We start from the raw sequence: 69,723 nt of genomic DNA on the forward strand, positions 1-69,723 counted from the left end.
AACTTACAAAATTTTCAATATATGATCGATTTATTAGGACATAATTCTATGATAACTTGAGGAGCATCTCTACATAAAATAAAAATATAGGCTAATGTCGCTTCTGAGAACACACATACAAATCCTAAACAAATTAGTAATACATAGATTATTCAAAAAGGATAATGTGTCATGACCAAATGTTTCCCCCTAGGAATGCAACGTTGGTTTAAACATAGCAACTTACCAATGTAATTCACAATGTTAACAGATTAATAAAGGAAAAAGTCCTGTAATCATCTACGTGGATGCATTACAAGTGCTTCATGAAAGTCAGTATATATTCAAGATAAATAGTCTTAACAAATGGAAAATAGAATGGAACTTCCTATTCTAATAAAATAGATCTATTTTAAAAAGCACAGCAAACTTAAGATATTTATCAAAAAATTCCCATTCTTATACACCAATAACAGACAAACAGAGAGCCAAATCATGAGTGAACTCCCATTCACAATTGCTTCAAAGAGAATAAAATACCTAGGAATCCAACTTACAAGGGACATGAAGGACCTCTTCAAGGAGAACTACAAACCACTGCTCAATGAAATAAAAGAGGATACAAAGAAATGGAAGAACACTCCACGCTCATGGGTAGGAAGAATCAATATCATGAAAATGGCCATACTGCCCAAGGTAATTTACAGATTCAATGCCATCCCCATCAAGCTACCAATGACTTTCTTCACAGAATTGGAAAAAACTACTTTAAAGTTCATATGGAACCAAAAAAGAGCCCGCACCGCCAAGTCAATCCTAAGCCAAAAGAACAAAGCTAGAGGCATCATGCTACCTGACTTCAAACTATGCTACAAGGATACAGTAACCAAAACAGCATGGTACTGGTACCAAAACAGAGACATAGATCAAGGGAACAGAACAGAGCCCTCAGAAATAATGCCGCATATCTATAACCATCTGATCTTTGACAAACCTGACAAAAACAAGCAATGGGGAAAGGATTCCCTATTTAATAAATGGTGCTGGGAAAACTGGCTAGCCATATGCAGAAAGCTGAAACTGGATCCCTTCCTTACACCTTAGACAAAAATTAATTCAAGCTGGATTAAACACTTAAATGTTAGACCTGAAACCATAAAAACCCTGGAAGAAAACCTAGGCAATACCATTCAGGACATAGGCATGGACAAGGACTTCATGTCTAAAACACTAAAAGCAGTGGCAACAAAAGCCAAAATTGACAAATGGGATCTAATTAAACTCAAGAGCTTCTGCACAGCAAAAGAAACTACCATCAGAGTGAACAGGCAGCCTACAGAATGAGAGAAAATTTTTGCAATCTACTCATCTGACAAAGGGCTAATATCCAGAATCTACAATGAACTCCATCAAATTTACAAGAAAAAAACAAACAACCCCATCAAAAAGTGGGCAAAGGATATGAACAGACACTTCTCAAAAGAAGACACTTAGGCAGCCAAAAGACACATGAAAAAATGCTCACCATCACTGGCCATCAGAGAAATGCAAATCAAAACCACAATGAGATACCATCTCACACCAGTTAGAATGGCGATCATTAAAAAGTCAGGAAACAACAGGTGCTGGAGAGGATGTGGAGAAATAGGAACACTTTTACACTGTTGGTGGGACTGTAAACTAGTTCAACCATTGTGGAAGTGAGTGTGGTGATTCCTCAGGGATCTAGAACTAGAAATACCATTTGACCCAGCCATTCCATTACTGGGTATATACCCAAAGGACTATAAATCATGCTGCTATAAAGACACATGCACACGTATGTTTATTGCGGCACTATTCACAATAGCAAAGACTTGGAACCAACCCAAATGTCCGTCAAAGATAGCCTGGATTAAGAAAATGTGGCACATATACACCATGGAATACTATGCAGCCATAAAAAATGATGAGCTCACGTCCTTTGTAGGGACATGGATGAAATTAGAAATCATCATTCTCAGTAAGCTATCGCAAGGACAAAATACCAAACACCGCATGTTCTCACTCATAGATGGGAATTGAACAATGAGAACACATGGACACAGGAAGGGGAACATCACACTCTGGGGACTGTTGTGGGGTGGGGGAGTCGGGAGGGTTAGCATTGGGAGATATACCTAATGCTATATGACGAGTTAATGGGTGCAGCACACCAGCATGGCACATGTATACATATGTAACTAACCTGCACATTGTGCACATGTACCCTAAAACTTAAAGTATAATAATAATAAAAAAAAGAAAATGTGGCACATATACACTATGGAATACTATGCAGCCATAAAAAAGGATGAGTTCATGTCCTTTATAGGGACATGGATGAAGCTGGAAACCATCATTCTCAGCAAACTATCACAAGGACAAAAAACCAAACACCACATGTTGTCACTCATAGGTGGGAATTGAACAGTGAGAACACATGGAAACAGGAAGGGGAACATCACACACCAGGGCCTGTTGTGGGGTGGGGGGAGTGGGGAGGGATAGCATTAGAAGATATACCTAATGTTAAATGACGAGTTAATGGGTGCAGCACACCAACATGGCACATGTGTACATACGTAACTAACCTGCACATTGTGCACATGTACCCTAAAACTTAAAGTATAACAAAAAATAAAAAACAAAAAATTTCCAGTGTCTAGTACGCATAAGAGAAGGATGGCCACAATTACTGGTTCTAATCAGCATTGTATTGGGTGGGTCCGTCTGATGTTGTGAAATAGGAAAAAGGAAAAAGTATAGTGTTTGAAATGTCAGAAACAAGCTGTTGTTATTCAAAGACGATATGATTGTGTATGTTGAAAATCAGAAAGGATCTAGAGATAAATTTGGAATGAGGATATTTAGCAAGTTTACTGCATAGAAAAACAATATACAAACATGATACCTGTTGGTTGAATGGAAGAAAAAAGTGTTTTCTCTGTTCTTGCCCTACTACCAGTAACATCAAAGACTTCTGTGACCAAATATGTGGGGGCTTTTCTCAACACACCAAGCAAGCAATCAGTTTTGCAGCATACACGAGCTGGGTATCCTCCCATTCAACTCCAATAGGATCTACCTGGAGATAGCATCAGATCGCACAGGTTGAGGGCTCAGTCCCACAAGAGGGCCCTGCCAATTGCTTCCAGCCCTAGGTTGTTTTACTGTGTTTCTGACACACCAGCTATAAATTGAATTTCCCATGACTCCTACTCGAGTTCAATTAATTTACTAAAGCATCTCACGACTCAGTGAAACATATACATTTATGGGTTGATTTAAACAGGATATTAGAAAGGATCCAGTTAAAGAGATGCATAGGGTAAGGAATGAGTTAAGGGGCAGGGAGCGTCCATGCCCTCTGTGGAAATGCTGTCCTCCATGTGTGCAGCTATCCAGAAGCTCTCTGAACCCTGTCCTTTTCGGTTTTCATGGAGGTTTCCATTATGCAGGTGTGATCGATTAAACCACTGGCTGGCCATTGGTGATCAACTTAACCTTCAACTCTTCTCCCTTCCCTGAAGGTTTGGGGTGGGGCTGAAAGTCCCAGCCCTCTAATCCCCCATCCCAAAGCTACCTAGGGGCTGCTAGGCGTCAGTCAACTCATTAGCATACAAAAAGACATCACTTTGTGGAGATTCTAAAAATATTAAGAGTTGTATGCCAGTATACAGGGTAGAGGACCAAATATATATTTATATATTTCATAATATCACAAGTGTGTGTACCAGTGTAATCAGAATAGAAAATTTCAAAAATGATACTTTTCCTTTTCTTTTTTTAAACAGAGTCTCACTCTGTCACCCAGGCTGGAGTTGCAGTGGCCTGAACATAACTACCTACATCCTCGACTTCCTGAGTTCAAGGGATCCTCTCAACGTAGCCTCAGGAGTAGCTAGGACTAAGGCTACATATATACATGCATACATTCATGCATTCATGCAGTCATTCATTTATTTTGCAGTGAGGGGGTCTCACTATGTTGCCCAAGCTGGTGTCAGTTTCCTGAGCTCAAGAAATCCTCCTGTCTCCGCATCCCAAAGTGCTGGGATTACAGGCTTGAGCCACCACACCTGGCCACCATTTTCAATAGTATCAAATATTTGGGAATAAAATGAACAAAAAATGTGCAAGACTTCTTTGGAGAAAGCTGCAAAAGTTTATTTCGATATTTTTAAGTCAAATATCTTAGATAAAAACAGTTTTGTGTTGTTTCAGCTTGTCTTCATTTAAACCTGTGGTTGCCTGTCACCTATAATAGAAATATAACAGGAGGGAACATTAGTAGCAGAACTGTATTCAGATGACATTAAAGGTATGCAAAGGACACCAAAGTTTTGGTTTTATACCGTGGATTAAACCAGAAGCCTAAGAGTAACCTGATGGCTAACATTCAGTTAGACCTCTGTAGAGACTTGAAGATAGGCTTCCAAGTATATACACTAGCAACATTTTTAAAACATCCTGCCTTCTGTAGTTCAAGGAAACCAAAAACTGTCTAACTTCAGAACACTTTAAATCAAGTGAACCTATTAAAAGGTGGCTCAAAGTGAAAAGCAAACATTGTGTATTGTTTTAATAAAAATATGACCAACACACAACAAACCTAAGAAACAAAAGGAATTTACAAACAATGTATCATGTAATGCAATGTTTTGCCTTGAAATAATAGTCTGGATGTTCAACAAGCTCCTGGGAAACAATTTATGTCACATTAGGAACTGCAAAAGTGCAGTGAATTGAAAGGTCAGTACTGCATTTGTTTTTTCTCTTTGCACAGAAGTCCAAAAATATTGCTTGGGGCTAGTTCATTCTTCTGTGGTCTTTAAGGTACGGTAACCATTTGTCCAAGATTTTCACCTATCATCTTGATGTCAATATGAAGAGTCCCTCTTTTTACACTTGAAAGTATTCCCATTGGTAAAATAAATTACATGGTCACATTTGGTTTAATCTATCACTATTATTTTTGACATCAAAAAGGGAAAGAGGCATATATCATGAACAGTCGGGCAAAAAAAGAAATGGAGGGAGAGGAAAATAGAAAAGGACAGTAAGACATCTGGAAAAGCCAAATAATTGTTTCTAAAAGTTAAGTGTTTTTGAGGGATAAGTGGGAAATTTCAGAAGTTTTCCCACAGTCTTTGTGATGCTTAGATGTTCAGGTATTACTGGAATAAATTAACTAATGTATGTGTTCCTAGCATATCAATCATTTCATTCATATTTTGAAAATACTAGAGTTCAAGAATGTATTCACTTTCGATTATACCATATATTCAGTATCTGTTAGGGTCTTGTTCATATTCCATGTTGAGCTTTTTCCATTTTCTTCAAGAGTGTGTAAACTATTACTCTATTCATAGCTATTTTTCAAAAGAACAATCTTTTAAATGTATTACTTTTGGATTACATTTCCTTTTACTAACGACTCATATCTGTCTCTTATTAAGGACCTCTTTCCTTTTCCCTTAGATTTATTCTATTGCTCTTTATAATTTTCATTAATATTTTCCTTTCTCGTGTAATTTTCTATCTATTTTAACAAGATACTCACTTAAGACTATCTTCCTAAGAATACAATTGAGGATTGTTCAATGGGCTCCTGGAAATAATTGAAAACTGTCTTTCATGTAAATAGTCTAATGGAATGGTTCAGCAGTATAGAGTAAAACCATTTAGGCAATTTCTTCCATAAACATGGAATGCTTCCTATAAATTCAGAAGTTCTTCTGATTAACAGTCATCAATTTGGAAAATATGTGGAAAAGATACTTTCATGAAGCAAGTTGCCCACTCATTTTCTTAGGAACCATGAAATCTCGACTCAGATATTATAACTGGAGTGAAACTGATTGTTATGAAAAACAAATCATATCTTTGTATTCTATCCAACAGAACATGAGGATACAGAAATCAACTTTGAAACAGATGTTAATACATCTGATATGCATTTACTATTTTCAATAACAGCAAAAGATGGTTGTAGAATTTATGGAATTCATCCAGAATCTCACAAATAATGTTAGAGCTGGTATTAGAATCTGCTTAGGGTGCTCAGGATATTTCACACAAACTGGTATTAGAAATGCATTATGTATTTGTTAAAAGCAGAAATGAGAAAAGAATCTGAAAATTGTTAGTTGTTGGGTATAATCAGAAGTAAGAAAATGCTTTCATATTTGATGATTCAATGTGGGTTTGACCCAATTTGTGTTTGTATCTGACAGTATTTAAGTCTTACAGTCAGGCGATTGGGGTCTGAACAACCTTTCAAAAAAAGTCTGCATTTGAACTCTGATTTTAAAGGGATAGTAATGTTCTCTTTTATTATCAAAAGTATAATATTGTGGAAAACAGAAAGCACATAATAATGGATAGCATACCTCCTTCTGGCATTTTAAATTGTTCTGATTTTGGCAGAAACTTCCCCTGGTCATCAGGACCATTTCCACATTCACCCCCAGTCTTTGACTGAGACAGCTCCTGGAGATCAGCTTCCAGGTCAGGCACTAAAAAATACAAAGGTTGTCGATTGAAGCAGGCAAACAAGAAAGATAAAGAAGGAAATGATAATATTCTTTTCCTCAATGTTATGAAATAAAAGCCTGCAGGCGACTGTGGTAATAAATGTGATGCAAAGATGTCCCACCTTTGTTTTCCTGTACTATGAAATCTTATCTTAAATGACAATCTGAGGAAAAATCACACCACACTTACATTTCCTATACTTTACCATTGTGTATTATAAACAGTGAGTGTCAGCTATCTAGGAAACCTAAAGACTGCCCAATGGATAGCATTTTAATAATAACTTAAATGTAATTTTCTGAAAGATTAGATGAATATATTGGTGAGCCTATGACAAATCTTACAGTCCTGACACTCATCACCTGTTGAGGTAACTTGAAAATTTTTTGGTTAAAATTAAACAAACTTAGGTCCAAAGGCCCTATATGTAACTTTCCGTAAATGAATCCCATTCACAAAAAAGTACCGAATATAACAGCAAAATCGCTGTCTTCCACAAGAGTACAGAAACTTGAGTGAAAAAAAAATTGATGGGCATTGTTGACAGTCATATTCTGGAAACCCCTTAACAGTGAATTGCTAAAGTAACCCATGACCCAAATTCTGTCAATGTTTAACTTCAAAATGCTATCTGTTGAGGAAATAATTTCTGTTTCATGATAATCTTATCGTACTTCGAGTTTTCTAATTATAAAAGTATATAAACAACTCTTTAAAAGCCCCTTAAAATCATACTAATATAGCTACCTGTATGCCAGTGTCCTGAATTATCCAGATTTTACCAAACATACTGTCAAAAATACAAAGCAAAGGAAAGAGTGGCTGTCATTCATTGAGCTCTTTTCTGGCGTTGCTATCCTGCTTCAATGAACTTTGTTTTGTCCTGAGCCAATACTGAAGTACTTACAGTACAGACACATTTGAGTATTAACATTTCAAGCAAAATCATTCACGTTTTCTAATGTGAATGGTAGGGAGAACACAAACCTTGGAATGAAATATGAATTCCTTCTCCATGACTCAAGTGTTCTTGGTAAGCCTCCATTTCAGAGCCTCAGTTTTCTTATTTATAAAATGGGGCTAACATCCTTATGCAAATGGGCTTTATTCAGTGTATTCAGGTAGGGTGACTTGGCATTCTACATGCTATTAAAGGGTGCATACAATACTGTGGACACCTCGGCTGAGAAGATCAGACAACAACATTCTAAGAAGATCAAAGTAAACTAGTGAAATAATGTATATTTTTGTACATCAAATTAAACAGTTTCATCTGATTTAGCAAGGACTGTACTTTCAAGCATACGAAATATATTTCAAAGGTAAGAGAAGATTCTTTATATCCATGAAGCTGCAAACTATACTCTTCACTTTTCCAGCCAACTCTCAGCAAATGTTTGAGATCCTTTCCTAATGTTTTCTTTCCTCCTGTTACTGGTCATGGCATAAGGCATGATGCACACATAGGCCTCCTCCCCTCCCCATAGACATTCTTTCTTTCCCTTCCCAGCACCTTGAATCTCAGCTGCACCCTGATCTTCTTCTCTCTCCTGACCAGGTGCAGGATCCCGACTTTCAGTTGGTGGTTCCTCTTGCTGAGGCTCCTCATCACCGGGCTCCTGGAACCAGGGGTGTGTGTGTGTGTGTGCGTGTGTGTGTGTGTGTGTGCAGATAAAAAGTTTTGTTAGCGATGCATTTCAATAATACAAATATACAGAATACATAGATATTTCTGATCATAAGTCTAAAGACATTTCTCCAACACGATTCCACATACTTATTTTTCATAAAGTTACTCTTCCCACAGAGAGGTTACTCTAAGACAGTTGCCCTCAAGGGCTTTGGAAGCTGTTTTAATCTAAGCTGGGATGAATGTGTGTAATCTTTTGCAAATAAGCATGAGAAGGAAATCATGGGCAAAATCTGGGGAACACAAGATCATCCATCCAGACAACAGAAGAACTTAATCCTCTTGGACTAGTCTTTCCTTCATGAGATGCCATGATTATTTTTCTCAGCATGGGAGACCTTTATTGGTATATCTATACTGGTTCAACAACAATTACAAAACATAGTTTTGCAACAATAACAAGTTACAAAAATAACTTTCTGCTAATAGAAAACAGCAAAGGTTAAGGCACTCACCAGCATAGGCCCAATCTGCTCAGGAGATGGTACACTTCTCCTCGGTCTAGGCCTATATGTTGATCTTCCTCGCCAAATCATATTTCACACTGCAAACAGAATACTGTGAATTGGTAAATGCACTTGAAAAGACAGCTATATTTGACCACTTCCATGACCAAATATTAACTTGTCATTTTTTTAAAGTTTGTAAATACTTTCGAACTAAGTCTCAGGGCAAGTGTAAGTATGTGTGCCTTCTGAATGCTTGGGAAGCCATTAAGTTGGTCAAGCTAGCTGAGCAATTTCTTAAGGCTCCTGGCAAAAGACAGGATATTTCCGATGAGGTTTGGTTTCACAACTGAACTCTCCTCCGTGGAGACATTTGGGAAAATACAGCCAGAGAATTAAAACTGCAGTGACCACGGCTTTTGTCACCCACCCATTTGCTAGGCCCATTTCCCCCCTAAAATCAAGTTTTGTTGGAATGCGGAGCCCCGCCCATTCAAACCTCCACAGTGGAGTTGAGAAGTTGCCACGCAGCTCTGGGCCCTCCTCACTGTACACCTCTGCCAGGCGCTTTACAGACCTCAGGGCCACAGTCACCAACCCGCAGCGTTCCCAGTTCCCTTCCTTAATGCCCACCCTGCTCCTTCCCAGGTCGACACGGAGGAGTCTGGAATCCGTCCTCGGTCGAGGGTTCCAGGGACTCGGATACCTGCCCCAGCACCCCCAGCACTCTCCCCATTTTCACCTGACCCCTCTCAACCACGCGGCCCACCTTCTTCCCTCATTCTGATTTCACCACAACAAGGCCCATGGCAGTGCCACCTCACGAGGAGAAGGACGATCACCTTGAGACCCTTCGGCCTCTGAGGCCACGGGCCATGCTGTCCCACGCTCCGGACAGCCACTGGCTCCTCCTCACACGCACTCACACTTCAACCCTTGGGAGGACTGGCCTGCGGACCTACCAGCTGCGTCTCAGTGGGACAGAAAAAGTCCAGACAGCAGGAACGCGACCCTCACACCCTCACAACTCCAGGGCATTCACCACGTGGGCAAAGGGGCCGAGGGGAAGACACCCAGTGGACATGCGCAGTGAGGTCTGTGCCTGCCTAGTGGGCTGTGGCGCCTCTCCTAGCCCCACCCCATGCCGCGCCGCGCAGTTCTCTACCCTCTCCCAGGTTCCCACTGAAGACTTCGGAATGTGTCTTCTGTGGGCGGTTTCATATGCCTCCGGGACTCAAATACCACAAATAGTTTCCCCCTTCAAAACTCACTCCATGTTCACTAGGTCCTCCTCCCCTCTATGGCCCTCCTTCCTCCCCTGTCTGAGACTCCCACGACAGCAAGGCCATGGCTGTGTCACCACCTGTTAGGAGAAGGACAGGAACCTCAAGGACCTCCCCGTCGGAGGCCATAGACCGCGCCGCGGGCTGCTCCTCACAGTCTCTCCCACTTCAACTCTGGGAAGACTGATCTGCGGACTTACTGGCTGACTCCTAGTCAGCAACACAGAAGGAAGTCATGATGTGTCCTTGCACAGCTCTGCAGGGACAGAAGGCAGACAGCAAGGCACATGGACAACAAGGGACTTGGGCAGCAAGGGACGTGCACACTGAGTCAGGCACATGCAAGGCCAGCCGGAGTTTTCCCACTGTCCCCAGACTCACATCCCTAAGGTGTTTGTAGTAGAAGCAAAGGGACTAAGAGGCTTCGTTCTCTCTCTTGCCCTACCATTCTCATGCATCCAGAAACACTGGGGACAGTCCCATGTCACCATGAGTGGAGGATGTGTCTCAGACCTTTTGTGACAGAAATAAATTATTTTATTATATATATTTATACATACTTTTTTCTCATTTATATATGCATGGGTGCCTGCCATGTTGCAGGAAATATCTGGGATGCTGGAAATGTGAAGACCAACGAACCACACGTGGTATGTTCCATGGAGGCTACCACACTGTGGTGGGGCAGACAGACAGTTAAACTGAAGAGCAGTTGAACTGCAAAGGAGAAACACGGGGAATGGACCCAGGGGAGTAAAGAACAATGAATGTCGTGGCCAAGAAGCAAGGTAGAAAACAACACAATTTCTCAAGAAGATAATATTTCTCCATTGCCTTTGCACCTTTTTTGAAAATGAGTTTATCATGTCTGTGAACCTATTGCTGGACTCCATTCTGATCTGTTGATTTTTCCCCAGTACCACATTCCATGGATTACTATAGAATTAACATGACTCTTGAAATTAGGTAGTGTGAGTTCCCCAAAGTTATAGTTCAGAATCGTTTTGGTTTTTCTCGTTCATTTTCCTTTCCATATAATTTTGAAAAAATGACTCCAATGAAGTGGGTTGTATAAGTTCATGCAGTTTCGCTTTGAAGGGCAGCAGATAAATGTGTTAGTAGCTATAGGAGGACATGGGGGAAGAAGGTGAGTTCCCCCCTTAGCTTGGGGAATGATCCCATTTAGAGGGAAAAGTTGGTGGTTCAGGAGAGAGGAATGATCATTGCAGGAGCAAAGCTCCTGAAAAGGAGGGAGGCATGGGATCCTGAGCTGAGGTGAGGGGCTGGCTTTAGTTAGGAGCATTGTATGCAGAAGGGCGGCAGAGAATGCCAGGGCAAGCACACGTAGACTGGGTTTTGGAAGCTATAAGAGTTCCCAGCAGATCGCTTCTCTCCTCTGAATGAATCATTATGGGAGGTCATTCAAATGGAGGAGAGTTTCTAGCATTGTGTGGGTGTTTATATAACTATAGAGAAAGTTTCTGTCATCTTAGAGAATACATCAATCATCATGAACAGAATATTCCTAGAAATATGAATGTTGAAGGTGAGCTCTCAGACAGGAATGGGGAACACGGTGTTGGAAACATGTGGACACACAATCCCTGTAAGAAAGTAGCAGAGAATTTGGCTAGATTGCATTCTCTTAGATGCAGAGTAGAACTTGTAAGTGATGAAATTGTATATGTAGCTAAGAACATTTCTAAGCAAAGTATTGAAGATGTGGCCTGGTTTCTCCTCGCTGCTGGTTGCAAAAGGTAAGGGAGGAGAAATAAAACAACAACAGAATTGCTGAGCAAAAAGGAATCAGCCCTTGATTATTTAGAAGATTCTCAGCCTATCCAGATAGCAAGCTCTGGAAATAGGGCCAAGGGTGTAGCGGGACAACTGATTGCTAAAGATATGAGCTATGTGAGTCATGGATCCAGTCAACCATCTCAGCAGAATGCAGGGAAGGAGATGCATTTATCCAGGAAAGATCTAGGGAGGATTCAGGGTCTGTTGGCATGGATGCCATGAATTGCATCAGAGGCCAACATGTTTTTGAGGATTTTATACCAAAAGAAGCACAGCCAGCCTGAAATGAAAGGGACAGAAATGGGACAAAATAAAGGAAGAGTGACTTTGAGGGGAGAGCTACAGATGCAGAGGCTGGCAAGCTGCCACTGCCTCTATAGGCCCAGACAGCAATGACCTGGGGAACAGGAATCCAGACGCCTCTTCCTGAGCTCCAGATGGCAGAGCCACCTCCTCAATTTCAGAAAACAGGGCTTCTGCCCAGGGGTGAGAGAGCAGGGCTAACACTCAGGGCCAAGAGGGCAGAGCTGCCACCCTACTAGGCCCAGAGGACACATCATCAAGCCAAAGAGGACCATTCTGAAGCCTTAAAATCTCTTAAAGTCTGAAACCTTGCTTGGACCCCATGACTCCTTTTCTCCTTCCATCTTCTCCATTTTGGAATAGGAATGTTTCTACTACGCCTGCACCTTCATGCTGTTTTGGAAGCAGATAACATCTTGTCTGGTTTCACAAGTTCACAGATGAAAATAATTTTGCCCCAGAATACAACATACTCTGACTCTCACCCTTTCCTGATTTTGATGACATTTGAATGAGATTTGGGATTTAGAGTTGATGCTGGAAAGAATTAAGAGTTTTGAGGATGTTGAGATGAGATAAATGTATTTTAGATGTGACAGAACATGAATTTGAGGTGCCAGATGGTGGACTTTTACATGTTAAATCATGTCCCCTTCAGAAATTTATGCAGGCATAAATCATAGATATTGCATGTACTGTTCCAGAACACCACAATAAAGCAAGTCTCACACATTTTTTTATTTCCTAGTGCATATGAGAGTGATGTTTATAGTATGTTCTCACTCATAAGTGGGAACTAAGCTATGTGGATGCAAAGGCATAAGAATGATACAATGGACTTTGAGGACTCAGGGGAAAGGGTGGGAGGGGGGTGAGGGATGAAAGACTACAAATTGGTTTCAGCGTATACTGCTCAGGTGATGGGTGCATCAAAATCTCACAGATCACCACTAAAGAACTTACTCATGTAACCAAATACCACCTGTTCCCCCAAAAACCTATTGAAATAAAAAATTTTAAAAATGATAATAAAATAAAATAAAAGTGATGTTTACACTACACTACAATCTGTTAACTGTGCAATAGTATTATGTCAAAAAATGTACATAACTTAATTGGAAAATACTGTATTGCTAAAACATGCTAAAGATCATCTGAGCCTTCAGTGCGTTGTAACTTTTGGGCTGGTAGAGAGTCTTGCCTGGATGTACATGGCTGCTGACTGATCAGGGTGCTGGTTGCTGAAAGTTGGGTGGCTGTGGCAATTTATTTTCTTTTTTATTTACTTTTTAACAAGCTAATACTACATGGAGGGCTGTGGCAATTTCTTAAAGTAAGACAACAGTGAAATTTGCTCCATTGATGTACTCTTCCTTTCACGAAAGATTTCTCCATAACAGGCAATGCTGCTTGATAGCATTTTACCTACAGTAGAACTCCTTTATAAATTGAAGTCAGATCTCTCAAATCCGGCCATTACCTAATCAACTCATCCTTTGCTGTCATTTCCACAGTGTTCACAGCATCTTCACCGGGAGTAGATTTCATCGCAAGAAACTACTCTCTTTATTCATCCATAAGAAGCAACTCCTTACAGGTTAAAGTTTTATCATGAGATGGCAGCAGTTGAGTCACCTCTTCATGCTCAACCCTTGTTCTCTTGCTGTTTCCACCATGTCGGCAGGTACTTCATCCACTGGAGCCATGAACCCCTCAAAACCACCCATGAGGGAATACACGGTCTGCTGTCGTTATGAGGAGCTTTCTTTACATGTCACTTAGATCCAATTAGTCCATGGTGCCATTCAGTTCATCTATATGTTGCTGACTTTTTTCCATTGGTTCTGTCTGATTTGATTATGTATTTTAAAGCTTTGTAGTTGAGTTCTGTGCAAAAAAGTGGTAATATAGCAGGTCTGAAACTACTATCCTTAGAAAGGCCAGCTTGCAAGACTGGCCCTTGCCTGGCATCTGTGAACTTGATTTCAGGAGGTTTCCCACCATTCTCCATCTGATAAGAGTGGTTTACTCCTCCGAAACTGTTTGTTCAAGCAATATGTTCTATGCTGAACACCAGCTTCCCTTCTGGGAATCCGAAATGTTGTTGCCTGTTAGGCAGAGAGTGCCTATGTGACCAGTCCCCAGTAAAAACCTGGGGCACTGAGTTTCTAATGAGCTTCCCTGGTAGATAACATTTTACACATGTTGTCATGATTCATTGCTGGAGAGACAAATTGTGTGACTCCATTGGGAAGGGACTCTTAGGAGCTTTTGCTGGTTCCCGCCAGACTTTGCCAAGTGGACTTTCCCCATTACTGATTTAGCTCAGTATTCTTTTGCTGTAAGAAATCTTAGCCACGAGCACAACTATACATTGGGTCCTCATAGGCAATTACTGGAAGTGAGGGTGGTCTTGAGGATCCCTGACACAGTGGCAGCAACAGTGTGATTCTCCAGCAAGACCCTGACTCACAAAAATATGATGAAAGACTTCTTTGAATAAAGAATGAAGAAGCAGACATGACGAAGCTGTAACACCTGGGAGACTGTGGATTTGCCCATAATAGGAAGCAGCAGCCGAGCTCTTGTCTGTTGTGAAAAATACATGTACTCACAGCATTTCACAGTAATCCCTCCAATGGCAAGAGAGTTGGCCCACTGGATCCCTGAGTCGTTGTTCTATGCTGAATAATGCAGGGTGCGGGGGGTAGGTGCAGCCAGGTGCTGACTTTGGCTTTTGTTTTCTCCTCCAGGCAGGAGAAGAAAGGACTCAAATGTTGCCAAAGGTGAGCTTTGAGGAGGCAAAAATCCTGAAAGTTTGATTGCTCTTTCCTCCAAGTGGGTGAGAAAAAAATCAGTTTTCTGGGCTGGAGCAAAGACTTAGATAAAGGGAAAAAAAGGAGGGGGCAAACAGACCAGGTGCAGTGGCTCACACCTGTAATCTCAGCACTTTGGGAGTCTGAGGCAGGACAATCACTTGAAGCCAGGAGTTTGAGACCAGCCTGGACAACATAGCAAGAACTCACATCTACAAAATTTTAAAAATTAGCTGGGCATGGTGGCACCCATATATAGTCCCAGCTACTCAGGAGGCTGAGGTGGGAGGATCACTGGACTGCAGAAGGTCGAGGCTGCAGTGAGCCATTATCATGCCACTACACTCCAGCCTGGGTGAGAAAGCGAGACTTTGTCTCAAAAAAATAAATTCATTGGTGACTTAATAAAAGACCAATGATACTACTGTTTTCTGAGCGAAATCATGAGAAGATGTTATCAATTTACTCAGATCCAGAGTCAGAGGAAATGGGCAATGGGGAAAGCGAGTGGAGTGTGGAGGGGAGGTGAAGGTGTGTGGGGGCAGGGAGAGAGATCTGGGGCAGACAGGAGCAAGGAATAATGGGGAAGAGCAGAAAGCAGATCAGAGATGTGAGAATAGAAGCTCAAACTTCTGGATACTTACTCTAGGCCAGATGCTTTTACTTTACAGATACTTTTACTTTACAGCTTTTACTTTACAGATGCTTTTACTTTACAGATACTTTTACTTTACAGATTTTACTTTACAGAGGCTTTTACTTTACAGCTTTTTTTTTTTTACTTTACAGATGCTTTTACTTTACAGCTTTTACTTTACAGATGCTTTTACTTTACAGATACTTTTACTTTACAGATACTTACTCCAGGCCAGATGCTTTTAGCGCACTCTTCTCTCTCTCTCTCCCCACATATATATATATATATGTATATATATATGTGTGTATATATGTATGTATATATGTATATATACGTGTATAAATATATATGTGTGTATATATGTATGTATATATGTATATATGTATGTATAGATGTATATATGTATGTATATATGTATGTATATATGTATATATGTATGTGTATATGTGTATGTGTATATATGCATATATGTATGTATATGTATGTATATGTATGTATATATATGTATATATGTATGCATATATATATGGGGAGAGAGAGAGACTATATTTTTAAATTTTATATATATATGTATATATAACAACAGTCACTTAGTGCTCATAGCAACACTGTCATGGGTGTGTTATTAATGTTATCGCCTCTTATTATAGAATAGGAAACTGAGACACATTAAGAGACTAAGGAACTTGCCCAAAGTCACCTCGCCAGCAAGGGCAGAGTCAGATTGGTACCCAGGCTAGACAGGGGTGTACAGACACATGCAATCTGACCCTGACACTCTAGAATGCACTGCAATGTGGAACGGTCCTCCAGATAAGAAGACAAGTGAAAGTGTCCAGCAGCATTCATGAGATGACATTATCTGCGTGTGGATTCAACATGAGGTCTCTTGAGTGCATTCGATAATACGGGGTGATGAGTCAATACCAGGAAAGCACAAAGGCGGTCTGTGGTCCATATCAAGCTTTCTGTATGTGTTTGCTAACCATGGATGCTAGCAGCAACATCTCTGTCACTGTCATTATGGGAAATAGCTTTGGTATAATATTAAACAAAACAACATATGCAGTATTGTAAACACACTACTTATTCTCCAATCTCATAATTTTTTAAAAAATGCATAGAAAAAAAGCCTGGAAGGGAACGCGCCACATACGAGGTGTTGTTCTCTATGTGGGAAACTCTCAATTATTTTGAAACAACATTCCTTTCACTGTTTTAGTTGCATTTTCTTTACTATTATTACTCAGCCACTGTTGCTGTAATAATTTTTAAGATAGATGTTCTGAAGACTCATTCTTTTAGGTATCTTGAGGATTAGGGATAAAAGGTGTTTTGATATCCTTATCAGGAGGAAAATCAGTCAGTGACCCTCAGGGCAGCACTTAAACAGAAGGAAGGTTTGGGGTAGGGTAGAGAGGGGCAGTGGGGGAGGCAGGGTGGTGTGGATGGAAGGTTAGCTGAAGACCCCAGGCATCCTGAAAAATGCCACAGTCGGTACATGTTGAAAGAAACCAAAACACCCGCATGTCCATAAGAGGAGGCTGCTGTGCTATCCAGATGGAGATCTTAATGACGTCTCCTTAGACCTTTCCTCTCCTTCGGCTCCAGTGGCGCAATTTGGCAGCACATGGCCCTGGCAAGGCGCTGCTGCTGGTGAGCTGTGCTGAGGTCAAGGCCCGGCCCACCTGCAGCATCATCACTTCAGAGAGTGGCCTGGGGCACCTATCTTGGTATCTGGAAGCCTACAGTTTCATATCAGGGAAACGGAGAAAACACATAGTGCAATAGTTAGACTCAATGCTCCCCCAATGACGCCATCAGTGCAAAGCAAGAGGCACATATAGGTTGTTGTGGTCATTAGTTTGGGATGAAAAGGGCTGGGTTGGATTGGTCCCTGAAAGAATAATTGGGGGAGTGAATGCCAATGCGATCTATAACATTACTAGTGCACAAGTGGCTAAGCTAATGTTTCCTAGGTTTGTTTTTCTGCTAAGATGATGGAGTGCTCCATTACTGTGGTGAGAAGCTTCCCTGGCCTTAGGCATGTCAGGGAATGACTGTATCTAGTGATGAGCATTCTGAAGATTCGCCAAAAGCTGTGACAAGGGGGCACTGAATGCATAAATTATATTGCTGCAGTTATTTTCAACATAACACAATACTTCTGATTCAGGGTACAAGATACCAGTACGATGGTATGAAGATCCCCAGGCCCTTACCACCCACACACCCAGAAAGCTCTTCAGCCCGGCTGCGTGTCGTGCCATGACACCTTCAGGAAGCTTCGAAGCCAACATCGAGCTAAAGTTCCAGTGCTCTTCAGCCTCCTAATGCAGGTCAGGTGGCTGCCCAGAAGCTGCCCACTGATCTGAATCAGTGCCAGGGGAGTGTGTGTGTGTGTGTGTGTGTGTGTGTGTGTGTGTGTGTGTGTGTGTATGTGTTTAACAGAGAGGGAGGGCACACCTGAAATAGTGAGAGAAATCGACCAGGGCTTGCTCTGTCTTGCTTCTGACCTGAGGAGCTAACTGCCTTTGCTCATTCCCGCACGTAGGCCAAGCTAACTATGGGAGGAATTTAGTTTAGGGTTTAACTTCAAAGCAAGGATGATAATAGTCCCTTTCAGAACCCAGCCCCAAGGAGATGAGAAGGCTGTACACACAAGCGGCAATGTTGTGTGAAAGGTTTATGGGAGCACTGTGACCTGACCAAGGACAAAGATGTTTTGCAACCTCCCCGGGCTCCCGTTGACCCCTAGATGTCTGTGGTCACCATTCTCCTCCTGACCTCACCCTTTTCTGATTCTCCCTTGCCTGTAAAAAGAAGCTTGAGATTCATGCCCCTTAAGATGGCTCCACAGGACATTAGTCCATCATTGTCTCAGCTTGGTGGCTCTCTGAAATAAAGTCACTTTTCTCTGCCCAGGAGGTGGAGGTTGCAGTGAGCCATGATCAGGGCACTGCACTCCAGCCTGGGCAATATAGTGAGACCCTATCAGAAAAAAAAAACTTCATTTGTTGAACAGTCATTTGCCAAATCCCAACTATATTCTCTGTACTGCGCTGAGTGTCTGGGGCATATGATAAAAAAAGACACATCCCCGCTCCCATGGAGTTTATGTCAAATTGTAGGATAATGGTCAATCTACTGATCCACACAAAAAGTGCAAAACTTCCTGCCAGACTTCAAGTAATATCCTACCACTTCATGTACACTGTAAGACTCTTACAGCTGTATTCTTCCATTTCCTTTCTCCCCAGCTTTCTGCTATTGTTGTCTTACATTATATTTCTACCTATGTCAGAACGCCACAATACATTGTTACTATTTGACAGTCAATTTTCTTTTTTTTTTTTTAGACGGAGTCTTGCTCTGTCACCAGGCTGGAGTGCAGTGGCGCAATCTCAGCTCACTGCAACCTCCCCCTCCCGGGTTCAAGTGATTCCCCTGCCTCAGTCTCCCAAGTAGCTGGGATTACAGGCACGCACCAACACACCAGCTAAATTTTGTATTTTAGTAGAGATGGGGTTTCACCACGTTACCAAGATGGTCTCAATCTCCTGACCTCGTGATCCGCCCGCCTCAGCCTCCCAAAGTGCTGGGATTACAGGTGTGAGCTGCTGTACCTGGCCCAATTTTCTTTTAAAGAGATTAGCTACAAGAAAAAGTCATGACTGAGCATGATGGCTCACACCTGTAATCTCAGCACTTTGGGAGGTTGCAACAGGAGGATTGCTTGAGCCCAGAGGTTTGAGAGAAGCCTGGGCAACATAGGGAGATCTTTTCTCTAAAAAAATGGCAGGATCAAATTCACACATAACAATACTAACCTTAAGTGTAAATGGGCTAAATGCTCCAATTAAAAGACACAGACTGACAAACTGGATAAAGAGTCAAGACCCATCAGTGTGCTGTATTCAGGAAACCCATCTCACGTGCAGAGACATACATAGGCTCAAAATAAAGGGATGGAGGAAGATCTACCAAGAAAATGGAAAACAAAAAAGGGCAGGGGTTGCAATCCTACTCTCTGATAAAACAGACTTTAAACCAACAAAGATCAAAAGAGACAAAGAAGGCCATTACATAATGGTAAAGGGATCAATTCAACAAGAAGAGCTAACTATCCTAAATATATATGCACCCAATACAGGAGCACCCAGGTTCATAAAGCAAGTTCTTAGAGACATAGAAAGAGACTTAGACTCCCACACAATAATAATGGGAGACTTTAACACCCCACTGTCAACATTAGACAGATCAATGAGACAGAAAGTTAACAAGGATATCCAGGAACCGAACTCAGCTCTGCACCAAGCGGACCTAATAGACATCTACAGAACTCTCCACCCCAAATCAACACAATATACATTCTTCTCAGCACCACACTGTACTTATTCCAAAATTTACCACATAGTTGGAAGTAAAGCACTCCTCAGCAAATGTAAAAGAATGGAAATTATGACAAACTGTCTCTCAGACCACAGTGCAATGAAACTAGAACTCAGGATTAAGAAATTCACTCAAAACCGCTCAACTACATGGAAACTGAACAATCTGCTCCGGAAAGACTACTGGGTACATAACAAAATGAAGGCAGAAATAAAGATGTTCTTTGAAACCAACGAGAACAAAGACACAACATACCAGAATCTATGGGACACATTCAAAGCAGTGTGTAGAGGGAAACTGATAGCACTAAATGCCCACAAGAGAACACAGGAAAGATCTAAAATTGACACCCTAAAATCACAATTAAAAGAACTAGAGAAGCAAGAGCAAACACATTCAAAAGCTAGCAGAAGGCAAGAAATAACTAAAATCAGAGCAGAACTGAAGGAAATAGAGACACAAAAAACCCTTCAAAAAATCAATGAATCCAGGAGCTGGTTTTTTGAAAAGATCAACAAAATTGATAGACCACTAGCAAGAATAATAAAGAAGAAAAGAGAGAAGAATCAAATAGACACAATAAAAAATGATAAAGGGGATATCACCACCGATCCCACAGAAATACAAACTACCATCAGAGAATACTATAAACACCTCTATGCAAATAAACTAGAAAACCTAGAAGAAATGGATAAATTCCTCGACACATACACCCTCCCAAGACTAAACCAGGAAGAAGTTGAATCTCTGCATAGACCAATAACAGGCTCTGAAATTGAGGCAATAATTAATAGCTTACCAACCAAAAAAAGTCCAGGACCAGATGGATTCACAGCCGAATTCTACCAGAGGTATAAGGAGGAGCTGGTACCATTCCTCCTGAAACTATTCCAATCAATAGAAAAAGAGGGAACCCTACCTAACTCATTTTGTGAGGCCAGCATCATCCTGATGCTGATACCAAAAGCCTGGCAGAGACACAACAAAAAAAGACAATTTTAGACCAATATCCCTGATGAACATCGATGCAAAAGTCCTCAATAAAATACTGGCAAACCGAATCCAGCAGCACATCCAAAAGCTTATCCACCATGATCAAGTGGGCTTCATCCCTGGGATGCAAGGCTGGTTCAACATACACAAATCAATAAACGTAATCCAGCATATAAACAGAACCAACGACAAAAATCACATGATTATCTCAACAGATGTAGAAAAGGCCTTTGACAAAATTCACCAGCCCTTCATGCTAAAAACTCTCAATAAATTAGGTATTGATGGGACGTATCTCAAAATAATAAGAGCTATCTATGACAAACCCACAGCCAATATCATACTGAATGGGCAAAAACTGGAAGCATTCCCTTTGAAAACTGGCACAAGACAGGGATGCCCTCTCTCACCACTCCTATTCAACATAGTGTTGGAACTTCTGGCCAGGGCAATCAGGCAGGAGAAAGAAATAAAGGGTATTCAATTACGAAAAGAGGAAGTCAAATTGTCCCTGTTTCCAGATGACATGATTGTATATCCGGAAAACCCCATCGTCTCAGCCCAAAATCTCCTTAAGCTGATAGACAACTTCAGCAAAGCCTCAGGATACAAAATCAATGTGCAAAAATCACAAGCATTCTTATACGCCAATAACAGACAAACAGAGAGCCAAATCATGAGTGAACTCCCATTCACAATTGCTTCAAAGAGAATAAAACACCTAGGAATCCAATTTACAAGGGACATGAAGGACCTCTTCAAGGAGAACTACAAACCACTGCTCAATGAAATAAAAGAGGATACAAACAAATGGCAGAATATTCCATGCTCATGGGTAGGAAGAATCAATATCGTGAAAATGGCCATACTGCCCAAGGTAATTTACAGATTTAATGCCATCCCCATCAAGCTACCAATGACTTTCTTCACAGAATTGGAAAAAACTACTTTAAAGTTCATATGGAACCAAAAAAGAGCCTGCATTGCCAAGTTAATCCTAAGCCAAAAGAACAAAGCTAGAGGCATCACGCTACCTGACTTCAAACTATGCTACAAGGATACAGTAACCAAAACAGCATGGTACTGGTACCAAAACAGAGACATAGATCAAGGGAACAGAACAGAGCCCTCAGAAATAATGCCGCATATTTACAACCATCTGATCTTTGACAAACCTGACAAAAACAAGAAATGGGGAAAGGATTCCCTATTTAATAAATGGTGCTGGGAAAACTGGCTAGCCATATGCAGAAAGCTGAAACTGGATCCCTTCCTTACACCTTATACAAAAATTAATTCAAGCTGGATTAAACACTTAAATGTTAGACCTAAAACCATAAAAGCCCTAGAAGAAAACCTAGGCAATACCATTCAGGACATAGGCATGGGCAAGGACTTCATGTCTAAAACACCAAAAGCAATGGCAACAAAAGCCAAAATTGACAAATGGGATCTAATTAAACTCAAGAGCTTCTGCACAGCAAAAGAAACTACCATCAGAGTGAACAGGCAACCTACAGAATGGGAGAAAATTTTTGCAATCTACTCATCTGACAAAGGGCTAATATCCAGAATCTACAATAAACTCCATCAAATTTACAAGAAAAAAGCAAACAACCCCATCAAAAAGTGGGCCAAGGATATGAACAGGCACTTCTCAAAAGAAGACATTTATGCAGCCAAAAGACACATGAAAAAATGCTCATCATCACTGGCCATCAGAGAAATGCAAATCAAAACCACAGTGAGATACCATCTCACACCAGTTAGAATGACGATCATTAAAAAGTCAGGAAACAACAGGTGCTGGAGAGGATGTGGAGAAATAGGAACACTTTTACACTGTTGGTGGGACTGGAAACTAGTTCAACCCTTGTGGAAGTCAGTGTGGTGATTCCTCAGGGATCTAGAACTAGAAATACCATTTGACTCAGCCATCCCATTACTGGGTATATACCCAAAGGATTATAAATCATGCTGCTATAAAGACACATGCACATGTATGCTTATTGAGGCACTATTCACAATAGCAAAGACTTGGAACCAACCCAAATGTCGAACAATGATAGACTGGATTAAGAAAATGTGGCACATATACACCATGGAATACTATGGAGCCATAAAAAAGGATGAGTCCATGTCCTTTGTAGGGACATGGATGAAGCTGGAAACCATCATTCTCAGCAAACTATCGCAAGGACAAAAAACCAAACACCACATGTTCTCACTCATAAGTGGGAATTGAACAATGAGAACACATGGACACAGGAAGGGGAACATCACACACCAGGGCCTGTTGTGGGGTGGGGGGAGTGGGGAGGGATAGTATTTGGAGATATACCTAATGTTAAATGACGAGTTAATGGGTGCAGCACACCAACATGGCACATGCATACATATGTAACTAACCTGCACATTGTGCGCATGTACTCTAAAACTTAAAGTATAATAAAAAAAAAAGAAACTTAAAATTTTTTTAAAACAATGGGCTGGGCCTGGTGGCTCATGCCTGTAATCCCAGCACTTTGGGAGGCCGAGGCAGGTGGATTGCCTGAGCTCAGGAGTTCATGACCAGCCTGGGCAACATGGTGAAATCCCGTCTCTATTAAAATACAAAAAAATTTGCCTGGCATGGCAGTGCGCACCTGTAGTCACAACTACTTGGGAGGCTGAGGCAGGAGAATCGCTTCAACCCAGGAGGTGGAGGTTTCAGTGAGCAGAGATCGTGCCACTGCACTCCAGCCTGGGTGACACAGGGAAATTCTATCTCCAAAAAAAAAAAAAATCTTGCACTTGCCCACAATTGTTCTGTGTTCAGCACGGTGAAGTTCTGTGTGTAGTTCCAAATTTCCTTCTATTTTCCTTCTGACCCAAGAACTTCCTTTAGCATGTTTTGTAGGACAAATGTGTTGACAGTGACTTTTCTCCCCATTTTTGTTTGTTTACCTGTTTGTGTAAACATGTTTATATCACCTTCATATAAAAAATTCTTTGTGCTGATTAGAAAGTTCTGGGTTGCACAGATTCTGATGAGAAGTCTGATGGATGACTTTAAAATTGTTCTTTTGTATGTAGTGTGTCTTCTTTTTCTGCCAGGGTGTTGTTGCTGGGGTTTGCATCAATCTTTTCAGTAGCTGAACTGGCCTTCAGTTGTGCTGTTGCTGTAGTAATTCTCAAAATAACACAATACTTCAAATTCAGGGTACATGATACCATTATGCAAATATCAATTGTATTTCTTCTTTATTTTCATTTTTAAAATTGGCAGAATAATTGTATATATATATATACACATACATATATACATATACACATACATATATGTGTATATATGTATGTGTGTGTGTATATATATATACATATATATATATATGGGAGAAGTAGTGATATTTCCATACATATGATGTATGGCGATCAAAGCAGAGTAATTAGCATATGGATTGTCTCAAACATTCATCATTTCTTTGTGTTGGGAATATTCAATGTCCTCCTAACTATTTGAAACTATATAATATATTATTTGTTTACTTTTTCAAGACAGAGTCTCACTCTGTCACCCAGGCTGGAGTGCAGTGGCACGATCTCAGCTCACTGCAACCTCCGCTTCCCAAGCTCAAGCGATTCTCCTGTCTCAGGATCCCGAGTAGCTGGGATTACAGGCAACCACCACCACGCCTGGCTAATTTTTGTATTTTTAGTAGAGACGGTGTTTTGCCATGTCGACCAGGCTGGTCTCAAACTCCTGACCTCAGATGATCTGCCCGCCTCAGTCTCCCTAAGTGCTGGGATTACAGGTGTGAGCCACCATGCCCGGCCTATATAATATATTATCGTTCATTATAGTTATCCCACAATGCTGTGGAACACTATAACTTACTTCTCCTATCAAACTGTAATTTTGTATCCTTTAACAAATCTCTCTCTATCTCCACCACCCCTTACCCTTTCCAGCCTCTAGTATCCTCTGTTCTACTTTTTATTTCTATGAGATTAGCATTTTTTAGCTTCCACATATGAATGACAACATGTGGTGTTTAAGTCTCTGTTCCTGGCTTATTTCACTTAACATAAAGTCCTCCACTTCCACCCAAGATTGCTCAGAATGACAGAATTTCATTCCTTTTTAGGGCTGAAAAGTATTGCATTGTGTACGTGTACCACATTTTCTTCATCCGTTCATCTAGACTGATTCCATAGCATGGCTATTGTGCATAGTGCTATAATCAATGTGGGAGTGCAGATGCCTCTTTGATATGCTGATTTCCTATCCCTTGAATAAATGCCCAGTAGTGGGATTGCTGGATCATATGGTGGTTCTATTGTAGTTTTTGGAGGAACCTCCCTTCTGTTCTCCATAGTGTCTCTACTAGTTTAAATTCTCACCAATAGGGTATGACAGTTCCCTTTTCTCTGCATCCTTGCCAGTGTTTGTTATTTTTTGTCTTTTTGAGAATAGGCATTCTAGCTGAGTGAGATTGCCAGCATTTGTTTGTTTGTTTGTTTGTTTTGTCTTTTTGATAACAGGTATTGTAACTGTGTGAGACGATAACTCATTGTGGTTTTACCGTTATTTCTTTTCTTTTCTGGAGACAGGGTCTCACTATGTTGCCCAGGCTGGTCTTGAAGTCCTGAGCTCAAGCAGTCCTCCTCCCTTGGCTTCCTAAGTAGCTGGGACTACAGGCCTGCTCCATCCCAGCCAGCTCTCATTGTGGTTTTGATTTGCATTTCCCTGATGATTAGCGATGCTGAACATTTTTTCATACATTTCTTGGCCATTTGTAGGTCTTCCTTTGAGAAACATCTATTCAGATAATTTCCCTATTTGAGCTTGGATGGGTTTTTTGGCTGTTGAGATGTTTGACTTCCTTGTATATCATGGTTATTAACACCCTGTCTAATGAATAGTTTGCAAATCTTTTCAATCTTTTGTAAATAAACAAATACGGGATTTTATTTTTTTAATTATATTTTTTTGAGACAGGATCGTGCTCTGTCACCCAGGTTGGAGTGCGGTGGCGCGATCAAGGCTCACTGCAGCCTCAACCTCCCAGGCCCAAACCTTCCTCCCACCTCAGCCTCCTGAGTACCTGGGATTCCAGGTGCTCACAACCCTGCCCAGCTCATTTTTAATTTTTTTTGTAAAGACAGGGTCTCGCTATGTTGCCCAGACTGGTCTTGAACTCCTGGCCTCAACTGATCCTCCCACTTCAGCCTCTGAAGAGCTGGGATTACAGGAGTGAGCCATCGTGCCCAGCCTAAATATGGGATTTTAGGCATTAAGCAGGGACAGGTGTTTGGGTGAGCGTAGCTAAGAGCTGGGTTCTTCAGTCAGAGAGCATCCCACCAGGCATTGATTAAGCCCGGACTGTGTTCAGAGCGCTGGAGGAAATGCTGAAGATGCGACACTGGGCTCCTGTGGTCCTGCGGGAGTGCACGTCCACCAGGGAATCAGAGATGGGCCACTGAGTGTGTCCGCCAGGAGGATCAGGCCTACCGGCCAGGCCCACCTGGGCCTCAGTCCCCGAATTCCACAGCCTTACAGCTGTTTTCATCCATGAGCAAATAGCCCTGCCCTAGGGCTGGTCTAGAGGAGATGGGGCAGGGAGATGTCTGGGCTCCTTCCGTTTGCACAAAGCCCTGCAAGAAGCATGGATACCCTCATGTGCTGTCTCCTGTAAAGCAGAATCAGGCATTTAGAGGTAGGGGGTGGGGTCGGGGGGACGGGTCTCTCATGGCACAGGGAGGATAACTGGGGAGGGACAGCAGCACCCCTCAGTGTCAGCTCTTGGTCTGTGCCACGGATCCTCAGCACAGCAAGGCCAGCTACTTCAGTCTCCACTTTAGCTGCCTCTGCTTCACTCCCTTGCGAAAGATCTGCAGGTGCCCTTCTGTTCAGGGCCACAGAGGGCAGAGAGAAGCCAGGTGGCTGCCGTGCCTCCTGAGTGCACTTGCCCGGGAGGCTGAAGCAGAGTTGCTCAGGGCGGATGAAGAGGGTGTGGACAAGCAGTCCCAAGGTTGGGGGAAGCTTCCAGCACTTTCGTAAGCAGCACAGGTTCATGCTCTTATTCCACCGGGGCAGAGACACCCCTTCCCCACACCAGGACAGCAGCACCTCAGCAGGAGGGCAGCTGGGGCCTTAGGGGCACAGGGTTCCACCTCATGATGGCATGAACCCTCCAAACCTAGAATGGATCCCCATTTTGATGGGTAAAGGGCTCCCCTGTGTGCCTGGGCCAGCTCCTGCCCTCCTGGATGTGGCCTAGGCCCAGAAACAGCCTCTGAGGGCAGAAACCGGGGTCTCCCTTCGCCTGGAAAACAAAAGGTTACTTGGCTGCCTGGGCCCGGGTCCTGAGATCGAGGCTAACTCCGTGAGGACAGAAGGTGTCCAGAAATGCTCTCCCTAATCCTCAATCCCTCCCCCACCTCATTGCTCCCTTTGACTCTGTCTGTCTCTGTCTCCCTGTGTCTCCATGTCTGCCTCATGAGCCTGGGTGATCGCTTGCTGTGACTGCATCTGACACGTGTCCTGTACCAAGTGACTTTTTAGGTGTCTCCAACGCAAGATGTCATTCTGCTGAGCTTTTTCAGGCTCTGTGCCCAGATTCTGAGGCCTCTGACCAATTTGGAGGGTAGCGTCCCAGGTCGGCAGGTCTCTGAGCTGTGGAGGGCTTGTGTCTGGGGTGACAGTCCTCCGGGCTGATCAGGGTTCTCTCCCAGCATGTGAGGTGTCTGATCTGCTTTAGGTATTGTGTCTAGAATGCAAGGCATGGGAGCAGTTCTGATTTCAGGAAGTAGGGTTTGAGCTCTCCCGAGTGTCTGTGTCAATGATAGGACACAATAGCGCCCCTTGGGGCTCCATATCCTAGGTTGTGAGAACACTGAGGTTATTCCAAACTCACGAAAGGTGTCTGATCCTTTTGGGGTCCTGCGTCCTGGGTGTGTCCTCCCTACCCGGTTATGAGTCTGCACCGCAGGGGTTGAGGCTGCTGACATGTTGAGGAGTTGCTGTGTCTCAGGTTGTAAACCCTGTGCTGTGTGGGAATGGTGTGTCCCACACTCTGAGGTCTCCTAGGTGTTTGTTGCAGGGAACATTGTGCCCAAGGCCTCTGTGTTCCCTGTCCCAGTCCCCTCAACCGTTTCTGTGTCCGCATCTCAGGGTGTGCGCACTATGGTTTTGTGGGCTTCTGGGTCCGGGCTGTGAGGTCCGTGAGGTAATCCGGTTTCTACATCACAGGTTCTAAAGTTGCTCACACGCACGTGGGTCTGAATTTTAGAATCTGATGTCTCTGAGCAGGTTTAGTGTCTGTGTCCTCCTTCACTGAGTTCTTGGAGGGGTCTGAGTTCTGCGAACTGTTCAGTGTTGTGTGTCCAGGGTTGAGGTCTCTGAGCTGCTTGTTCCTGGGTTGTTGTCTGGGTTTTCTATGTCGTTGGGGTCTCTTGGGCTTTGTGACCCAGCCTGTGAGGTCCCTGAGGTATCTGAGAGTGTGTGTGTCCAGGATAGGATGTTTCAGAGCTGGTAGGAGATGTATGTTTTGGAGGGAGGCCTGTTCTGTCTTTGGTTCCGTGTTCCAGGGATTGAAACGTCTGAGCTCTTTGGGAGATCATCTCAAGCATGAGAGACACTGTCACATAGCAAAGTTCAGACATGAGTTGTTTGTGACCTTCTCCTGATATTTGGGTCTCACCCTGTACAGTCAGTGAGAGGTTGTCTCGAGTTGACTTTCCCAGACTCGTCCACTCCAGCCTGCCACAGCCACGCTTACTTATCTAGACCCCTGAGTTTACACGGCCAGCTTCCTTCACAGCTGCCCCTGGGGTTGGAGTCATGCGACTGCTTTGAGAGTCACAGGTCCCCCTCAGCACCACTTGTGGAGATCTCACTGTGCGGAGGAGTTTCTTCTGTGTCTCTGATAAAAGACACAGAGCAGGGACCCTCTCTCTCAGCGATGAACAGGACCTGCCCATGTGTTCCTGGGTCGTGTGGTCTGTCTCCTGCAAGATGTCACTGACACCCAGAAAATAACCTGGACACAACATCCCTCTTGCAGCTCTCGCAGAACACATGCATCAAACCTGGGATCCCCTGTGCCCTGGTGGGATGGCAGGAGTCTCTAGCTGTTTGGATCATCTTCCCAAACCTTAACTTCACCTTTACATGATGAGGATCTACAGAGCGGCATCTCAGCCCTTTCCTGCAAACGCACGGTGCTTCTGAATGCAGAATTCGGGGCTAGGGAAGGGAGGGGACACAGGTAGATGCCATCTGTGGTCAGGGGGAGGTGTGGGCCCGAGACCGTCTCAGCTGAAATGTAGGAGTAATGGGCACAGACCATTCAAGAGAAATGTATGTTGGGCTGAAGAAAGTAGAAACTACCTCCAGAGTATCTCCTCCATCTCTAAGACATGCACGGTTTAATTCTGTTATTTTATGAGGCTCTTTGCACCATGACACAAGCATGCATAGAGGGCTCCATCATACAGGGGAGAACGAGACCCTGAATGGTCTCACAGTCTAGTGGGGGAGGCATATGTGTTCCTTCAGGCAACAAATATGTATGAAAGTCTTCTACATGCCAGGCACTGCTTGAGGTGTGGGGATACCTCAGGGAATCAAATCAACAGAAATCCCTGCCCTGGATCTGACATTCCCCGAAGAGGACGTGGTAGGTAGCAGACAGCAAACCCTCCACAAGGGAATCTAGGAAACGTTAGAAGTTATGAACCAAAACGTACCCGAGACAGGTCTCAATCAATTTAGAAGTTTATTTTGCCAAGGTTAAGGACGTGCCCCTGACACAACCTCAGGAGGTCCTGACGAAACATCCCCAAGGTCGTCAGGGTACAGCTTCACTTTATACACTTTAGGGAGACATAAGACATCAATCAGTGCATGTACGACGTACATTGGTTCGTTCTGAAAAGGCGGGACAACTACCAAGTCGGCGGGCAGTGGAGGGGCGGTGGGGTCTTACAGGTCATAAGTGGATTCAAAGATTTTCTGATTGGCAATTGCTTGAGTTTATCTAAAGACCTCCAATCCATAGGAGGGAGTGTCTGGGTTAAGATAAGGGGTTGTGGAGATCAAGGTTCTTATTATGCCAATGAAGTCCCCAGGTAGCCGGCTTCAGAGAGAATAGACTGTAAATATTTCTTATCAGACCTTAAAAGTTGCTGGACTCTTAGCTAATTCTCTCCTAGACCAGGAAAAAGACCTGGAAAGGGAAAGGGATTCTCTACAGAATGTAGACTTCCTCACAAGAGATGGCTTTGTAGGCCTATTTCAAAATGTGTCAAAGAAATATATTGTTGGGTGAAACACTTTGACTTCTTTCAGGGCTTATTTGTTATGTGATGCTATACTAGTCAGGCTGGAACTTGGTGTCTTATTGCCACAGTCTTAAGATCTCTGCCTTAACATAAATGCCGGTCAGTTGTGCCTGAATTCCATAGGGAGAAGGGTGTAATGACACATGTCTGACCCACCCTTCCCATCATGGCCTGAACTACTTTTTCAGGCTAACTTTGGAAAAGCTTTGGCCGAGAGGAAGGGTCCATTCAGATGGTTGGGGAGTGGGGCTTAGAATTTTATTTTTAGTTTACAAAGATGATGGGGCCTGTGTTAAAAAGAAAAAATATACAGATCACGGTACAGGGACTGGGAATAGGAGAAGGAACTGGGTGGGCTGTAGGTTAATTATGACACAGAGTGACCAGGGTAGGCTGGGTTGAGAAGGTGACAATTTGACAAAGATGTGAAGGGGGAGGAGTCGGTCAAGCAGATATCTGTGGTGAAGGCCTTCCAGACAGAGGGAACAGCTGGAAAAAAGTCAGAGGCTAAGTCGGTCCGACACGGCACAGACGCCACAAGGACACCAGCGCACCAGCAGGAAGCTGAACAGAAGGCTGGAGGTGCCACGGTGACAGGGACGGGATCCTGTTGGGCCAGGTAAGCTTCTGCTCTGCCAGTGACAAGGAAAGGGACAACGAAGGGCCACAGATGCCAAAAACATGTCTGTGCAGCCTGCAGGGTTCAGGCGAAGGAGGGACCCGGGCAGGAGCAGTCAGAACCAGGATGGCTTGGGCAGTGAGCTAGGACAGGCAAGGGGGCTGACACAGCCCACCTGGACTTGACGTGCTAATCTGGGTGGTCATGTCCTTGTTGCCGTGGACATCTGTGTTTTGGCGACAGAACCACATACTCGATTAGGAGGCTTGAACCCAGTCAACAGTCCTCCTTCCCTACAGACCCTGGGGGAGGCCCACGTGCACTTGCCATGGGGTACTCGGACAGTTTGGTGAACCCATCACTGCAGTCCCACTGGGAGGCCACAACTGAGCCTGGTGGAGTAACATACTGGCTGAGACATATTTAAAAATTCTGGCAGGGTGTGGTGGCTCACGCCTGCAATCCCAGCAGTTTGGGAGGGTGAGGCAGGCAGATCACTTGAGGTCAGAAGTTCGAGAACAGCCTAACATGGTGAAATGCTGTCTCTACAAAAAATACAAAAAAATTTCACGGGTGCAGTGGCACACGCCTGTAATCCCAGCTACTTGGGTGGCTGAGGCAGGAGAATCGCTTGAACCCAGGAGGTGGAGGTTGCAGTGAGCTGAGATTGTGCCACTGCACTCCAGCCTGGGTGACAGAGCTAGTCTCTATCTAAAATAAACAAATAATTGTGTAGCCTCTTTTACTAGGAGTTCTGGAATTAGGGAAGAGAGGAAAGTTACAACCCTCCTCCCCAACTCCAGGGGAGGAGAATCTCATTGCACAGATGTCCTCTGTTCACTCGATTCTCCTGGAGCATTTCTAATGCACACAGAGCTGCTACCATCATAGCCATTACTGACCAAGTACTCTGGGTGAAATTCCTTTATTAACTGAATAAACTTGTTCTGAAGTGCTGACCGGACACTCTGGGGACAGGGGGAGGTTTCGGCTGTATCCTTGCTGGCAGATGACCCCCACACTTGGGGGGTAAGGAGAGCCATGGCAGAATTCAACCCACGGTCCCCTAGGAGTACACGGGAGACCACCCTACCCTCACCTGAGGGATGTGTGCGGTGCAAGGGTTGGGTCAGGGCAGACTCTTCAGAAGAGGGGAGGTTTGTGCGGCAGGCACTTTGATTCTGCACAGCTTACAGTCCAGAGAGCCGAAGAACAAGAGGAACCAGATTCCCATTCTCAGTCTGTTGATTTCCACACCACATTTGGAGTCTGATCAACTCCACAGCTGTGTTGCAGCCGCTAACGCTGCCTCTGCTCTGTTTGCCTCTAGATTCTTCTTATCTGTTAAATAAAGTGAGGCTGATGGAGATGTAATTTAGGGCGGGGGTGGATTGCAAGTGTCTCTGTGATAGGGCAAAGCGCCTCCCGGTGGAGGCGCAGAAGCTAAACTCGACTGGTAGCTGTGAGGCAAGGGACGCCAGGGCAGCTCCTGTGGACTGTGTTAGAACTTTTCAGGGTGGCTTTGCCCTGCCAGGGGCCTGGATCTCACAGGGGGACGTCGTGTTAGGACCAAGCTGACTGTCCCATCACAGAATAATATCTGCAGCTCAGCATGGGGAGCATAAGCAAAGTACGTTGTCGTGAGTTTAAAGAGGCCTGGCTTTGGAGTCTGACAGAACCCACGTGTGAGTCCCAGATCCAGCCTTTTCTGCCTCAGTGCCCTGACCTCTTTCAGCTTGGTTCCTTATCTGTAGATGGGAGTTTGATACTTACCTCTCTGGGTCTTTCGGAAATCAACACTGTACATGAGTAGCACACAGTAGGTCCTCAACAACCAGGCTCCAGGGAGAGCCATTCACACTGTGCCATGTTAGAGGCACATCAGTGTGCAGGCCAGCGTGCCAGGACAGTGGGAGTCCAGTCTACCCTCCAGCCAGGGTTTGGGCTTGGGCTGATGGTGGCAGGACCAGGGCCATTTCCATCTTTTCTCTTTTATTGTCCATATGTCCAAAGCAGACACTTCCATTCATATTCAGGTGTGCAATGCTAGGAGCTGAAATAACAGGCTGTAGTGAATGAAGCGAAGCCTCACAGTTCACTCTATGGCAGGAAGAACCAGCTGTGAGGCAGGTCCTCAGCCCACATCACTTCATGGTACTGAACCTGGGGCCACAATTTCAAACTCCATGTTCACACATGATGAGTCTATAGGAATGAAGGAGAGATCTATGTTGTGTATCTTTATTATTATTGTTTTTATTGTATATATTTAAGGTATAAAACATGTTGTTATACACACACACACACAGTGAAATAATTGCTACAGTCAGGCAAATGAACCTGTCACCTTCCTCAGTTACCTTCCTGCATCCTATTTTTGCAAGTAAACTTTTCCTAAAAACCCTACTCTCACGTGACATTCCAGTTGGTTGGCCCACTGGGGGAATTTTCATGAATCCCCATCATGTGCTATTCAGTAAAAATATCAAACCCACTAAGCATGCCTTTTCATCCAGTTGCTCCCTAGGTAAAGTATAATTTTCTCTCCTTCACTTGAGAGCTGAAGGTAAGGAGCAATCAGGCAGCGGTTGATGGAGCAAGTGCAGGCCAGACAGAGGGAAGGGCGGATGTGAGGCGGCAGACACGAGAGAGAGACAGCGAGAGAGCGAGCGTGCACGCTAGAGAGAGAGAGGCCTGGTAGTAGCTGGGGCCTGATACCCCTAATCCAGGAGGCTGGACTTTATCCTAAGGGCAGCAGGCAGCCCTAGTAGAATTTGAAAAGGTTTGACGTGACCAGATTAGCAGTCAAGAAAGGTGCCCCACTCACTGGGACAGAGAATGCGTGGGAAGGGGTCAAGACTGGCAGCAAGATGAGCTATGAATTGTTGGTGGTCATCAAGGAGGGAGATGAGGGTGACTGGGACTAGGGAACTTCCTGTGGTGATGGAGAGGAGTCAGTGTCAAGGTCTCACTTAGAAAAACTTGGGAGGTCTAACTGGCCAGGCTCGGTCAACTGTGGGGGTGGTAAGAGGCAGCAATCAAGGATGGCTTTCAAGATCTTTGGCCCAAGCTGCTGGGTAGAGGGTGGTGCCTGTCACTGAGTCAGGCAGCACAGGAGGAGGGGCAGGCGTGCTGAGAGTGGGGATGGGTGCGTTCACTTTGGGACATGCTGAGCAGTACTTGCTATGGGACTCAACGACTTATGACTTGAATGACTTCGCAGAGCTGACCTAACCTCCCTGTGCTTACCGTGCCTCATCTGTAATAGGAGAATAAGAATAATTAGAAAAAATAACTAATTAGTTTCATTTGTTGAGTCTAGGAGAATGTTCTCCTTTTATACTGCAGAGTGGTATTTTCTTGTCAGGTCTTCCCAAGTAAAATGGGAATGTCTCGACTTGCCCATACAGTGGCTTGATTTTACCTGTCTGCTTTGGGTATCACCACCATTCGGCATGTATTGCCAATACTAAACAAATAAGTAAATACATAAATTCAAAGTAACAGGTGTTTATTATCACGTGTGTGCTGTAATAGCCCATCAGCCTGTCCCTCAGACAAATAAACTCTCTTTAAATCTTCTAAACTTCCTCTTGAAGCCCACCTCTCCCTCCAGGGGCTGGGTAGGGCATTTGGGACCCAGGATCTCTAACACTCTCTTCTCTGGGAAGCCATCTCCCACTGCCCAGGATGCTGGATGGGAGGTGAGTGCAACGGGCCTGTGGGGTTGTCAGTTGGCGGAAGAAATCTGTAGATCCAGGGAGAGAATCGAGCCACATGTGTGGATTTGGAAATGACAGTGTGTGGCTGCACAGCACGAAGGGGATGAAGTCACAGACACCTGGATTTAAATCGAGACTCCACCATTTATTTCTTGTATGACTTTGGGGAGGTTACTTAATCTCTTTGTGGCTCAGTTACTTCATTTGTAAAATGAAATGATAATATTCTGGGAGAATGGTTCATGTTTCCTTCCTTCATAAACTGCTGTTCACGAGGCGGCTTCTTCCAGGGTTAAAAAGGAATCTACTATCCATGTATCTGCTAGGACAGACATTGTTGCGTGTCACTTGACTCCTGAAATACGCCACGGTAAAGAAATCTCTGTAAACTTTCGTGTTCTGGGAAGTCACTGACCACACAGGACCAATTATTCTCCATGAGACTTAGATAAGGGATGCTGTCTGTCCACTCTGTGCCGTGACTCCCAGATGGCAGACACCACCAGTCCTTGTTCTTTTGTCTCATGAATGTGTTGTAACCAAGCGAGTTATAGAGAAACGCCACACTTTGACACAAATTAAGGGGACCTTTATTAGCTGGCGACCTAGAGGCAGCTAACGCTCAAAATTCTCTCGGCCCCAAGGAAGGGGCTAGTTTTGTTTTTATATCGTGGTCTAAGCAGGGGAGGGGGGAGTTTAGCTGAAGCAATTTTACAGAAGCAGAATAGGCAAAAAGTTAAAAAAAAAAAAAAAACTAATTGGTTATAGAAGCAGTTACAAAAAATAAACAGTTCCAGGTGCAGGGGCTTAAACTATGATTAAGAGATAAATGCAGGGGCTTTTAGGTACCTTCCGCCGAGCACGTTCCCGAGCTGTTGGTACAGCCTGCCTCAATATCTTACCAGCAGGTGTATTCTTGGATGTGCTTGGAGTCAGCTTGCACTAGTTATTCCCTTAAGGGGGATAAAGGGGACTGGAAGTGAAGAAACTAAAATGGAGTCTGTCCGGCTCTCTCTGCTAGGAAAGAGTCACTCAGGTTAAAACAAGGTAGGGTGTCACAAATGATTCACTTAGACGGGAAGTCTGTCCTCCTAAAAGTAGCTAGGCACAGAGAGAAACATTCCCTGTTCAGCTGGCTGAGACTTCTGCCGATTAAAAAAAAAAAAACAACCCTGCCCCATAAATCTCCCCACTGAAACCGGTGTACTCCTTCCTACGAAAGTAAAAGACACCCCCGCCCCGCCCCGGTTACCCCAACAGTGTGATTTCCACTTCTGGGGCGCTCTCCCTAAGGCAGTAGCCTGAATAATTTCAATGTATTGGATTGTTTGGTTTCTGTCTTCACCAAGGTGCATTTATCATTCATGCAAAAACAGTAAAAAAAAAAAAAAGAAACAGCACCTGTCGGTTCTCAGCGGCGCGCCCTAGCTCAAAACTCCCAGCCAATCACAGGAGAAGTCGGCCGCCTCCCAACCCTCCAGCCCAGTTCCCACGTCCCTCGCCCGGGAAGTCACGTCCGCTACAGGGAGCGTCTTCCCATGGCCTCCGGAAGCATTCGGCAGTCCACAAGCCACGCTTCAGAGAAGCCGCTCCGGGAACGCCGCGGCGCACCTCCGGAAGGGATGACCTCCACGCCTTCTCCCCTCGCAGTCCACCCGAGTGGCGTGGGTCGCGAGAAGCCACCCAACCGCTCCGTCTTCCGGCTCCGGCGGTCCGCGGCAGCCAATCAAAGGTTCAGTTTCTCAGCGGCGTCGCATCCCTGTGACGTGAGCACATCCTCGCCGGCGCCCCCTTCCGCGCTGCGGCGCCTCTAGCCCGCCGGAGGGCGGCTCCTCTCGATGGTCTTAACCCTTCAATTACGAGCGGGCGGCGCTGCGTTTCCAGGGCAGAGGAAACGAGGCGCCGCGTTGGCGCTTGGACGGCGGGAACCGGCTCCGGAGCGAGAACGCGCGTGAGAGAGCCCGAGAGAGACGGAGAGCGAGCGAGCGCGCGGGAGAGACTGAGAGCGGGGGGTGGGAGAGAGACAGAGCGAGAGGCCGAGACCGAGGCCGTCCCTAGCACAGGCCAGGGTGTCTTGGGACTCGAATCCCTGGGTTGGGCTGGCCGGGAGTGGGGCTTTCGAAGGAAGCGGGTGATTTTCCACGTCGTCCATATCTCCCCGGTGTGGGAATGGCGGTCGTGCACTCTGGGGGTGGCGTTGTTCTCGTTCCCTACTTGGGGGTGGCCTTTTTCAGCGGAGAAAGAGGATGCCGTGGGCATTGGTAGCCGGCGGGACTACACTTGGGCTAGGATCAGTGTTCAGCGGGTTCAGAAATCACCGTGTCCTTGGCATCACCTCCCTCCCCACCTCCTCTCCCATCGCACAGCAGGAGACAGTGACTGGAGGGTTTTCAAGGAGGACTGCATTGCCCCTATTGAAACAAACCGTCCGTCCGACAAACCCTTTCTCCGACGTGTGACAGAGGGACGGTCGTAATGTGAAATACGACTAGACATGCGTTTAATGGGCGGTGTGATTGCTGCATTCGTGCGCAATGAATGGTCCAGGCCATTTGTGTCCAGTAGCCGCACAAGCTGCAGGGTCTCATGTTTGGAGAAGGAGGGCCTCTCCGCCGTCCACCTTGCTGGAGTACAGGCGACCCTGGGCGGTAGCCCTCTCCGCCATCAGAAATGTGGTGCTCTGAGTAGCCACAGATTCCCATCTGCATCTCCAATACCATTTCCCTCTACTCACTGACCCGTTGGGTGCGTTGGATTTGTGCGTGGGTGTGAGGGTAGTTTGGTGTGTTTGCTTGCAAATGGAAAAGCGAATGGCCTTGGTTGGCTGAGCTTATCAGGGCACTAGCAGTGGAGAGAGAAAGGACTACTGTATTCTTAGGAGCAGAATCTCAACAACTTCCTATAAAACGGGCAGTGTGTCTTACCTGGAATGCTTTGGCATTTAATAAAATGTCCTGTGAATACTTTTCATAGGGAAGCACTGTTTTTACTGTTTCTGGTTGGACAGTGGTTACATTTCAAATCGTAGTTCAGAATTCGTGAAATACCCAAATTAAATCTCTACGTGGCAGTAATCCATTTTCTTTCCTTGGTGTGTGGTTGGAAGATTAATTTGAGATAAGTGTTCAGTTCTGGGCTGGGCAATCGTGCCGGGCACGGGAAATTCAGGTTCTTTAAGGGAAAGGCCTGATGTGCTAAAACGAAATCTATACCGTGTGTAGCCGCTTATGAGAATATGAAACTAAGGAGAGCCACAGGTAAGTATATGTCTATGAGTGCGAATTAAAACGGGTGACAATATAAAGAGAGATTGGTGTCACAAATGGTGGAGTGACTTTTGTATTTCAGCAGACCTCAGTGAGAAATGGTCACCACCACTCCCTAGATGTGTGACCTTGAGTGAGTTGCTTAACCTCTCTGATCCTGTTACCTCATCTGCAACTGGGGATGAGAATATATATCATAGCATGCCCTGGGAGAAGCTGTTCCTGACCACCTGGGCTATGGTGATTTTGACTTCCTCTGTGTCAGAAGTACCCCCGTCTCATGCCTGCCATAGTTGTCTTTTTGTTTTGTTTTGTGATTTCAGATGGACTCACCGTGTCACCCAGGTTGGACTGCACTGGCCTCAACCTCCTGAGTTCAAGTGATCGTCCCACCTCAGCCTCCCCAGTAGCTGGGACCATAGCTGTGCAGCATCATGCCTGGCTAATTTTTTAAATTTTTTGTTGAGATGGTGGTCTCGCCCTGTTGCTCAGGCTGGCCTCAAACTCCTGGGCTGAAGCAGTCCTCCCACCTCAGCCTCCCAAAGTGCTTGGATTAGAGGCGTGAGCCACCATTCCTGGCTCCTTGGACAATATTTTATTCCTCAGATTAAGACACGTCCTTGGGATGGGGCTGCATTGGATAATTCACTGAAGGCACCGCTGAATGGAGTGAGCCCTCAGTAAATACCTGGAGGAATGTGACCTGGCCAGTGAGGTTATTTTCTTTTGTAGGTGAGAGGTGTAGCAGTCACTCGGCCTACACCCACAGCATCGACCTTGTGAACCCAGCGACCTGACTGCCTTGGGTGAGTCTAGGCAAGCTCCATTCTCGCCAGAGCGGACTTGCTCCTTGTCTTCCTCTTGCTGCTCTGGCCACTCTTCTTGGTCCCTCCCCTGTTCCCCTCCCTGGACTCCCGGTTGTAGTCCCGCTGCTTTTCTGTGTACTCACCTGCTGGGAGACCCCTGATGCCAGCACCACGCTTCACTGCTGTCTTCATTTTCTTCTTTCTTTCTTGAAAGTGGGCATTGCTGGCTTTACTGACTACCTGTTCTTTTGTTACAAAGCTGCTAAAAATTGTATCTCTTCCACTCCAGACCCAGTAGGATAGAGATGATCTGTGTAGGCATCAAAAATGTAGAACATCTGCAAGTCATGTGTAGGACAGACTCTTTCCTCAATCTGTGTGGCGTTGTGTGGCTAGGAGTTAGATTCCTTTGCCATGACATGGCACAAGACTAGGAGCACGGTTTTCAGCACCCAGAGAACTTGCACAGACCTTAGACATTTTGCTGTAGGATTTTGCCACTTCTAGAAAAAAGTCCATGTGGCCGGGCGTGGTGGCTCACGCCTGTAATCTCAGCACTTTGGGAAGCCGACGTGGGCAGATCACAAGGTCAGGAGTTCGCGACCAGCCTGGCCACCGTGGTGAAACCCCGTCTCTACTAAAAATACAAATATGAGCCGGGTGTGGTGGCGGGTGCTTGTAATCCCAGCTACTCCAGAGGCTGAGGCAGGAGAATTGCTTTAAACCAGGAGACGGAGGTTGCAGTGAGCTGAGATCATGCCACTGCACTCCAGCCTGGGCGACACAGTGAGACTGTCTCAAAAAAAAAAAAAAAAGTCCATATTTAATTGGGATTATTAAATGAAATCTGTATCTTTAAACTGAAATAAATGCATTTTATTATCTCATATTATTGTGGAAGATTGAAAAAAGCATCACATGGGACTGGCTTAATTTTGAAAAGAAACACAAAGCTCTTCCTGGCGCTCATCTGCAGGGCGTAGTCTGGATTCATTTGCTTAGCTGTTCTCTTTCTCCTTCCGCACAGGAGAATTGAAGCGAATGAGAGTGGGGAGTGTGAGAGGTGCGCTCGGTGCAGCATTTCTGGCATGGGAACAGAACTGGCCAGGAGGAGGTGACGGTAAGGATTCGCAGCATTGCACCCGATCCCCGGGCAGCTGTGGACATGCGGGTCAGCCGCTAGGACTCTGCCGTCTGAACTCTTCCCTCAGGATTACTTTCTCGCTTAGGTATCAGGGGAGGCTGAACACCCAGAGAGGCAATGCCACCAGGGGTGTGTTCATCTGCAGTCAGGGAGACCTGGGAGGGAATTCTGTCCCTGAGTGGTTGTGTGATCTGAGGGAAGTTACTTGACCTCTCCATGCAGGAATTTCTGCCTTTGCAACGTGGGAAAATATGGATTCTGCAGGGTTGACTTGACATTCTCAGTGAGATGTTTATCACGGGCCCCACATCCTTCTTGTTTCATTTGATAGATATTTGTGAGTGTCCACTGGGCTCAAGGCTCTGTGATGGGTGAACAAGACAAAGTCCCTGGCCTCTGTCAGCTCCTGGGCTAGTGGGTTGACAGAGAAATAACCATCTGTTGACAGCTGAGTGGGATTGGGGCTGGGACAGGGGAAATACAGGGCGTTTTAGGAGCTTGGAGAAGGCTTCCTGGGAGAAGTGCTATCTCAGCTGAGTCATGCAGGGTGAATGAGAGGTGAAAGTCTTGCCAATGGCCATGGCAGTCCCAAACTACAGGCACCCATCACTATACCCGGCTAATTTTTATTTTTAGTAGAGATGGGGTTTCACCCCGGTGGCCAGGCTGGTCTCGAACTGCTGACCTCAAGTGATCCACCCGCGTCAGCCTCCCGAAGCAGGGATTACAGGCGTGAGCCACTGTGCCCAGCGTGATTGTAAATGTTAATCATGTCCACAAATACCTTCCCAGCAACAACTAGAGTAGCATTTGACCAAAAGGGGCCAGGCACCAAGCCTGGCCGAGTTGACTGATAAAACCATCACAGCGAGGGATTGGTACCCAGAGACATCACCTCTCATGCTGAAGGTCTGACCGGTAAACTGTCTGGGTTCCCTGTCTCCAGTAGTCCTTCTCTCTCTTCAGTAGCTGCATGACATGATGCAGGAAACTTGAGGCTGTGGTGTTTCATGCAGAGATTTTTGATACAAGGTCTTTTACCTGGGGGCAGGTGCCTGTTGAAGAAATGACATTGGTGAGATGATGAAGGAAGGGAAGTCACATGTATTGCTGCAGCTGCTCCCCTCCGCACACACAACGGACTTCTCTAGGCCTCACTGTCCTTAATGCCTCTGTCAGGGATCATGAGCAACTCCATGGGTGTGGTTTGAGAATCTCTGGATGAACCTACACATAGGACGGTAAAATGTTTCATTTCACAAAATTGCTGGAGGGAGAAAGAGAGAAAAGAGAGCGATGACTATGCAGGCCGGTTGTCAGTTGATGTCTCCAGAATCTTCCCATTTCTTTTTTTTCTTTTTCTTTTTCTTTTTTTTTTTTTTTTTGAGACAGAGTCTTGCTCCGTTGCCCAGACTGGAGTGCAGTGGTGCAATCTCGGCTTACTGCAACCTCCGCCTCCTGGGTTCAAGTGATTCTCCTGCCTCAACCTCTCTATTACCTGGGATTACAGGTGCCCACCACCACACCCAGCTAATTTTTTTGTATTTTCCGTAGAGATGGTGTTTCGCCATGTTGGCCAGGCTGGTCTCAAACCCCTGACCTCAGGTGATCTGCCTGCCTCGGCCTTCCAAAGTGCTGGGATTGCAGGCATGAGCCACCACACCCGGCTCACATTTCTTCTCATAAAAGTGTTTGTGGCTGGGAACAGTGGCTCACGCCTATAATCCCAGCACTCTGGGAGGCTGAGGCATGCAGATCATGTGGAGCTCAGGAGTTCCAGACCAGCCTAGGCAACATGGCAAAACCCCGTCTCTACAAAAAATACAAAAATTAGCCGGGCATGGTGGCTCACGCCTGTAGTGCAAGCTGCTCAGGCGTCTGAGACTGGAGGATCCCTTGAGCCCAGGAAGCAGAGGTTTCAATGAGCCGAGGTTTTGCCACTGCACACCAGACTAGGTAACAGAGCGAGTCCCTGCCTCAGACAAACAAACAAAACAACAAAAGAAACGTGGGGGATGGGGGTTGTAAGGTCTTTTCTCTCTCTGAGAATTGGCTTTCTACATGTAGAAATAGATCCTGAGAGAGTCCTTGTGACACATGAGAATTGGCTGGGAGATAATTGGGTTAAGATCATTTTCCAAACGTTTCACACATTAACTGTTTGTGTCAGATAGTGGTGGCCCAAAGGATGTCAGGGAACTAACTCGTAGGAAAGATAGATTGCAATTTCTGAAAAGTTAAGAACTCTTTCTGGGATGTGTGTGTGTGTGTTTATATATGTTTGTGTTCAGTACATATTCAAACTGTTCCTGATACGGTTCTGTCTTTCTTGCCCCAGTGTGTGCTGATAGCCACGATTTGGTGAATAAACATTCAGAGGACCAGTATCCTCTGAAGAAAACTAGTGAATTCTTGGTTTCCACGTTTGTCAAAAGAATAGAGCCTGGGAGGCTGATCTAAAGTTTCCATTTAGCATTTAATGTCAATTTTTGGTTGCACTCATCCAAGATGTATTTATCAAAACAATACAGAGAGCTACCCTTATCGCAAAATATGCCATTGGGTTTTTCCACTTAACCTACAGCAAGATTGACTTTTTTCCCTCAGGAGTACAGTTCTGTGAGCTTTGACACGGGCATACATTCTTGTCACCACCACCACAGTCGGGATCCAGAACAGTCCCATCACCCCAGGACGCTCCCTGGAACTGCCCCATTGCGGTTACCCCTTCTTCATCCATCATCCCTGGTGTAAAGTGATCTGTTTCCTTCCCTCTAGTTTTGTCTTGGGGAGAGTGTTATGTCAATGACACCATACAGTTTGTGGCCTTGTGAGGCGGGCTTCCTTCTTTTGGCCCGACGAACATCTCGGATGAGTGTCAGATGCCTCTGTCACAGGCTATTGTTTTTTCATGAAGCCAGTTTCACTGTGTGGAAGACCACAGGTGTTCAGCCATCCTTCTACTGAATGACATTTTCCTCTGTCCAGTGTGGGGCAGTTTCGCATCGAGCCGCTTTTACAATTCAGTGCGGGCTTTTTTGTGAACCTAAGTTTTCATTTCTCTAGGGTAGATACCCAGGAGTGGGATGGCTGGGTCCTATGGTAAACATCTGTTTGACTTACAAGAAACTGCCAAACTGCTTCTCAAAGTTGCTGTGCTATTTCGCCCTCCCAGCTGCAAAGTGTGAGAGTTCCAGTCACCCAACATGTTCTCGCTTGGCCTTGCCAGTCTCCATGGTGTTAATTTGCATTCCCCTAAGGCTGAATTATGTTAAATATGGTTTCTTGCACTCCCATTCAAGTCTTTCCCCCATTTTCTAGTTGGGGTGTTGATTTTCTTATTGTGGAGTTTTGAAAACGCGCCATGTATTTTGGATATAAGATCTGTCAGGTTGGTGATTCTCAAACATTTCCTCCTAGTGGTGCAGCTTTGATTTTCATTCTCTGAACACACTGGCTCTTACACAGCCAAAGTTGTGTTGTGTTGTATTGTGTTGTGTTGTATCGTATCGTATCGCATCGCATCGCATCGCATCGCATCGCATCGCATCGCATCGCATCGCATCCTATCCTATCCTATCCTATTCTATTCTATTCTATTGTATTCTATCCTATTCTATCCTATTCTATTCTGTTCTATTCTGTTCTATTTATTTATTTAGAGACAGGGGCTCGCTATGTCGCCCAGACTGGAGGGCAGTGGCTCGATCTCGGCTCACTGCAGCCTCTGCCTCCTGGGTCGAGCAATTCTCCTGCCTCAGCCTCCCCAGTAGCTGGGGACTACAGGTATGTGCCACCATGCCAGGTAATTTTTGTATTTTTTGGTAGAGACAGGGTTTCACCATGTTGGCCAGGCTGGTCTCGAACAACTGAACTCTAGTGATCTGCCCACCTTGGCCTCCCGAAGTGTTGGGATTACAGGCAGGAGCCACCACGCCCGGCCAGAGCCAGAGTTTTAAATTTTGCCAAACTCCTATCCATCCATCTTTCCTTTCCATGGATCATGCATCTCAGGTCATGTCCTAGCCTCCCCTCACAAAGATGTCCTCCTACGGTTTCTACCAAAAGTCATAGTATTGAACTTTGGCGTGTAGGTCTCTGAACCCTTTTTCCTTAATTGCGTGTAAAGGTTGAGGTTGAGGTGCATCTTTTTGCATAAGGATAGGCCACCTCATGTATTGAAAAGCTTATCCCTTCTCCATTGGATTCCCTCTCACACCCATGTCAAAACTCATTGGACGCATTTCTATGGATGGATTCATGGACTCTATTTTATTCCATGGATCTACTCGTCTACCCCTGTAAGCCAGCAATCTCGATTATTACAGCTTTAGAGCAAATCTGAAAATCTGATAATATCATCTCTCTAAAATACCTTCTGCTTTTTGAAACATCAGATATTCCACGTGAATTGTAGAATCTGCTTGTTTATGCATGCAAATGTCCCTCAAGGATTCTGATTGGCAGGCACTGCATTCATTCTACAGATCAAGTTGGGGACAATGGACTGTTAACTTTTTTGGGTCTTTAAATATGGGAACACATTGTTTCTCTCCATTTAACTAAATCTTCTTTGATTTTTTCATTACCGTTTAATAGTTTTGGGCATACAGACCCCGTCCACGTATTTTAGCTTTATACATAACCATTTCATTGTGTTTGTAGCTTTTGTAAAACAGTATTATTTCTTAAATTTAGGTTTCCAGTTACTCATAGGATTGTTTTCCGTGTGTTGAGTTTCTCTCCTGTATCGCTGCTAAGCTCTCATTAATGAGCACTAAGCTCTTATTAGCTCTGAGAGTCTGGGGGAGATACATTGGTTGTTTCATGTAGACGATCACAGGACCCATGAAAAGGAGTACTTTGGTTTCTTGCTTTCTCCAGTGTGTGCCGTGATCCTTCTGGCATTATAGCACTGACTAGGCCTCAGCGTGACGTTGAATAGCTGTGGTGAGAGTGGACGTCCTTGCCTGGTTCTCATCCTTAGGCAGAAAGCATCCAGTCGTTGACCATTAAGTGGCTTGTTAGTTGTAGGTTTGACTGTACACGCCCTTTTTCAGGTTGAGGAAGTTGTCTTGTGTTCCTAGTGTGCTAGAGCTTTTATATCACCAGTGGACTTTGAATCTTATCAAATGGTTTTTCTGCATAGCTTGATGTGATCCTGTCATTTTTGTTCTTCATCTGATCTCTCAATCTGTGGGTTACATTGATTGATTTTCAGGTGTGGGAAGAACAACCCTTGCATTCCCGCTATAAAACCCACTTGATCGTGGCTTATTATTCTTCTCACATATTGCTCAATTCAAACTGCTAGGTTTTGTTCAATACTTTGGTGCCTGTATTAGGAAAGAATACTGGTCTGTCCTTTTCTTGGTATCCCTGCGGTGCTGGCCTCATAAAATCAGTGGGGCGCATTCCCTCTGCTTTGTTTCCTAGAAGAAGTTGTGTAAGTTGGTGATATTTCTTCATTAAACGTTTGGTAGACTTGGCCAGTGAAACTGTCTTGGCCCAGAGATCTTTTTGCAAATGTGTTTGCCTGTGAATTCAACTTCTTTAAAACATATAGGACTGTGCGCACAGTTCAGTGTTTGAAATCCATCCTGTGTGAGTTTCCGTAGCTTGTGGTTTTCAAGTATGTGCTACATTTCCTCTGACCTGTGGAATGTGAATCTGTAGAGTTGCGTGTATTCTTACCATATTGACCCTTTTCTGTTTTCTGGGTCTGGAGTGAAATCTCTTCTTGCATTCCTGATATTGGTAACTTGTTTCTTTGCCCTCTTTTTTCCCAGCCAGTCCTGCCACGGGTGTATCAATTTCATTGATCACTTCAAAGAACTAGCTTTTTTTTTTTTCTGGATTAATTGAATTCATCTATGTGTTTTTCTGTTTGAAGTCTCCTGGGGGTTTATGCTTCTGTTGTTTAGCAAAATAAATTCTTATCCACACTAGGAATTTGGAAACGATTTCCATAGGCGTGAGCAGCCTTTTCGACTAGATGCAAACCCAGTGGTCAGGAAGGCGAACATACAAAAGGGTGTGTCCCCATGGTGCAAACGCTTACAGTTGAGTAAAAGTCTCCCTTGTGAGTGGATGAAAATGAACGCTCATGGGCAGAGCACCTGTGAGTCACACATTGATTATTCTACAAATGATGCTTGGGAAGGGGTTGGAAAATGTCAGCAGGGAGTTGACATCGTCGAACTGCATCGCATCCTTTTGCACCCCGTGTCACGTGGGTGCATTAATTGGTATCATTTCTAAATCCTTTATTAGATGGCATTAATATTCTAAGCTGGTGAGATGTATGATCTCACATCATCCTCAGAAGAAGCCTAGGACAGGGTCTCTCTATAATCCCCATTCTACACACAGGAAGTGGAGGGACAGAGAGGTTGAGTAAGATGAATAATTCTGTGTTTTCTTGTCTTATCACCTTGCGTTGCAGTCTGGGTTCTGCCCGCACACATTCCTCGCCACCTTCTTGGTGTCTGAGAACCTCCAGCTTCACCTCCTTTTCTGGACCCAAGGGCCTGGCGGAGCTTCCAGCTGGGACCAGACCTCCATGGATCCACTCCAGAAATGGAATCCAGCATCGCCTTCCAAATCTTCCCTGATGACAGCTGCAGAGACTTCCCAGGAAGGTCCAGCGCCCTCTCAGCCTTCGTACTCAGAACAGCCGATGATGGGCCTCAGTAACCTGAGCCCCGGTCCTGGCCCCAGCCAGGCTGTGCCTCTCCCAGAGGGGCTGCTCCGCCAGCGGTACAGAGAGGAGAAGACCCTGGAAGAGCGGCGGTGGGAGAGGCTGGAGTTCCTTCAGAGGAAGAAAGCATTCCTGCGGCATGTGAGGAGGAGACACCGCGATCACATGGCCCCCTATGCTGTTGGGAGGGAAGCCAGAATCTCCCCGTTAGGTGACAGAAGTCAGAATCGATTCCGATGTGAATGTCGATACTGCCAGAGCCACAGGCCGAATCTTTCTGGGATCCCTGGGGAGAGCAACAGGGCCCCACATCCCTCCTCCTGGGAGACGCTGGTGCAGGGCCTCAGTGGCTTGACTCTCAGCCTAGGCACCAACCAGCCCGGGCCTCTGCCTGAAGCGGCACTCCAGCCACAGGAGACAGAGGAGAAGCGCCAGCGAGAGAGGCAGCAGGAGAGCAAAATAATGTTTCAGAGGCTGCTCAAGCAGTGGTTAGAGGAAAACTGAGACGTGCACCCCCATGGGATGGAGACCCGAAGGGACTCAGACGGAGCTGCCGTGTTGGCAGCGCCTGGGTGTGGGCCCATTTTGGGGACCAAACAGCAAGCTGTGGTCGGATGAGTGCCAGGACCTGTGTACCGGGACACGTGGGAATCCTCCCAGCATGATGCTTGACCGACCCGAGGAAGGTCCTCATGTTTCGTGCCTGTCATTCTCGGATGGCTGTGAGGCATTCCTTGGCAAGGGACGCTGCGTACCAGCGGTCCTCGCCGCATCTCACATGGCTCCTGTGATGCATGTTGTCGCTTTCCCACCCGGGATCTCCATCTCTCTCCCTTCCTGCTGTCAGTAAGAGATCACATGTCTGTGTAGTGTGAATGCCTTGTCGCTGTCCTGTGCTTTTGCACCATTGAGTTGACTGCCTCTGAGAAGCAGCACTAGGCCTGTTGAAATGCAATGTGCTGCCCTGAGATCCAGTTTCAAGAATGGGCAGGTAAACGCAGTGTGGGAAAGGAATGTGGAATGAGAACTTGGTGGTTCACCGCTGTACTATTTGTGTAAATGTTTACATATGTGATAAGCTACATGTATGTAAATGTTGCAATACCCCTAACCGTCGAGTAGTAGTCTCCCTTACAGGAATTTTTGATGGGGTTCCTCATCATCAATACCAAATAAATATATGTAGGAATGGAAAATGGGTGTAGAATTCAGGTTTGTTCCTCAGTATTGGTTTGTTTCTCATTAGATCTGAGCTGGTTACCTTGAAATCTCCCAGCAGGGGATCCGGGTTTATTGAGGGAAGCTCTGTGCTGTGGAGACTGGGAACGGGGGAGGGAGGGCACCAGAGAACACAGCCCAGTCACTGTTTGAGCCCTGCAGCGGGACCAGCATCGAGACCAGCGAGGCAGGGCCATGGCTTTGAAGAGAGGCTTCCTGTGCACAGGAGACGTGGAAGCAGAGTCCGCCGCCCACGGTGAGAGCCCTGCGTGTTGGTGCTGGTGCCCTGGCTTAGGGGCTGCGGTGCCATTGCTTGCTGTGTGGTGGGCCCGGGTGGGTGAAACTGAGCAGCAGTTTGCACCTGCTTTGTGAGAACCAGAGCATCCTTGGGTTCTTCCAACATCTTATTGGGATTTAGACATGTGTGTCTTTTAATTTCAGGAGGCACAAATGACTAAATCTACCTTTTTTTTTAACCTCTGCAGAATCCTGAGATGTGAACCCAGCCAGTACCCATGTGACTCCTCTGAACTGAAAACAAATTCTGCTTTGTGTCAGTCTGTTTTAGGTAGTCCCCAGAGCTGTCTTGCGGCAAAAGTCTACGCATCTCCTGCCGACAGAAGTGGCTTGAAAACAGGTAAGTGTCTTGGATTCTGATGCTGAGATCTCATGAGAGAGTCGACAGTTGAACTGACCTAGCTCCAGGGGAGAAGGGGAAAAAAAAGCAGGGCTATTCCTTCTTGAAACACAAAGGTCTAAGTGGAGACCAGTGAATCCAGGAGGGTTTCAAAGGGGTTCGAGGCGTTGCCCTTTGGCTGATGTTTCCTAGGGTTCTGATGGTATTTTCCCCATTTCCATATGTCAGCTGCCTTCCTCCACTCCCACACACCCATCCTCTAGCAACATTTTCAGTTCCGCTTTATGAATTTCGAAAGCAGAACACCAGAGAAGTTAGGGAACTAGCCCACGGTGGCACAGGCAGTAAGAGGTAGAACTAGCACCCGAATCTAGGTAGGCTGGGATCGGAGCTGGCCCCCCTTCAGCAGTTCACCTCTGTGAAGGCTGTGGGTGAAGTGCCTAGAGCCGGGCTTTGGTGCTCATTTCATAGTTGGTAGCACCAAGTCTTGGTGAGATCCATTGCTGAATCCTCCACACAGTGCCGTGGGCCAGGTACAATCATCCCCACCTTGTGGAGAGTTTGTGCAGGTCCTAAAGTGGTGGCCAGAGATGCATGCCTTTGTCTCACTCCCCAACCACTCAGATGCTCTCTGCGGACCTCCTCAGTCAGCCCAGCAAGCACACCAGGTCCGTGCTGCCAGTGACAGTCATCATTTCAGCAACCATCAGGGTTTCCATTTTCTCACCTTGCCTGTCTCCCTTCTGGGCTACGTCGACTGTCGTGGTGGGGAGGTGAGGAGGAGTTGCAGAGGTAGCCCCGCTCCGGGGGATTGAGCGATTCATCAGGGAGAGAGATCCGACCCCATCTTAGTCTGTGTCCTTCCACTATATCATGAAATACAACAGGCTGGGTGCTCTGGATTGGATATGGTGTGTTTATCCCCACCAAGAGTCAGGTTGAAGTTGAATCCTCATTGCTGCAGTGTTGGGAGGTGGGTCCTAGTGGGAGGTGTTTGGGTCGTGGTGGGGATCCCTCATGAATGAGTCAGTGTCCTGTGATGCCATCCTGCTGGGCTGAGTTCTTACTCTCACAGGTATGGATTAGTTCGCAGGAGAGTGGATTGTTCACAAGATTCTGGCCTCCCTGGATTCTCTCTCCCTTCCTTCTTTCCATGTGATCTCGTTGCACACGCCGGCTCTCCTTCCACTTTCCACCATGAGTTGAAGCAGCCCGAGGCCCTCACCAGATGCAGTTGCCCAAAAATGAATGTTTCAGCCACCAGAATTGTGAGCCAGATAAACCAACTTTTTCTTTTTAAAAGATTTATTTATTTTATTTTTTTTTAAGAGACCAGGTGATGCTCTGTTGCCGACGAGAGTGGAGTGGCACGATCATGGCTCACTACAGCCTTGAACTCAGGTGGGATCCTCCCACCTGAGCCTCCCAAGTAGCTCAAGGATGTACTGCCATGCCAGGCTGATTTTTAAATGTTTTGTAGAGATAGCGTCTGGCCGTGTTGCCCAGGCAGATCTCGAACTTCAGGCCTGAAAGTGTTCCTCCTACCTTGGCCTCCCAGAATGCTGGGATTAACAGGCATGAGCCACCGTGCCTGGCCTCCCATTTTCTTTAGAAATTACTGAGTCTCAGGTATTCTGTTATAGCAAAGCAAAATGGACCAAGACAGCTGGCAATTTGTAATGGAAACAAATTTATTTCTGGCGACCCTGGATGCTGAGAAGTCCAAAACAAAGGTACCAGTATCTGGTATCTGGCAAGAGTCTTCCTGGTATTTCCTCACGTGGCAAAAGGTGGAAGGACAAGCCGGGGAGAATGTTATGTCCTCACATAGCAGAAGAGGAAAAGAGAGAGCAAACCCACTTCTGCAAGCTCTTTTCATAGCAGCATTCATTCACTCACGAGGGCTCTGCCGTGATGGCCTAAACACCTGCTGTTATTCCACACCTCCCAACACTGTTGCAGTGGGGATTAATTTCACTGTGAGTTTTGGAGGGAACACAAATATTGAAATGCTAGCAGATACGCATCGTTGTGTCAGAGAACAGGTGGTTGATCCCATGTGGTCCCAGTCTCAGGAGATGAAAGGAGTGAGAGGGATCTGAGTTGGAAAAAAGCAGGCATCAGGGGCTTGCTCAGGGAGGTCACAGATGCACAATGCCACAGGGTCTCCAGGAACAGGCATGGAAGGTGGGTGGGTGGAGGTAACTGAGGCACTCGGCACACCCTCCACATCCTCACCTCCAGGTCTTTGTCCCTGTACCTGTGTATGGGGGGTGGATGGGACTTGGGGGTCATGTCTGAGACACCATACTATCCCAAGTTACAGACCAGGATCTGCAGTCCTGTGATGTCCACAGGTGTCCAGCATGCGACATTCTAGAGTAGAGACCAAACCAAAGGCACCAGCAGGCGAGAGAGGATTGGGACAGAGAAAGGTGCAAATGCAGTGAGCACATGGGACATCTGAGTAGACCCGGAGAATGTAAGGAAATAGAAAGACTACATTAAAAATCTTCCCACTAGGGACAGTCTAGGCTCCACTGCCTCATTGGTGAAGTCTGTCCAACATTTACAAAATACATAATGCCAACCCTTCACAGATTCTTTTAGACTATAGAGGAGGGAACATTTCCCAACTTATCCTTTGAAAATTGTATTACCCTGCTACTAAAGGCAGATAGAGGCTGGGCGTGGTGGCTCACGCCTGTAATCCCAACATGTTGGGAGTCTGAGGTGGGCGGACCACCTGAGGTCAGGAGTTTGTGACCAGCCTGGCCAACATGGTGAAACCCCGACTCTACTGAAAATACAAAAATTAGCTGAGTACCTGAATACAGGTGGGCACCTGTATTCCCAGCTACTCGGGAGGCAGAGGCAGGAGAATTGCATGAACCTGGGAGGCAGAGGTTGCAGTGAGCCCAGAGCGCACCACTGCACTCCAGCCTGGGTGACAGAGCAAGACTTGTCTCAAAAACAATAATAAAATAATAATAATAATAGTGCCAGAGACAGCAGAAGAATACCATAAACCAATATCCATCATGAATATGCGTGCAAAAATCCCCAACAAAATATTAACAAACCCCAATCCAGCGACACATACAGTGGGTTATGCAACATGACCAAGTGACATTTATTCTAGGAATGCAAGATTGGCTTAACATTCAAATTTCAGTCAAGGTAATCCACCCTGTTAATATAATAGAGGACGGGAACTATATCATCATCTTCATAGACAGAGAAAAGTATTTGACAATATCTGACACCCATTAGTGATAAAATCATGTCTACACAAAGACATGTGCTCAGATGTTCACCGCAGCATTTTGCAGGAAGGCCCCAGAGTGGAAACAAGCCAAATGTCTACCAATCAGTAAAGGGATAAAGAAGTGGTATATCCGTACAGCCAAATGTTACTGAGCCGTGACAAAGAACACACTACTGATGCACGTTTGAGCCTCCAAGACATTATGCTAATTGACAGATGTCAGACACAGAAGACCACTTATTGCACAAGTCAGTTTATAGGAAATGCCCAGAGAGGCAGCTCTAAAGAGAGAGAAAGGAGCTTGCTAGTTGCCTGGGTGGGCCTGGAGGTAAAGTAATGGGGATTGACTGCTGCTAGTGGGTACCAGCGATCTTTCTGGGGTGATGGAAGTATTCTGAAACTGGATAGTGGTGAGGGCTGCAAAACTGTGTAAATTTACTAAAACTCACTGTGTTATTCCCTTTAGGTACGTGAAGTTTGTGGCAAGCAAATTATACCTTAGTAAAGCCATTTAAAAAATGTAGTGCAAGTGTGACCGTAAGTCACGGAGGAAAGGGTATGCAGTCATTTCTTTCTACAACAGTAAGCAACATCCCCTCTCTTTCCCTGTTCCGCGTCCTGCCTACATGTCCTGCCTGGTCGCCTGGCTCCTCCACGTGCACTTGATGCTCCAGCCAGATAGACTGTGCACACCTGGGCAGAGGGAGTGCTGGTGAGTGCACATGTCTACGTGTGTGTCTGTGTGCGGTGTGCACGCGTTCCTGCGCAGGCACCCTGTGGGTGCATGCACTAGTGACTGTCAATCCTCTGTCTGTGGGCTGGCTCCCATAATCCATGCTACGTCCTGAATTCCACTGCCGGTTTTTCTGTTCACCAATCTCAAGGACCTGGCTTCAGTTTCCCTGGTAACCAACCTCAGCCCTTAGCTTCAACCTCTGAGCACAGGAAGACAGCCAGAGTGGGGAGGGGTGGTGTCTCACCCACAGGGCCCCTGCCGGAGCTGAGCACCCCATTGGGATGAGTGGCAGCACGGTTACCAAGACAACGGAACTCTCGACCCCTTTCCACCTGCAAGGCTCTTCTCCCTCTCCTGGGCCTGCCGAGCATCAGGTCGGAAAGGTAAAGCTGTGGCATAACCACCCTCCTAAGTCCTTGAAATTGCTCTAGACGTGGCTGTAGAATAAATATGTCAAAAGATGCTCTTGAAAGAGAAGGCAACCCCTACTTTTTTTTCCCAATTCATTAACTACAAACAAGGCTATGAAGTCCAAGGTTATATTTAAAAATCAGGGCAGGTGAAAGGGAGTGTGTGCTTATGTCTCTCAACGTCAGCTGTGCATCAGGTCTCTCGTGGAGCATTTGTCCAAGAGCAAATGCCGGACCCCATCCCCAGAGAGTCTGACTTAGCAGGTCTGGAATGTGGCCCCAGCATGAGTATCATTTTATAACTCCTCTTATGAAAGACGAGGTGGCAGCTGCAGAAACGGAGCCATCCTCATAGGAAGTAAAGCATATCTGAAACACAAGGTCCCTCGCCAAAGGGAAAGCAGGACGTCTTTGCTCCCTGCTATGCTGGCAGTTTCTAGGGCTAATAGATTTCCCGGGCTAAGGAAAGGTCAAAAACATTCAAAGTAATGTGAGTGCGTGTTTTACAGCTGACACTGCTCGCCTTCCTCTATATTCCTGAAATCAAAATTTTCACGTTAACATGCTGCATTTGCCAGTGAAATTTATTGTTGTTTCTGGTGAGGGTCTCCTATGCTCGAGTTATTTTCTTTTTCTTTTTTTAACTTTCCACACACCCTCTTTTTTATTACTATTATTATTATTAATATTATTATTATTGTGTGTGTGTGTGATAAGAACACTTAGCCAAAAATCTACTCTTTTAGTAAATTTGAAGTATACAATACAGTGTTTTTAGCTATAGGCATTATGCTATGTAGTAGATCTCTAGAACTTCTTTATCTTACATAACTGAAACTTTGCAACTTTGACCATCAACCCTCCATTCCCTGCCCCAACCAGCCCCTGGCAACCACCGTTCTACTCTCTGTTTATATAAGTTTAACTATTTTAGATTCCACATATAAGTGAGGTCGCACAGTATGTGTCTGGCATATTCACTTAGCATAATGTTCTCAAGGTCCATCCATGTTGTCACAAATGTCAGAATTTCCTTCTTTTTAAGGCTGAATAATATTCCATTGTATGTATATACCACATTTTCTTTATTCATCCATCAATGAACACTTAGGTTGTTTTTATATCTTGCTTATTATGAATAGTGCTGCAAAGAACATGGGGAGTATCTGGACTATCAATACCCAGAAGTGAGATTACTGGATCATATGGTAGTTATTTTCAAGGTGAGTAAAACACTGCATAGATACGTTCACGAGACATTGCACTATCATTCCTTGAATCTAGAGATGGCTCAGATTTGTATTAGCTGATGTGGATGAATCAGCTCCCAGGCTTACTTATTGTGTTGAGATGCATTTTTCACATGTTATTATAATTAGTGATATCAGATTAATCCTTCTGCTTAAAGGGCCATATAGGACTAGGAAATGTACGATGAAAAATACAATTCAGCAGTCCCTTGTTTCATGTGTTGCACCCGTGGAGACCCACCTCCGCAAACTTCTTTTTTTTCTTCAGCTATTTCTTCTGAATATTAACCTCTGTGTCTCTAAATGATGGGCTCCTACTGCTATGTCCCGATTTAGGGATTTGGAGGTTATCTGCTGAGTTCTCGGAGGAGATGAGCATTTCAGTCTCTGAGATACATTACAGGGCCCGGGTCTGCTCTTTGGCCTTCCCTGTGGGGGCCACCCAAGCCAGGGTCTGGGCCTCCACTCGGATGCCTGTAGAGAGTCTCTGCCAATACAAAGCCTTCACGGGAGACTCTTTGCTCATCTGTGGCAATGTGGAGGTCATGGTTGGCTTTTTCCAGAGGCTTGCAGCAGAGTCACGGGGTGATCTGCAGCCAACCTGGCAGTATTCCTAGGTTCTGGGGTTCAGGAACTGAGTGGATGGCGGTGCCAACCCATGAGACAAGGGACACAGTTGGGGGTCATCCGCTGATTTGTTGGGCTTGTGGGATATCTGAGTGGACATGCTCCTGAAACCATGCCCTGTGGGGGCTCTGGGGCTCAGCTGGGATTTTCCTGGTGGAGTTCGTGATGCAGGAATCCATCAGCACACAAGCGGAGAAGGACAGAACCAAGTCTGGGTGGCCATGTGGGCACCCAGGGTCACCTACAGAATGAGGAGTGTCCAGGGCAAAGGTCGCAAGAGGGAGGAGGAGTCCCGCTGGGGGAGCACAGAGCAGTCTTGTGATGAGAGTGGTGGACCTATGGGGCTTGGAGTTGGGGTGATGGAAGGGGCTGGGTACATGGGGGCACTTGGTCTGGAGATTCACACCGAATGCCTGGTGTGAGGAGGTTTCTTTGCTTGAGACCATAGAAGCACGAGGAGCCATCAGAAGCCAGAAGAGGTTGTTCGTGTCTGTGGCCCTGGCCAGGATGGATTTCCAGCCTCTGTAAACCTAAGCCCTATCGTGAGAGTGGCCTCAAAGTGTTATCCCTCGTGGTGAGGAGGCTGTGCTTTTGGGCCCTTCAAGGGAGGATCAGAGAGACTTAGCCACAGGGTGACACAACAGAACTCCCCTGGGAGTTCTCCATGGGAACTGCGAGGGGCCCCGTGTTCCAGTATTCTTTGCAAATGCAAGGAGAGCCCCGAGTCTGGAGGTTCAGATATCTTGCAGCGAGCCACCTGTACCAGGCCACCATAAATAATGGTGGGGTATGTTCCCCAGTGAAGGAGCAGGTGCGATGCAAGAAAGATTCCGGCCATCACTACCTGGCCACAGCCCAGGTGCCATCGGGAACTGAAGGTCTTTGTCAAGGAAACTCGTCATTGCAAAGCTCCTTAAACTCTCTTTGGGCGGTGGGGGGGGGGGGTGTCTCCGGGTGTCTACCTGGGTGGTACCCCCTATAAGAAAAGGGGACCACATGGGGCATGAATGTGACAAGAGGAGAAGCACGCCCTTCCTCCAAATTGACCCCTTTAGAGATCCCAGGATGAGACACAAGGGCCCCGGGAGCCTCTCTGGGTCTGGTTCCTGGTGTGCATTTGCCAGACTCTTCGGCCTCAGAGCGCTGCTGGGGCGTGAAGAAGTGCTGTAGAAGTCATGATTTTCTCAGCGTCAAGAGCCCAATCAGGATCTGGAAGTGGTGGAGTGGCCTCGGAGTTCCAGGTACTCGAGAGGCTGAGGTGGGAGGATGGCTTGAGCCGAGTTCAAGGCTGTAGTGATGTATGTTTGCACGACTGCACTCCAGCCTGGGTGACAGAGCAAGACCTTATATCAAAAAAAAAAAAACAAAACCGAATCAGGCAATGCGTATATAAATGTTTTCTAAATCTTACAGCTCCACGTGAAGTAAGAGTGCTATTACTGATTTTGTTTTTGCTGCCTAACTGTGGCGGCTGCTTCTGTTAGTAACCGAGTTCTATTATTAAATGAAAACACTCAACGGGGCCCAAGACAGCTGACTTGCCCCGGGGTGGAGAAGCGAGACCTGCCCAAAGGGCCATGCCAGTGCACTAGGGCGCATGGTGTCTGTGAGAAATGAGGAGGTTCTGCCTTGGAGAATGAGTTTCTGCCAGGATACAACAATGGGAGACAATTCTTGGGTCTGTCAGGAGCCACTGAAGTTCTCCCCTGTACCTTTCAACTCTTGGGAGGAAACTGGCATTATGTACATTTGAAAGAAATAGGAAGGAAAAAAGCCCTCCTTCTTTTAATAAGAAATTTTGGCTTGCTGCATTTGCTCCAGGCGTCATTCTCTGTCTGTAGAAACATTGTTTCACTCCACCCTCCAGGGCTCAGTTCCTGGGAAGTGGGGTCTATCTTAATAAAGAACACTGGAGCCCGGCATGGCTGGGGATGTCAATGATGGCCCTCAAGGAGGCCCTGCTCACCTCGGTGACATGCTCATTGGCTGCTCCACTCTCTGTGTGTGTCTGGTTTTCTCCTCTTTCTGTGCTCTGTTTGGGGAGGGTCTATTTATGGGGAGTTAATATCATCTCAGATGATTAAAGAAGAGGTGGCAGCCATGCACACTGGTACACACCAGTAATCCCAGTCATTTGGGAGGCTGAGGCTGGAGGATGCTTGAGCCCAGGAGTTTGAGACCAGCCTGGCCAACATAATGAGACCTCATCTCTACAAAGAATAAAAACATTAGCCGGCTGTGGTCGTGCAAGATTGTACTCCCAGCTACTGGGGTGGTTGAGGTGGGAGGATCTCTTGAGCCCAGGAGTTTTGACGCTGCAGTGAGCTACAGTCATGCTACTGTACTCCATCCTAGGTGACAGAAAAAAAAAGAGAAAGAAAAGAAGGGGAAAAAAAACCCTTCTTTTTATGAGAATCTTTGGCTTACTGCTTTTTCTCTAGGCTTCCTTTCATGGCTCTAGACACATGTTTTGACTCCAAGCTCCATGGCTCAGGCCCTGGGAAATGGGTTCTGTCTTAATAAAGGACAGTAGGGCCTGGCCTTGCATGGGGAGGGGAACGACAGCTTCTCTCTTCTGTGTGTCTGTCAGATTCTTTGCTCTTTCTGTGTCCTGTTTTGGGAGTCTGCTTATGAGGGGTTAAAATTGTCCTGGGTTACAGTAGGGAAGACAAGTACGTCCCATTCCCTTGCTACTGTGGACTGATAAGACGGTGTGCAGAGGAGGAGTCGCAGGGAATGGTGTGCAGAGGAGGAATCGCAGGGAATGGTATGCAGAGAGCAACAAACTCACTCAAGCCCCTCACACCCCACAAGCACGCTGGCTTATTTATTCTCTCTGACTGATTTGACATTTGTCTTGCTTGTCCACCCTCTGGACTGGATAGTAAGGGGAAACAAACGCACTGGATTTTCGTCTAATCTGGTGTCATCTGATGCTGTCATGTAACCGGTCCATTTGTATAAATGCTCAATCTGTTTTGGCGAAAATGATCAGTCTCTTGGATTGCCACCCCACCTCCCTACTCTTGTCCAAGATGGGGAAGGGGCATATATGGCTTTTGAGTCTCCATGGTGATGTGGGAAGGGGCCTATGACATTGTATGTTGACTGCAGTGTCCTCGGTGGGTTCTGAGGGAAGGCTCACTCTTGTCCCCAGGTCCTGCTGGCGACGCTGCCCTGCTCACCCATGCGTGAGGCTGGCGTAACTTGCATTTTTGTCTCTCTCTCTCTCATCTTGATCAGGACCTTGTGCTCCCTGACTGACTTGACCTCAGCCCACCTGTACTGGCATCTAGCAGACCCTTCTGAGTCAGGGCCTCATGCTCTCCCCGACCCCTGACCAGTGCTGTCCACTCCACAGCCTCAGCTGCAGGGTCTCCTAGCTCCTATCTGGCTTATGCTTGCTTCATGGTAGCACCGCTGGGTTTTGAATCAGCCACTTCCACATTCCCCTCTCAGAGAATGTAGAGCGCTGAGGTCTCCCAAAACAGCAGGAACCAAGATCAGCTCTACAAAGTGAAATTCCTCAACTCCAGACATCCCTCTGCCCAAAGAGGCTACTGGGCCATTCTGCAAAACGAGCTCCAAATTTGCATGAGGTAAAACCCTCTTTTACTCGAAGCTTCTCTCCACTCCCTTGTCACACCTTCCTCCTCTGAGATGTCTGACTCTGTCACTGCCTCTGGGGACCTCCTACCCCCTGTGACCAGAACAGGACACTTTCTTTGGCTTGCCTTTCATGTTCACCTCAGACTTGCCCTGTTATATCCAGGTCAAGAAGGTCACAGTTGGGAATTTGTACTTGGTTCAGAACAACAGTAGAATATGTTTCCAAGGGCCTGAGCCATGGAGCTTGGATTCAAAAAAATGTGTCCAGAGCCAGGAAAGGACGCCTAGGGAAAAAGCAGTAAGCCAAAGGTTTACTGCTTCTTACTTATAAGAAGAAGGGGAGATTTTTCCCTCTTGTTTCTCTCTCTCTCTTTTTTTTTTTTTTTTTTTTTTTGAGACACCCTCTCGTTCTGTCACCAAGGCTGGACTATAGTGGCACAATCATAGCTCACTGCAGCCTCAAAATCCTGGTTTCAAGAGATCCTCCCACCTCAGCCACCCCAAAATACAGATTAGGGACAAAAGCCCTGTTGAAGGGAGTTGAGGAGGCCGTGGCCTCAGAACTCCAGGCAGTTTTTGTTGAAGGGCAGCACATTCTGTGCCAGCAGCTGCTGAAGGACATGTGGGGAGAGGGTGGGTTTTTCCTCCTTTGCTTGTGGAGTGCTCCAACGTAGAGGGGGCAGTTGATGACTTTGAAGGGAGGAGGGATCATTGCAGGAGCAAAGCCCCTGAGAAGGTGGGAGGTATGGGATCCTGAGCTGAGGTGAGGAGCTGGCTTCAGTTAGGAGCACTGTATGCAGAAGGGCGGCAGAGAATGCCAGGGCAGGCACGGGTAGACCAGGCTTGGGAAGCCCTAAGAGTTCCCAGTGGATTGCTTCTGTCTTCTCGATGAATCCTTAGGGTAGGCCACTGAAATGGAAGAGGGTTCCTAGCATTGTTGGGGGGTATGTTAGCAATGGAGGTAGGATGACAGTGAAAGTGAGAAGCAATCTCTCTTGGTCATGGAGAAAGGTACAATAATAAGTAAGGCATTTTTTCTCATCAGTGCTCAGCTCCTGAGAGGCAGGGCGCCCATCCTTTACTGCACATCGTGGAGGGGCGCAGTCTTTCCTGAGGCCAAGGGCATGAAGGTGGGCAGGAGACCCCTGAAGACATAGGGGTTCTGGCAGTGGCCTGGTCAGCCCCTGGGGACGCTGAGATCGCCAGGGAGAATCGGCGGATTAAGGGCTGCGGGGAAGACGGGGTGTGCCACGTGGGAAGCGTGTTCAAAGGCTGACTGGATGGGAGGAGAATGGCTCTGGGACTGGCACAGGTCTCGAACGCGGGGCGGCTGGGCAGTCGTGTCCCTCAGCCGTCAGCTCCTAACCGTAGGGAAGGAATCCTGCGGCGAACCCCGATAAGGAGACGAGCCGACCTCCCCGGGCTCCGACGCGCAGGCCCAGAGCTCGTCAATCCTAGGCCATCCCCGCCCTCTGGACTGCGTTTTTCCGACGGCGCAGGAACTTTCTGCCCGGATGCTATGGTTCCGAGGGCGGGACTAGTGGGGGTGTCTGGCGCCGCAGGAGCTTATTGCGCAGTTGCTGTGGTTCCGAGGGCGTGACTAGGGGAGGCTTTTGTGCAGGGGTGAGTCCCTCTTCCCTGTTCGCCGGAGCCATCGCGGCCCGTTCCAGTCCCTTCTCTGTTCGTCGCTCTCCTTTCCTGCCCCAGTGGAGCTCTCAGGGCTTGGTGCCGAAAAGTAGTGGAGAAGATGCAATTTTCTCTGCGGTTGGTGGCGTTCGGTTTCTTTCGCCGGCAGGTGGCAATGTTGCACTGTGGAGTGGCCCTGCTCGCCTTCCGCCCCGCCCTTCGCGAGCGAAAAAACGCTGCCCATCGTTTTCCGATGGAAGAGGCCGTTTTTTTTTTTTCTCCTTCCCTGGCGTGTGAACCGGCTGGTCCTGGAGCCTGAGTTGCCGCCTTCTGGCGGGGGGGGGGGGGGGTCCCTCGCTGAAACTCAGCACTGGTGGACAAAGCCTTTTTGCTTTTCAAATCGGCCTGTCTCCCGCGGACCTGCCCGCGTCCCTTAGCAACCCTTATTCTGCTGCTCTGAATGGTCTCTCCCCCACGTCGTCCTGGAATCCGTGGGCCTTCATCACTGTATTGTTTCATTAGGTAGGGCGTTCATCCTTGCTGGAGAACATTGGGAGGCGAGATAACGCAGAATAAAGAAAACGAATCTTAGCCACCGTCCTATCACACAGCGGTGGCCATTCATTGTGCTTTGTGAAATTTCTTCCTTAAGAGGGTTTTTCATCCATAAAGGTGCATTTTCCACATACTGACATTCCTACTTGCGTCACGACTTCAACATCCTTATTTTAAAACTCGGTTTCACATTTTTGAAAAACGGTTTTTGTGATTTTCGTCATTTTGATTGAAATAATGCAAACGTTTTCTGGAATGTTCAGTGTTCCTGTAAAACTCCAGTGCACAATTCATTAACTCGTGATCCAAAGACAGCTGTCACCGTGTTCTCTTATGAGGGCAGGAGCTGTGGTCTGTGTGTGTGTGTTTTAGTCTTTTGTCCTCAGTACCTGCAAGGACACTTAGAATTTACTGGGTGCCTAATAAACATTGTGAAATAAAATATTTATATTTCCCGTCATTTTTCTTTATACGTGTAGAAACAATCTTTTCATAGCACTGAGATAAAATATAGTGAAGAAAACTATCCACAGTTCCATCAACATGCCATCATCACTAATCATATTTTTTTATTTCCTTAGCGGTTTTCCATCTATAAAGGTACATTTTAAACATACTGAGATTGATGTTTGCATCATTTCTTTCGAAAATTTTTAAACTATTCTATTTAGCATTAAGGTGTCCCACAAATTATTTCAAAAAGACTCGAAAATTTTTTATTCATGTCTTTTGCTAATACAATATGTAGTATAGAAGAGCAAAAAAAAAATTAACAATTAAGCTGGACAACAGAAATAACCCCTGACTCCCTATTTCAAAGGTTAATATCAGATAGTGATCATTATAACGACAGAAACTATATTTGTTTTGCTTTGTTTTTGCTCACCAATGTATTTTCAGCACATTACCAGAACAGTGCCTAGCTTTGTCTTGTCAATATAGACATTTGTTGAATACAAATACAAGTGCCTAATTTCTTCCAGGTGATTAAAAAAAAAAAATAGGCCAGGCGTCATGGCTTAGGCCTGTAATCCCAGCACTTTGGGAGGCCAAGGCAGGAGGATTGCTTGATCCCAGGATCAAGTTGGAGGCCAGCCTGGGCAACATAGTGAGATCCTGTCTCTACAAAACATAAACAATAAAATTGGCAGGCTGTGGTGGTGTGTACCTATAGTCCCAGCTTTTGGGAGCCACAGGGGGCTGAAGTGGGAGGGTCGCTTGAGCCCAGGAGGTCAAGGCTGCAGTGAGCCTTGATTGCACCACTGTACTCCAACCTGGGCCTTGTCTCAAAAAAAAAAAAAAAAAAAAGGTATCATTTCATAATACTTAGATCCTACTCTTTGAACAATTTCCTTCATGGTTTATTTTTTCTTTCTATTTTGCACTATTTCTGTGAGCAGTGACTGCCATGATTTTTTAAAAAGTTTTGCTGGCTCTTTTACACACTTCCCCAGTGTGTCTTTTATTCTTATACTGGGGGCAGGAAAGCATTCTGCACCTCTGCCTCCCAGGTTCACGCAATTCTTGTGCCTCACCCTCCTGAGTAGCTGGGATTACAGGCATGGGCCACCACGCCTGGCTGATTTTCGTCTTTTTAATAGAGACAGGGTTTCACAATGTTGACCAGGCTGGTCTCGAACTTCTGGCGTCAAACGATCCACCTGCCTCAACCTCCCAAAGTGTTAGGATTACAGGCGTGAGCCATGGCGCCCAACCGGATTTTTAAGCCAGATTTTTTTTAGAGTGCATGTAGTAAAATCTAGTCTTGAAATTTAGTTATAGCTGCTATGTGTTCTTTCATTTTCCATTTTTGCCTTCTGGTAGAAAATGCACTCTACTAATCACTAGGGAAATTCATGCAAGGAAATGTGTAGGAGGAAAGCATATTGATACATTCCTCAAAGATATTCCCTCCATAAAATGTAAAGAATATTTTTGTACATATATATTTTTCACTATCTCTGATTATTATTATTATTATTTATGGAGTTTTGCTCTTGTTGCCCAGGCTGGAGTGCAATGGTGCAATCTCGGCTCACTGCAACCTCTGTCTGCCTCCTGGGTTCAAGCAATTCTCCTGCCTCAGCCTCCCGAGTACCTGGGATTACAGGTGCCCACCACCACGCCCAGCTAATTTTTGTATTCTAGTAGAGATGGGGTTTCACCATGTTGGCCAGGCTGGTCTCGAACTCCTGAGCTCAGGTGATCCGCCTGCCTCGGCCTCCCAAAGTGCTGGGATTACAGGCGTGAGCCACTGCACCTGGCCACCCTGAGCTCCTTGATCTGCCTGAGCTCCTTGACCTGTATCATTTAGCACACCTTTTAGTAAGACCAGGAGATCCCTGAGCCTGGTTTGACAAGGCCACCATAAATGAGGATTTAGGTAACGCTCCTAGAAATAACACCTGCTCTGCATATGTAGAAGCCCCAGAAATAGGATAGTGTCTTTTAAAGGCTATCCCTGAAGTTTACCCCCTCACAATTACTAGAGAACAATCCAATCCTGTTGACAAAGGTAGGATGAATCTGTCTCTAACTATAGAGACCAATTAGATACTACTATCAGGAATGCTAGAGGTTGGGCATTAATGCTGATGCCGCCAGGGAGTTCTCTACCTTTTTTGTTAATGGCCCTAAGCCTGAAATATCAGCTGCTGTTCAGAAGCAGAAAATAGGTGGGCAGGTCATACCCATCCATGAGTTACAACACTTAGCTCAGTATTTTGAAGAAAGTATGATAAATGAGGAGAAAACTGCATGCACAGTCTTATGGCCCTCAACTTCACCTAAGGGAAACACAAGGGCCTCTACAAATACAACACAGCTAGACAAGCATGTGTGCCGATGCTGTGGTTTATAATTTTGGTATTCTACGGAAACAATAGGGTTTCCTACCTGCTGCTGGGGTACTTATATTAAGTATGGTGAGCAAGGTCGAACTTTACTGGAAACCTTGCTCCAGGAATTGGCTGTAAGTGTAGTCAAAGCTCCTACTGGGAAATAAACCTGTGAAACAAAAGGAAAGTCCTTGACTGGTATGCTAAACAATTCGCTCTCATTCATATTCAGCAAACTAATGATGGTCTGGTTCCTCCAGACCACTTATTTATTTATTTATTATAATTTAAGTTCTGGGTTACATGTGCAGAACGTGCAGTTTTGTTACATAGGTATACACATGCTATGGTGGTTTGCTGCACCCATCAACCCATCACCTACATTAGGTATTTCTCCTAATGTTATCCCTCCTCTATCCCCCCACCCACCACAGGCCCTGGTGTGTGATGTTCCCCTCCCTGTGTCCATGTGTTCTCATTCTTCAGCTCCCACTTATGAGTGAGAATATGCGGTGTTTGGTTTTCTGATCTTGTGATAGTTTGCTGAGAATGATGGTTTCCAGCTTCATCCATGTCCCTGCAAAGGACACAAACTCATCCTTTTTTATGGCTGCATAGTATTCCATGGTGTATATGAGCCACGTTTTCTTAATCAAGACTATCATTAATGGACATTTGGGTTGTTCCAAGTCTTTGCTATTGTGTATAGTGCCGCAATAAACATACGTGTGCACGTGTCTTTATAGCAGAATGATTTATAATCCTTCGGGTATATGCCCAGTAATGGGATTGCTGGGTCAAATGGTATTTCTAGTTCTAGATCCTTGAAGAATAGCCACACTGTCTTCCACAATGGTTGAACTAATTACACTCCCACCAACAGTGTAAAAGCGTTCCTATTTCTCCACATCCTCTCCAGCATCTGTTGTTTCCTGACTTTTTAATGATTGCTATTCTAACTGGCGTGAGATGGTATCCCATTGTGGTTTTGATTTGCATTTCTCTAATGACCAGTGATGATGAGCATTTTTTCATATGTCTGTTGGCTGCATAAATGTCTTCTTTTGAGAAGTGTCAGTTCATACCCTTTGACCATTTTTTTATGGGGTTGTTTTTTTCTTGTAAATTTGTTTAAGTTCTTTGTAGATTCTGGATATTAGCCCTTTGTCAGATGGGTAGATTGCAAAAATTTTGTCCCATTCTGTAGGTTGCCTGTTCACTCTGATGATAGTTTCTTTTGCTGTGCAGAAGCTCTTTATTTTAATTAGATCCCATTTGTCAATTTTGGCTTTTGTTGCCATTGCTTTTGATGTTTTAGTCATGAAGTCTTTGCCCATGCCTACATCCTAAATGGTATTGCCCAGGTTTTCTTCTAGGATTTTTATGGTCCTAGGTCTTACGTTTAAGTCTTTGATCCATATTGTGTTAATTTTTGTATAAAGTGTAAGGAAGGGGTCCAGTTTCAGTTTTCTGCATATGGCTAGCCAGTTTTCCCAACATAATTTATTAAACAGGGAATGTTTTCCCCATTGCTTGTGTGTGTCAGGTTTGTCAAAGATCAGAGGTGGTAGATGTGTGGTAATATTTCTGAGGCCTCCGTTCTGTTCCATTGGTCTATATCTCTGTTCTGGTACCAGTACCATGCTGTTTTGGTTACTGTAGCCTTGTAGTAAAGTTTCAAGTCAGGTAGCGTGATGCCTCCAGCTTTGTTCTTCTTGCCCAGGATTGTCTTGGCTATGCGGGCTCTGTTTTGATTTCATATGAAGTTGAAAGTAGTTTTTTTCCAATTCTGTGAAGAAAGTCAGTGGTAGCCTGATGAGGATAGCATTGAATCTATAAATTACTTTGGGCAGTAAGGCCATTTTCACGATATTGATTCTTCCTATCCATGAGCATGGAATGTTTTTCCATTTGTTTGTGTCCTCTCTTATTTCCTTCAGCAGTGGTTTGTAGTTCTCCTTGAAGAGCCTCCAGACCACTTCTATGAAACCTTGGGAAAACTGCAGTCACAAGCATTCGATTCTATAAAAGAGATAAGGGAGAATGGCAGTTCCTCAAAAAATTAAACATAGAATTACCATATAATCCAGCAATCCCAGTTCTTGGTATATACCCAAAAGAACTGCAGTCAGGGACATGACCAGATATTTGTACACCCATTTTCATAGCAGCATTATTCTCAATAGCCAAAATGTGGAAGCAACCCAAGTGTCCATTGACAGATGAATAGATACACAAAATGTGGTATATAAATACAATGGAGTATTATTCAGCCTTAAAAAAGGAATGACATTCTGACACATGCTACAACATTAAAAAACCTTGAAGACATACTAAGTGAAATAAGACAGTCACAAAGACAAACATTATATAATTTCACTTATATGAGGTATTTAGAGTAGTCACATTCATAGAGACAGGGAGTAGAATGGTAGTTGCCAGGGGCTGAAAGGAGGGGGGAATATGGAGCTATGGTTCAGTGTGGACAGAGTTTCAGTTTTGCAAGATGAAAAGAGTTCTGGAGATGGATGGTGGTGGTGCCTGCAGAACAATATGAATGTATTCAATGGAACTGAACTGTATACTTAAAAATGGTTAAAATAGTAAATTTTATGTTATGTATATTTTACCACAGTAAAATAAGATATTGGAAGAAACCCAATGTTCCCTCCTATCAGATGGGCAATGGAGATACCAAGACTGCTGTTTGGCCTCTCCAGTCTGAATTGGAGCTTGATGAAAAATGTGTAGGCTATGATCCATCACAGTAAACCTTGAAAACTCCTCTGGGCCAACACTGGTGGGGAATTTTATTTGAGTAGCAGATGATGTCCCCAGGGTATGTTCCACCTGCAATACTTTATAATCCTGGACAAACTGTAAATGTGGGACACGGACAGGAACCACAGCTCCAGGGACCTTTTGAAGATTTACAGATGGACTTTATATAACTCCCTGCATCACAAAACGTTTAATTTCCTTAATTCCCTTGCTCTAAAGCAACAGCTCTTACTATGACTTTTAAGAACATTAGAATTTGTACTTCCTATCTGGGGAATCTCTACTTACTCATTTTACTGAAATTATAATTAAGAAACTTTGTAAGGTGTTTCCTGTTAGCCAAAAATTATACTATCGCTACCAACTTGTATCCTCACTCTGCTATTTCTGTTTCCTCTCCTTGTTCTCCCCATTTCCTTCTCCCTTTCTCCTCTGCCCTTACTCAGTACCTCAAATCTTTCTCATTTTCTTGCTCTGGCTTATGAAGCTAATGTCACCTATTGTCTCTGCTCACCTTTTCCTGTCAATTGTATTTTACAACTCCTCCATTTCCTACCCTGGAAGAAATCTCTCCACCAGTACGGCTGCCATTTGAGGCATATTCCCATACAAACTGGACCTCTGATGACTCTAAAAAAGGAACACACCCTACCCAGGATACGCACCAAAGGAGATGAACTTGTTTTTATCCAAAGGAAGTGTTTGTTTGTAATCATAAATTTGTGAGCCTAAGCTACTGCAAAGGAAACCGGCCAGGTTATTAGCCCAAATGAAGGCAGTGGGTATCTTGGGTTTAGCCCCAACACCAGCCGCACCTAGGAAAGTTACATGATAAATTGTGACAATTGTTCCCCCCCGCCCCCCCGGAGAATACCGAAGCAATTCATACTTTGTTGTGGGTTCACTGCCTTTTTTTTTTTAACCAGCCAATTGGATAGTCATGTTATCTTACCCATCTCTTTCTCCCTTTCTGATTATACATTTGCATAGAGTTATGACAACTTATCACCTTTTCGGAAGTAGAGTAAAACTCTCACTCCTGGACAGAACAATCCATTGTCAGGAGTGAGAACATCCCTCTGCAAAACAGCCATTCTCTCCAGGAGATGAACAGGAACTGTCTGAATAAGCTAAAAGACTTGGAATGGTTTTAGATGTGTTCGCCCCCAACAGGGACGGGTCTCAGGTTGCAGGCTTTTCTGGCAATCCAGCTCTGTGGGTTACTGAAGAAGCTCAACCCAATGCCCGAGTTTTCCATGCTCTCATTCATGAAGCCAACCAAGTCACCAGTGATGTCACGAAAAATATTAACACAATCACTCAAGAAATGCAAGAACTCCAGAGGCTGTTGTCCATCATCAACTGGCATTAGCCATCATCCGGGCAGATCTAGGAGATGGATGCGCTTGTGCAGTTGTCAATGACGACTGCTGTACATATATCCCCCAACACCTTTCTGATGTCTTTTTGATGAATTGCCACCTAGTCCTGATCTCTGGGACCTCTGGGTTATCACTGGGTGGCTGAGAATATGACCTTTTCCCTTGAATATTCCCAACAGGGATACAGTCCTGGGGACGCACTGCTTTTCCAAGATATAGTGATAATTTTTCTTTTTATTCTCATAGGAATACTCCTCATGAAGTCTATCCAATCACATCTAGTTAAGACCAGCAGCACTCTCCTGTCCAAATGGATGATCCATGCTACGACTAAGGAACAGAAGACCAAATAACAAACTGCTCCTCAGATCCATTATGGAGGCCTTCTTGGCTCAATTCCTGAATATGATATATCCTTATAATTTTGTTTTCTCTCCAAAAAAGAATATGCTGGCAATGAAAGGAGTTCATCTTGTCTAAGAGGAGGGACTGGAAAAATAATTTATTTTGAGATAGGGTCTCACTCTGTTGCCCAGGCTGGAGTGCAGTGGTGCAATCTCGGCTCACTGCAACCTCTGTCTCCTGGGTTCAAGCGATTCTTGTGCCTCATCCTCCAGAGTAGCTGGGACTACAGGCACGTGCCACCACGCCTGGCCAATTTTTGTATTTTTAGTAGATACGGGGTTTCACCATGTTGGCCCAGCTGGTCTCGAACTCCTGATCTCAAGTGATCCACCTTGGCCTCCCAAAGTGCTGGGATTTGTTTTTAATTTTAAAAAATTAGCCAGGTATGGCCAGGCGCGGTGGCTCTCACCTGTAATCCCAGTACTTTGGGAGGCTGAGGCAGGTGGATCACGAGGTTAGGAGATCCAGACTATCCTGGCCAATATGGTGAAAACCTGTCTCTACTAAAAATACGAAAAAATGAGCTGGGTGTGGTGGCACACACCTGTAATCCTAGCTACTCAGGAGGCTGACGGAGTAGAATCGCTTGAACCTGGGAGGCGGAGATTGCAGTGAGCCGAGATCGTGTCACTGCACTGCAGCCTGGTGACAGAGCGAGACTCCGTCTCAAAAAAAAAAAAAAAAAAGCCAGGTATGATTCCAGCTACTTGGGAGGCTGAGGTGGGAGGATCTCTTGAGCTCAGGAGGTCGAGGCTGCAGTGAACCATTATTGCACCACTGCACTCCAGCCTGGGTGACAGAGACCCTGTCTCAAAAAAAAAAAAAAAAAAAAAAAAAAAAACGCCAGGTACAGTGGCTCATGCCCCCCGTCTCTACTAAAATACAAAAGATTAGCTGGGCGTGGTAGTGTGTGCCTGTAATCCCAGCTACTCGGGAGGTTGAGGCAGGAGAAATGCTTGAACCCAGGAGGCGGAGGTTGCAGTAAGCTGAGATCACCCCACTGCACTCCAGCCTGGGTGATGGAGTGAGACTCCGTCTCAAAAAAAAGAAAAAAAATATGAGGAAATCTGTCCCTTGAGTCATCATAGGGTTTACATTATACAAACATCTTTAGCATCACACACCTGAGCATTGATGTCTCTTTAAGTAGCAGTTTTCTCATCTGTTAAACACGAATAATTATAGTAACCAATAACAAACTCCAAAGGTTTCTATGATCAATGAGACTAATAGTACATGTAAAGGACTCAGTATAGTACCCCACACATAGTATATGTTCAATAAATCTTATCCACATGATTTGAAATAGATAAGAATACAGTCTCTGGAATCATAATTTTAGGGAGAGTAAAGACTTTCTTTACATCTTTTTTTTCGAGACAAGGTCTCACTCTGTTGCCCAAGCTGGAGTGCCATGGCGTGATCACAGCTCACTGTAGCCTTAAACTACTGGGCTCAAGCAATCCTGCCACTTCAGCCTCAAGTACCTGGAACCACACCTGGCTAATTTTAAAAAAATTTTTTGTAGAGACGGGGTCCCTACATCTTTAAAATACAAACGAAGGGTGTCTGTGCCAAAATAATACAACCTAAGATGCCACTGGGAAACAAATATAGGAAAAACTGTGTTTTGCTGTTTGGAAAAGATATTGAAAAACTCACTAAATTGAAAAAAAGGACTGAAATTTCTATAGAGTTTAGTTTTCAGTGATGCTACAGTCTATGCTCTTATATGCCTATTATTATTATTATTATTATTATTATTATTTTGAGACAGAGTCTCTGTCACCCAGGCTGGAGTGCAGTGGTGCAATCTCAGTTCACTGCAACCTCTGCCGCCCGAGTTCAAGCGATTCTCCTGCCTCAGCCTCCCAAGTAGCTGGGATTACAGATGCCTGCCACAG

At 45.3% G+C, this 69,723-nt stretch overlaps 2 protein-coding genes across 32 annotated transcripts; one reads left to right on the top strand and one right to left on the bottom strand.

Annotated features, from left to right (window-relative positions):
* Positions 1 to 4,145: 4,145 nt before the first annotated feature.
* On the bottom strand, positions 4,146 to 9,713 carry XAGE3 (X antigen family member 3). 2 transcript variants are annotated; one of them, XM_063703020.1, is made up of 5 exons: positions 9,636 to 9,713; positions 8,683 to 8,771; positions 8,051 to 8,156; positions 6,393 to 6,518; positions 4,146 to 4,258 (listed from the first exon to the last, which is right to left on the bottom strand). In XM_063703020.1, exons 2-5 carry the CDS (start codon positions 8,761 to 8,763, stop codon positions 4,236 to 4,238), a joined length of 336 nt encoding a protein of 111 aa, XP_063559090.1. In that variant the 5' UTR covers positions 8,764 to 8,771; positions 9,636 to 9,713; the 3' UTR covers positions 4,146 to 4,235. The 2 variants fall into 2 exon arrangements, with proteins under 2 accessions (XP_063559090.1, XP_063559091.1); XM_063703021.1 differs by lacking the exon at positions 9,636 to 9,713 and adding an exon at positions 8,880 to 8,931.
* Positions 9,714 to 26,674: 16,961 nt separating this feature from the next.
* Positions 26,675 to 58,608, top strand: FAM156A (family with sequence similarity 156 member A). 30 transcript variants are annotated; one of them, XR_010132544.1, is made up of 6 exons: positions 34,252 to 37,819; positions 38,561 to 38,634; positions 39,662 to 39,754; positions 40,830 to 41,019; positions 46,224 to 52,720; positions 53,890 to 58,608. XR_010132544.1 is itself a non-coding variant. In XM_063703148.1 (5 exons), exon 5 carries the CDS (start codon positions 46,341 to 46,343, stop codon positions 46,980 to 46,982), a length of 642 nt encoding a protein of 213 aa, XP_063559218.1. In that variant the 5' UTR covers positions 34,566 to 36,513; positions 38,561 to 38,634; positions 39,662 to 39,754; positions 40,830 to 41,019; positions 46,224 to 46,340; the 3' UTR covers positions 46,983 to 47,674. The 30 variants fall into 30 exon arrangements, 14 of the variants coding, with proteins under 14 accessions (XP_055232923.1, XP_055232919.1, XP_055232920.1 ...); XR_010132545.1 differs by having other exon boundaries at positions 34,252 to 37,307; XR_010132547.1 differs by having other exon boundaries at positions 34,252 to 36,513.
* Positions 58,609 to 69,723: the final 11,115 nt, after the last annotated feature.

Source organism: Gorilla gorilla, chromosome X (assembly GCF_029281585.2).
Source record: "Gorilla gorilla gorilla isolate KB3781 chromosome X, NHGRI_mGorGor1-v2.1_pri, whole genome shotgun sequence".
Lineage (NCBI taxonomy): Eukaryota > Metazoa > Chordata > Mammalia > Primates > Hominidae > Gorilla > Gorilla gorilla.

Coding starts and splice junctions, on each gene's coding strand:
- XAGE3 (XM_063703020.1), bottom strand. CDS start 8,763: ATGATTTGGCGAGGAAGATCAACATATAGGCCTAGACCGAGGAGAAGT. Junction 6,519..8,050: donor GGGTGCAGCTGAGATTCAAG/GTGCTGGGAAGG, acceptor TGTATTTTTTAG/TGCCTGACCTGGAAGCTGAT. Junction 4,259..6,392: donor ATTTAAAATGCCAGAAGGAG/GTATGCTATCCA, acceptor TTTCTATTATAG/GTGACAGGCAACCACAGGTT.
- FAM156A (XM_055376948.2), top strand. CDS start 46,341: ATGGATCCACTCCAGAAATGGAATCCAGCATCGCCTTCCAAATCTTCC.